Genomic DNA, 71,591 nt, shown 5'->3' on the forward strand with positions numbered 1-71,591 from the left:
CCAGTTGTGTTTGGGGTGCTTTTGAGGATGCTAAGTGCTGAAGTATTGTCTCCAGGTTCATGTTTAGTCATTTTCATTGCTTTCTCCCCCTTTCTTCTAATGCTGTTGAGAAACATGGTGCCTGAACTGCAGACACAATGAAACAGATTTGTTCTCCCTGGTGGTTATGAAAGGACTGTTTTTTCCTTCAAAATTGCAACATAAAAAGGGTAAGGAGTCACACAGGCTGTTACCTCTGCTCAAGGTGAATTGCTGCAGTATGGATGAAATGAGAGTAAGTGGGTCCTTATAACTTCAGGCAATAAAAGGGGCTACAGGAAGCATGTCTTACATAGTAAATGAGCTTCTCTATAGAATTTTATCAGCAGAAGTGTCCATTTCCTGCTCACAAGCAGGAATGGTATGAGCAGATTGGAGCCAAAGCCAAAGAAATCCAAAGGTTTTTCTGCAACAGGTTTTTTTAATTTTTTTTTTAGTGCATCTTCATGTAAGCATCTCATGTAAGCACCTCATTTTTGCTGCTGTAATTAGTAAGTACTCTGGCTGTTCCATGACAGTTTTTGGCAACTTGTTCTCTCTGACAGTCTGTGGGGAGAATTTAGACTAGGAAAAGATGTTGATGAGCACTCAGCAAAATGAGATTGTTTCAGCTCTTTTGCCCATTTGATCCATCATGCATGGATAGTGCTGCAAAGCCCATCTGTGTGTTTGTTTGGCCTCTTCCCTGAGTTTGGGGTGGGAATAGATGGCCCAGGAGGGTATTCAGCCATTGAGCTCTGTAGTATGGTGCCTACACTGTGAAACCCCATGTATAATCCTCCAATAAGACATTGTCTTTAAACAATGCGCTAATAGCATATGGCACAAAGCTGAGCCAAAACAACCTTGTTACTGGAAAGGATTTCATGGCCAGGAGTTTGTATTTTTAATACAGTCAGCCAATGACAGTCCACTTGGCATGAAAAATTTCACTCTGTATTATGAAGTGACAAATTTAGTTTTTTAAGGAGAAAAAAAAAAGCATCACAAGAGAATGTATTAGACAACTTCTCGGGGAGCCCTGCCAATTCTGCCTTCAGCAATATATTGCCCCTCTTAAGTTCTTGTAGGTTCTGGAATGGGATCACAAGGTTCATCTGCATGCAGAAACATCTCTTTTCCTTACAGTTTCTTCTTGGCTGTTGGTACGATAGCAAATATTTTGGGAACTATGTGAATTTTCATTTCTTAGTGATGTGCTTGCTACATTTTCATTTCTGCACAGATAATGGTACTGGCAGTCTCTGAATGCTTATCCTGAGGATATGTGTTCTTACATCATTCATCACAGAAACATAGCTCTTTGGCCAGGATCTGATATCTTGATAACATTGTAAGTTTAACATAATTGCAGTAAAGTTCGAATTGGTAGTGTAATGATCCTCATTATTCAAGTTCCCATCAACTGTAATTGGCATTGTTAGCACTAACGTAGTCAAGGATTTCTCAGCTCTCTGTAGGTTAACAAGTAGCTCAAATTATGGTGATGTTTTTTGTGCCTCTCTTTTCTTTCATATATTTGGATGAAGTTTGCCAGCCTGAGCATGTGCTCAAATACAGTGCCTATACTGCAAGCCCAGATCGTATTGCCTGTAAAGGCTGCTGGAATTGCAAAGGTAGAATCCATTGTAATTCCATTTTTATTGTTCACAACTAGTCATCTCGAATTAGTCCAGACCTGCTGTAACATAATTTTGAAATTCTCCTTGGTACTTTCTGTGCATTAGGAGAGACAGGAAATGCTGCAGAATTTGGCAAATACTCACTGAAATGTCTCTGGGTGAGACAGACCTGATTTTGCTGGAGTACAGTAAGTATCAGTGTATTTGCTGACGCTTGTTATGATTAATGTAGGTTTGGAATAGTTGCACGTGTATCCTCAGACCAAGGGTATAGGAATGCTGGGAAGTTCAAATTATTACCAAAGGAGGAGTCCTTGTCTTTGGAGAACATTGAACATTTTTTTCCAGGTAGATTAAAAACTTTGAGATGTTTGAAGGGGATCACTCTCATTTATGCTTGGGGTAGTGCTCACTCTCTTACCTGAAGAACAGGTGAATTTGCTATGCTTGAAAACTATAAATGCTCCCCCAAATTCCTGCGTTTGTTCTCTGGTTTTGCCATGCCCAATAGGACCGGACAGAAGGGTTTGTTCCCCAACTCTTCAATTGCTTTTTTTAAAGTATAATTGAGCTCTTTGTTAAGTACTTACTAGTTCCTCATCCCAAGAGTTATCAGCCAAACTGGTTTCACAGGACAAGGCTAAGGGACTTAGTGTGGATATGAACCCAAGATAAAGACTCATGTTTCCTACTTCACTAATATCGATTCACAAGTGTATTGCTACTATCTGCCTCTGCTGAAACCCGTTTTTGTGAAATATGATAGTGAATACAGAACATCACCAGGAATCGCTAAATTTGAACTGTTGTGACTTCTGCACAGGGCTCTGGGAACAAGTCTGTGGTCTGTTCCATTATGTTCTTTGAGTAGTGGCTTGCTTGGATGAATTATGTCTTTGAGCTGAACATGCATGTGGTGGAGGAAGGTAAAAGGTAGTCTTGATTCCTCCTGACTTAATTAAAAGGTCACTGGTGTATGCTGTTGTAGGGAAACTTTCTGACATAGGTGGTGGAACCGCATCCTATGTTGTTGGGTCTGGGTTAAGTGAGGAAATGAAACTTTTTTGCTTTGTTCTGGCGGTCCAGAGGAAAGGAAATGCAAGCTGCAATAGCCTGCCATGGTTTAAACTCTTAATCAGCTTTTACTATCAACTTAAGGTAGGCTTCATGTGATAATAGCTCTTATGTGACGGAGGGAGGTGGAGAAGCATGTGTATGAAATGAGTACAAGCTTTATGGCTTTGGTTAAGCCTTAAGTTTCGTGTGCTTGTCATTTTGTGATCCTAGCAACATTTTACACCTAAGCTTCTCCAGTCCGTTTCCTACTTACTTTGTAGTTGAACCAACTGGATAGCCAAGCCAAGAAGAGGGCGTGGGGGGGCTAATGGAGCAACGAAGCGCATAGTAGCTACCTCTTTGCAAGTCATTAATTGCTAGTGTGCAGTAAGCATTGTAGCACAGACACAGACCTGTTAGTCACTGCAGTGTAAAGTTAAGCCCCGGGCAACTTTGAGGGCCAAGTCTCAGTGGAAGTGGTGTCTAAAGCATGCGTCTAGCTTTCCTTCCTCTGGGCAGACAATGTTGTCCACATTATGTATGGTCTCTTTCTGGTATGGATTAACTGTCCAACAAATGTAGGGCTGTTCTTCTCAGATTTGCCTGTCAGCAATTTATCCTGTAGCTTGGGTGCCTGTGCCTACAGGCAGAGCTGCTGTTCGGAGTGGTTGTGGAGTTGGCAAGCAGTGGAAGTTGCAAACTATGTTCTTGGAGCATATGGTGTTACCCTTGATGTCACCAAGGTATAAATAGTTTGTCCAATAACCATCTATTGCAGCTTCTTGTCTTCCTTTGTTCTTTAGTCTTCTGATGACTTTGCATCTGAATGGATAGGACACTGTGGTCCATGATGGTCCTGGCCTTCTGGGCAGTCTCGTCACTGTGCTTCAGGGAGGACTGACCTGCCTCAGGCCCAAGTGCTGAAGCTGTGAACACCTTTTTTGCTAAGGCCATACAGAGGAAAGACTACTTTCTGAATTCTCTTTTGCTTCAATGAAAGGATGAACTTTGAAGCTTTCATCTCTGTGAGAGACTCATATCTTGGAAGCATCAGAGTGGAGAAAAGTAGCTGCTAGGTTACTAGTGGAATTCTTTTCTGTGCAGCGCAGGTGCTTAGCCTCTGTTACTTGGCATGAAATCTGTTCCTTCTCCAATACCTTGTTCAGTCAGATTCCATCTGTCCCGGTGGCACAAGCTCCCTGGAAGACCTCCTGCTTGAAAAACTTTAGAGCATTGGCTGAACCAGTTGCTGCTGCTGCTGAAAATCTCAGGGTGAATTTGAAAAAGATACTGAACTGGAATATGGGACTGACTTGGTTACCTCTTACTGCTGCAGTTCCTTGCAGAGTAGTGCTACCTTGCCCCATTGTGACTGAAAAGAAAAATGCACCAGAGACTTCTTACTCCTGCTGTTGCAAAAGCTGCTAGAGAAGTGCCTTATGCTGAGGTGTTTTTTTTTTTGTGGGGGTATCCAGGTATATGCCCTGGCCACACCTTGATTGCATGCTGGGGGCACATCCCGCTGGGCATCGCTCCCCCAGTTTGGTTTCCAAGGGGAAAAAAGCCTGGAATTAGGTGCATGGAGGGAGCCCAGTGCAGGTCAGCAGGTTCTTTGGTCCGGCTACTCTTGGGGTCACAGTTGCAGGATGTACTTGTGCAGTTTAGAAACAACCCTGGTTACCAGAAAATAGCATTTTTTTTAAAAAAAGTAGTAGCTGTGAATTTAATGACAATAGAAATGACTATCTCCAAAGTGAAATGCTTTAAATTAAAGGCACAAGAAAACCAGGTTACTTGACACTGGTGAGTGAGACTAGCAGTTTAAAAAATTAAGAAGCTCAGAGTAAGTTTTTATTGGGTTAAGATATCAGTTGTTGTAAGATTCTGTGTAGTCACTAGCGTGTCAACAACCTTTTAATAAGTTAGTTTCATAGGTGCTGATTTTAAAACCATGCTTTGTTATCTTTTGATATATTAAAATCTGATTATTGTTTCCCATAAGCATTTTCTAGTTACACTTGTGGCTTTTTAATAGTGCTGTTGATTGCATAAATTAAACTGCAGTATCGTTATCATTTTCCTACAATACACTGTCAGCAAATGGAGCAGAAACACTGCTGTTTTCAGCCACTTAAAAGTAACCTGCTACAGTTACYTATTTTTTCCTGTATCCTGCTGTAATTATGCCTGCCTTCATTATCAATTGCTGAATAATCTGCTGCTGCTTTCTCTTGTGCGTTATTGCCTCTTCTGTGTCCTCCCTTAAAAGGAAAGCATGACACAGATCAGAAAAGGTGGAGCTTTGCAAGCTGAAGTATATCAAAACCTTCCTCTTTAATGAGTTCAGCAGGATTGCTGGGGCATATTCTGAAGATTTTTGGTGAGTGCCTCACACTGGTATGTGATTAGGTTTTGTATTTTCTGTAGTTAGAATACATATTTTTAATAGCCTGAAACTGAAGTAGCTGCACTGCTGAAGTTTGACATCTTCTTCTTCTTAGGAAACTTTTGSTTTAAACTGGTGGCTAAAATTATATTGATAGAAATAGCGGTTAGAAGCATAGATTTATCCAAAACCTTTCTGAGCATGGAAGTTGGTCTTGCTTTTTTAACTGCAGCCAAGTTGGCTCCAGCTGGGAAAGCTTTTTAAAAGCCTACTATAAAAACTGAAGTCTCTTTAAAACTAGTTATTTTTTGTTACTTTTTTTTTCCCTTCAGTCACTTTCAGGCTGAAGATTTTCTTGGAATATACTCCTCCAAGTGCTGCGGAAGTCATAACAGTCTTAAACTTAAGAGGATTGTTCTGGTGTTTATCCAGTGATTAATACTCTTAAAATGTCTTAAAATAAGAAGGTTATGCTTTAATGCAATAATTTGTACTTTATATATGTCTTTCTATGTATTTAATGGCTTAGAAATATGATGGAAAATGAATTGCATTTGCTTGTTACATAGACTACAGCTGTGTCACTCAGTTCATTATTTAAAGTATGTACGATTTTTGTGGTATTTCTAACACTTGTGGGGTTATAGGATTTCTTTCATAAATGTTAGCTAAACACTGTGGTAGCAATGCAGTTCTTCAAAACTTAAATTTAAAAATAATGCCCAAGTTTTTTAGAGCTCTTCTGCCCTCTTGCTAACTTTTTTCAGTTTGTTTGCAGCACATTTGTTCTTATCAATTATTTACAGATGCAGTGAGACAGACCTGAAATTCTTTAGTGTTTTGAATGAATAATTTAATGCCCTTGTTTCCATTTAATCTTTTCTGTGTAGTTATGTGTATGGTCACTTTTCTGTTGTTAAACTTACTAAGCACATCAACAGATAAAACTCAGCCAGTAAGTAGACTGCATAGATCCAGACCAAAATGTATTTCTCACCATGGAACTCTTACCTCGAATTCTAACTTTTAAATCAACTTTACATCAAGCATCAGTCATAACAAATTAAAAGTGTTTGCTTACTGGGTTATTAGGAAACGTCTCCCAACACACAATTACCAGTCTTATTCAGTTAAAGCTTTAGTTTAATGGCAGCTGAAAATGTCCTCGTTTTTTTGCTGGGGGTGTGTGTGGTTGGGTGTTTTGGGGGGAAGCAGGAGTGTTAGTGGGGGACATCGTACCCTCAATCATCTTTTGTATTGGTTATTACTAATGTTAACACTTTGCAAAGGCTGGATACTTGGCATGTGGCGCTCTCCATTCAAATTCCTCCAAGGTGAAACTCTGGAGGCACGTCTTTGTAGAAGAGGAACTGCTAGAGCTTTGGTAGCCACTTCTCTGCCCTGATCTCAGAGGAACTGATTTTGTACTGTTTTGTGGTGCACTGGGAGCCCAGCCTGTTCCCAGTGGTACCTGTGTGAAAAAAAGTAAAGGTCTTGCTACAGTTCAGTTGCTGTGGATTGGCACTGTTATAAATGGCAGTGGGATTTGGTCTGTGTAGCTCACAGCTGGAAAATAGTTGTTTTCTCTTCCGTCCTCTCATTGTGTAAAGTTTGCAATGCGCCAAGCTCATGTCCTGCCTGAAGAGGGAAGGAGGAATCATGAAACCTTCAGGCTGCTGAATGAAACCTGTCATAACGCCAGCACTAGGGTCAGCATCACGTCAACGCAGAATAAATGAGACTTAAACAGCTTCAACTTTTAAAGTTGGGAACGACTGCAATTTGTCGATTACTCATGTTGCAATATAAGAAAATGCATTTTTCAGGCTTTTTTTTTCCTTCCTTGTGTGTAAATGATTCCTGTTACATGCCAAAGGTGGGAAGGAGCAGAGGGCTTTTTTTGATTGGCAGGAATTTTATTATCATCTTTAACCAGGATATTTCTGTTCTTGCTGCGGGAGTATTGACCAAAGATCTGGTTTTGTCAGCTCCTGATGTGACAGAAGTTATGGGGGGGAGCATTATGTCTTGGGTATAGAAGAAGGAAGGCTTGTTCTGGGACTACTCTAGGAGTCTAACTATGTAATGTTGGGTTTTAATGCAACCCTCATGGAACACATGGGGACAAATAGCTAAGTAATTATACAGAGTTCATTTCATGGAATCAGTGATCCTGTGAAACTCATGTAGAAAACTTACAGTTATGGGACACAGAGATGTCATTATCTTTGATCTGAGCTGAATGTTCACGGGGAAAATGCTGGGAACTGGAGCTAATTTTAAAAATATATAGTGGCAGGAGATGCCCTTCCTTTGGCATTGCACTAGGGAAGATGAGATAAAGGGGGGACTTGAGATCCCAACTATGCCAAAGAAATTGAGGGAAGTCACTGTGGGTTTCTACCACTATGTGCAGCACACTAAACGCTGAATGAATCGATTGTTTTTTCTCCCGACAACATGAAATATTTTGAAAAATATTTTTWAAATAATTTTTCAGTATAAATGAATGCATTCTTTCATAAATTTGCCTTTTTTCTCTTTTGGGAGTGGCTCACATCATGCTCCAGAGTCTTATTTCCAACTACTTCTTCCAGCTGCTTTTACCATTCCTACTTTATGTTGAACCCCCTGAGTAAATTGCATTTCAAATTTACTAGTTTTTGGTCCTTAGGAATGATATGTTCATGCACAGAACCGCTTCATTAGAAGTGATGATGAGTGTTCCTGTGTCTGGGAGGGATGCTTTTCCCTACGCTACAGCAGTATCATCTGAGGCAAGCTCGGCGTACCCAGTGAGGGGAAAAGGAGGAGTGGAATTTGAGCTTGCTGCCTTAGTTGGCTGCCAACCATCCTTTTAGGAAAGACTTTTTGCTAAAGGTTTTGTTACATAAAAGGAATTGAAATACTTGCTGTTAACATAAATATAACTTTGTTCTGTGCTTTGGACTGTGGCTCGAATGAAGTGATCTTCCTTCAAGGACAGTGAGAACAGTGCAGGTATCTGTTCTAGAGGGTAATTAATGTGTGTTTGATTCCAAACTTAATGGATTCTGATTTAATGGGCAACTCTGTTTTCAGTTCGAATAGACTTTAAATCCACTTACTCTTGAGATTGCAGGTCTTGGCTGACATTGTTAGAGGAGTGGGCAGGGACATGAGGGATCTGTGTTTAGGTACTGCAGCTGCTCTAAGATTCTGGGGTACTGCTGGACCAGCTCCTTTTTGTATTTTTCTTTGCAACTGAAATGTTTCTTCTTAAGATCCTATTTAATGTGTAAATACACCGGGTTAGAGACTGTTCTTTGTAAGTAAATGTTGCATAGCGCAAGTCCCCAGCTTGTTCATCAGAGATGAGGAAGGAAAGCAAGCTGAGATACAATTCGATTCACTGCAGTCAAGTATGGGATGGCATATACTGCACATTACTGTCTCAAAGCATACTGACTGGAGTTTTTTTGGAACGGGGAAAGGAGGAAAGTCTGTGGGGTATGAAACAGGAGAAAAGATTTTCTCTGAACATTAGTTTCACACTTTAGGAGCCAAGTAACTCTTTAATTCTTTACATTGGATTTGAATAATCCTTCCTTTGTCCTCCCATGGTGCTAAGCGTCCTTGTTGTTTTTTGTCTAGGGAAAGAAATGACCATTGTAGTGAGCCTTCTTAATCTCCCCCTCTCCTGTGCTGTTTCAGGATTCTATGGGCACCATGCGATACCGAAGAAATGGCAATTTTGAGAGTTCCAGACTCCTTTATTCCAGCATGTCTCGCAGCATAGATGTGTCATGCAGTGACAGTGTGAGTATCTGGTACATCCTTGATAAGCTTGGGTATTCTCTTGGAAATGGGTCACAGTGGTAATGAATTAGGTCATGTACGGACAGGAGTAGGCTAATTGATTTGTGGCCATTTCCCCTTTATGGAAAAGTTGTTCTAGCCAGCAACCCTTCAAGCTGTAATGGTTCTTCACTGAAGTAGTAAAGGTCTAAGGACATAGGCTGGATAAGGCTTGTAGACGGAGGTAATTGTTTTTATTAACAGAGCTGGTATAGTTGGAAAACATTGACAAGCTTTGTGCCAGAAAAGTCTGTCTTCAGAAAGTTTAATCTGTTTAAGATCTGAAGAGGGGTTTAACATTTTTGAAAGCTTGTCTGATCTTTCCTAACTACCAGCTGGACTCATGAGATATTACTCTACTATACAGATCCGGTGTTCCTTTCAAGGTAAGAAAGTTTGGTGAGTAATATCCTGGTTACAGTGTGAAAGAGCGTTCTAAAGACCCTTAACTCAATTCTGGACCAACAAGCAGTATTTGAGATTGTGGTTACCCACCGGAGTGGTGGCTTTAGTTTGGATCAGAAAGTTGGGATTTTTTTTTTTTTTTTTTTTTTTTTTTGGGGGAACCAGCTTTCTGCTCCACTGCCATGTTCAGTGCAATAAGTCTATGGCTGGATTATCTTTTGTGAGGAGAAAGCACTTCCCTTCAGTTTTCAAAACTGACCTGTGGGACCTGAAGGTTGTTCTCTCCTCATCATGTAACAATCATTAATGAATGTATGACTTTCCCTCATGTCTTCCTTCAGTCTTAACTAAAGCAGAGTCCAAGTCTGTAATCTATTCTTGTATGAAACTTTCCCATGTTAGTCATTTCTATTGCCCTTTTTGTCTCTTTCAAAGTGGTAGTATATCTGTTCCAACTGGGTCACCATAACTAAGTATTCAGGTTTATTGCTGTAGAGAGCAGACATTGTGGCAAAATATAATCTCTGTCCTTCTCCGGTAAGTCCTAGTCTTTGTTTTATCTTGTTAGCTGTTGAATACTGAGCTAATGTTTCCAGCGTTTATAAAATACATTGAAAGGCACAGATCTCTGTAGGACCCCACTGGTGTTTTTGTCTGTTGTGCAGTCTGGTTACTTACTCCTACCAATTACATCCTGTTGTGATAAAACACAAGAGGACTTTGTCTCCAATTTTATGGCAGCTAAGTTTGTTTTAATAACCTTTTGGCCCCTTCCAATAGGATGGCTTATAAACTCCTTCAATAAACTTTGAATTGAGGCATGGTGGTGCTATATGGAAGCTGGTTTGCTTGATACAGTTGGGTGTGATGATCTCTAAGCCCCTCTCTGACTCGTTCCTGAAATGCTGTGTTTGCCACCTCTGTATATTAGACGCTTAGGTACTAATTTAGTCAATAGAGCTACCCCACAGTGAGCAATTCAACTATTTTCCTTAGAGCACTTGAATGAATCCCTTTTAGTCGTTAAAACTACTGTTCATTCTTAGTCACTTCTGTTTTAAAATCCTTTTTCACATTGCAGGTTGGGACAAATCCTCCAGCTCTTTCACCATAAAGAGGAACTCCAACTTCTTTACATAACTTGATGGCAAAGCCAGACAAAGTAAAATTATGTTAAACATCGCTTTCAGTCCTCAGTCATTTTCTGATCACAGCAATTCTCTGGCAATTTTCTTGCTTCTGATGTGCTTTAAAGAGGTCTAATGACTAGTTCTTATGTCTTTAGCAGATGACACCTCCCCCATCACCACCACCTTTTTGGTCCTACATCATCATGTTTTTTACTGGCTGATTACGTTCTCTTCCATATTCTTTGTTTTGGGTATTATACTCCTTTTTGAAGGATGTTTTTTCCCTTGAATTGACTTCATTTAAGTGCTGTTTAACTATCACTGTTCTGTCAAAATGGTAAGCTGTAACTGTACGTCTTCCCTTTTCATTCCAAGTGTCTACTGTAGATCTTGGTTTGTGAATCCAAGCAGTGTTTAAAAACAAACAAACCCAAGTATTAACAGCAGGTGAGGAAAAATTTTGCTTTCATAGCTTGCTGAGGCAGATTAAAAGTAAATCTGCATCTCCTGAGTTCCAAGGCTTCCTCTAATCTCTAAAAGCAGTTCTAGTGTAGTGTTCAATTTCTGGAATTTAAAAACTAGTATGACAATAGTTAAACAAGCTGGAGACGCTTTGCATTTCACTGAGCTCACATGAAGCATTAGTTCAGTTGCTCAGGCTTCCTGACTTTTTTTGTATTGAATTAAAATAGCTTTTGCCTAAGAGGATATTTATTCCCTTGTTCTGGGGAAGAAATGGTGTTTCCAATACTGTTCTAAGCACTATCTAGACCAGGGTTAACCACTGTTTTGAAAAGTATTGTCAGTTTTAAGTGCTGCATGTTATTTGGAAACATAATAACACATTCAAATGGCAATGCTCTAATAGTTTGTCTACTGTATTGTGCCACTGAGCTCAAGTAGGATGTTTTCTGTGTGGCTCTTCTGAGTTAAATCTGCTGAAATCCAAATAGGCTCCCCACAAATTCTTAGGGAACCAAGCAACAGTAATTTGTTTTGCTGTTCAAGACTTTGGGGGTGCAGAAAACCAACCCTCTGCCTTTTTAATATATATTATGCTTAATACATACCAAAATACTGATATCAGATGTGTTTTTGGAATTCCTATCTACAATTTTTAGTAGTCTTTTGTAACCTGTAGGCTCCAACCAGTGCTTTCTAGCTGTCCTTCACCATCTGCTTTGAGAAAAGAGCCTTGAGTAATTGCACTAGTTTTACTTGGTGTTTAAGTTGTCTATGCTTTTACTGAGGTCTGTGCTGTATTATGAGTTACTAGAAGTAAAAAAATGTCTTTTTTTTTCCTTCCAAGGATTTGGTCAGCTTCATTCAAGAAAACTTTAAGAAGAGAGAATGTGTGTTTTTTACAAAAGACACCAAGTCAACGTAAGCAGATACTTTTCTTTTGCTTTACAGGATTTAGGACTGGGAAATGAGAGTATTTCTACCTGTTAGGCCATTTCAGAGGTGAGGGAGGCATATTTTTCCCAGGCTTTTGTATTAGGATTCTGAATCGGGCAGTGCAACCCCACCTCAGTCCTGTTTGTACAACTCCTTTCATTKTCACTGCTTGTTTGGATATGGCTGAGATTTTCTTCAGCCATTGTTGAGAGAGTTGGAGGTTTGATAGTGGGACAGGCACCACAGAGCACTTCTCCAAGCTCCGGGCTATGTCTGTAGTTGGTGTAAAAACTGGAAATGTATCAGTTTTCAAGACACTCCGCAAGTAACGTCATGCAAAATCGGAAATCAAAATCAGAAAACCTTTGTGCCAACTTTGTCTGGATGCCTTCCAGTAACTCAGTTAAAGAGAGTTTTTATATCAGATTCCCTATTTGCAGCATAATTGTGGCGATATATAGATGCTTTTAGGGATGCATTGCCAGCACTAGTGTTGGCATATTACAATTTTGTATGTATCAGAAGTTTGTATAGTTGAAAATTTCCTTTGAAGCCCAAATACAGAAATTCCATGCACAAGCCTTTATGGGAGAGAGATGCAGTCGCTAGGTTTTGATCAGACTGATCTTCCTTTAAGATATGGTATTAGCTTTGCTCCATATTCGGGTACAAGTACTTATATGATGTAGACTTGAGGACTAGCACATTGCTGGAATTTTAATTTCTTTTTATCTTGGGACAAAAGTGATTAATTTAATGCAGCTTGGAAGTCCTGATATGGAGCTCTGTGTCCTCAGTATCCTCATTCTCCTCTGGAGCTGTGAGGAAAAAGGCCTCAGAGAGAGGGAGGGGAATTTATCTCATCTCAAAAAGTTTTGCTTGGGGTCCTCTTCTGCCATTAAAAATGAGATATCTGGAAAAGGGCCAATGGAAGACAGAGCTAGTTCTTATCTCTAAGTATGCAAGTTCATACTTAATACTGTAAAACCTCTAGCTTCCTTTCAGACAGCAATTAGATGCTGCAGGACTGAATCTTCTCCATGAACAAGAAATGCAGGGACTGTTGCAAGTTCGTCACTTGAAGGTCCTTGATGTTATTCAAGTCTGTATGCCTAGATCATTTATGAAGCATTCTGGCATGTGCCAAGGATTGATCTTTTATTGTAGTCTGCTATACCGCACTTCTCTTCTAGTTCTTTCACAGCCTTAAGAGACTATTGTTCTCTGTCTGCTTTTACTTGTATCTGGATGCTGCAGCATCTTATAAATGCTATCACAAAGGCTCTTCTGGCAAAAATCTGGTTGAAAGCACAAAAAGGAGAAAAAAACATTTACACCAATCAGGTTAGCAGCTGATGAGGTCACTCATCAACTCAGTCAACTGTGTTGTCTGATGCAGAGTTCTGTACCTTTGCTTCATTTCTGTGTTCAGTTGTAGAGTTTCACACTAAGCTGCTAGTGATCTAACTTGAATTGTGATAATGAAAGAGCTCATATAGAAAAGGCCCATCCAGAAATGTCAGCTCATCTCCCAGCACAAAATGTTGTCCAAGATGTACTCATCTCTGTTTCCCAGTGTGAGTTACCACAGAATCAAATTTTAGGAGGATTCACATGGTTATGTACTGGTCTTAGCTGAGAGAGTTGGTTCCTCTTAGCTGTTGATCTGTTGCTTAGCAGATCAGTAGAATCCCATGTATAATTATTACTACAATTCCACCTGCTGCTTAGCTTGTTGTAATGAGTTTGTGTGACCCTGCTCCCAGATTTCTGCTTGCTGTGACTGCTATTGTAGGCATACCATATTCCATAAGCTCCGGATTTGTTCCAGAATAAAACTTCTTGGAAATGTGCTGTTTGAGCAGAAAGACACTGCACTTGTTCTGAAGGTGATACCAGTTGTGAATACTATCTCTGTCTCTTATTAATAAAATACCAATTACCGACAGAAACAAGAACTTATTTTTGTGCTCAAGATGTTCACTGTGGGATTTTGTGCCCATTCACTCTTCTTCCAGGGACAACTTGTGTAAATGTGGATACCCTGAAAATCAACATATAGAGGGCACTCAGATTAATAACAGTGAGAAATGGAATTACAAGAAGCACACCAAGGAACTTCCTACTGATGCCTTTGGGGACATTCAGTTTGAAAACTTGGGGAAAAGAGGAAAGGTAAGTGGTTGTGTTGAGGGTATGTGTAAGGCCCCTATTGGGTGTACCRTATTCAGAATCTTGAATCCAGTGCCAGTTGAAGACTGGAAAAGCAGGGAAGGTGAGCCTAAAGTAGATTTTATTCTAATGGGAATGGAAGGAGTTTGGCTACAAAGAAGACAAGCTGGTTTCTTAAGCCCTGATATTAGGTAGGAAAGAGTAGTTTCTTTTGTTATTTGCTTCATAGACTGATGATGGGGTTGAAGAGAGGTTATCTGTTTCCAGATGTGGTAAAAGAATGGGTGAATGAGGGTGATGCTCAATTTTTTTTGTGTGTAGCTAGTTGTATTGTAGTTGCTCTATAATACAATTCTGAAGTTTGGGGTTAGGAGGAAATAATTTAAACTAGACCTGTGACTTCTCTCAGTGGGACTCTGCACCCCGAGTGTATCAGTATATAGTTGCAGTAGCCGTTTTGTGGTCCTCATTTATACTGAAATCTGGTGTCACTGGGGAAGAGCTTAACACCTTTTTAGCTATCTTTCCTGGCGCCTGCCCTTGAACCCAACACGATAAGCTCAAGTGTCTGAATGATCAGACTCCTGATAAAGAGGCTTTGTTCCTGACTTTGACTTCAACGCCAAGTCCAGGTTGTTTCTTGGAATGTCGTTTCTTTCCTTTCAAGAATGGACTAACTTGTGCTTGGGAAAGAAAATGGTGCGAGGGTGCAAACCAGTGCAGCTCTTTGGACTGGTGCATGTTACATGTGCTTTCCCTCTGAAGGTGCAGTGGGATACATAAGGTGATAGATAACCAAAGGGATTTCACATCTGTAGGGATGTAAAACCTGTCTTCTGAGGATCTGTACTCTTAAGTACATGTGCCTGCCTGATACTCCAGAAAAACATCTCTCATGCTTCCTAATGGCTGTAACCTTGTGCATGGGATGTCATTCAGAGCTTGCTGGCCACTGACCTATTTTCCATTCCTCCCTGACTGTTCTATGTGCAGATCATCATTATCTGCAGACGTAGAGTGTTTCTTTTCATACATTCGTATCCATGTCTTTGCCTGGGCGCTTTGAAGGATGAAGGGGGATGTTGGAATGGGGCTTATGTGCCCCACAGATTTGGAGAATAATTTCGGTTGAAAGGGGTATGTAGAGGTTACTTGTCCAAACTCCTGCTCAAAGCACACCCAGTTAGATCAGGCTGCTGAGGTCCATGTCCAGTTGGATTTTGGATATCTCAGAGGGTGGAAATCATACAACCTCTCTGGGATGCTAGCCCAGTGTTTGAGCATGATCAAGGTGAAAATTTTCTTATTATCTAATCAGAATTTCCTGTGTTGTAATTAGTGCTTGCTGTCTCTTGTCTTTTCACTGCGCACTTCTGAAAAGGATCCAGCTACATCTTCAGTACACCCTCCTATCTGATAGTTGTAGACTGCAATGAGATCCCCCTGTGCCTTCTCATCTCCAGGCTGAATAAACCCAGCTCCCTCAGCCTCTCCTTACATGTCTTCTACTCCAGCCCCTCAGCCACCTTCGTGGCCTCTGCTTTGACTCACTCTGGTATGTTCGTGGCTGTCTTGCATCATGGAGCCCGGAAGTGCCTACAATATCCAGATGCAGTCTCACACCTCTCCTCATCAGTTTGAGCTTTCTTAAACTGTTCCACCAAAGTCCCATGCCATTTTCACACTGAATGTAGATCAAATATATGCAGTTGATTCCCAGTGCTGTTGCTAGCTTGCAGAGGGAACGAGGGAGGACCATCAGTTAAGGTTATGTTGGTGGTGTTTAGCCTCCTATCTGCTGTGGTTTGAAGTAGTGAAGGTAGATTTACTGGTAGTGAAGGTAGATTTACATTGAAGATGTAAGATATCAGTGAAACTTCAAAGATTTTGTTCTGTTCACCTAAGACTAACTGTTTTCAACCATACTTACACTGATTCAAATAGTTTCCATATTTGTTGATGTGCATTTCAACTTAACGCTACAGTGTTGTAAGCTGATGTATATACTTACCGAAAGAAAAAAGGATTCGGTTATTGCAGCATTTCTGAATTCACAAAGATTAAATGTTGTTTACTTATGTTGTGTCCCCTACTCCATACACGCCTTGAGAGCCAGTTTGTGTGTCCGTATTTGTTTCATGAGGACTCTCAAGGCTACTGTGTGTGTTTCAGAGCTTGCTTTGTTCAAATACTGTATGCAAGCCTGCTAATCCATCCTGTTGGCACGTTGGCCTGGAGTTATGCCTCTGTTCCAAATTCTCATTCCTTACACTGTAAGGCACCCGCTGGGCTTAAATGTTACAAAACATATTCTGTTAATCTCTTACAAAGTGGGGATAACATCAAGCCCAAGGTAATCTGAGACTTGCAGATGATTAGCATTAGAAAATAGGAAGTTTTACATCCAGCACAGCACTTAGGACAGATGAGTGGCGAGTGCTGTGGCATAAATGTTAGATTATGTTAGAAATGTCTTATGCTCTCTTTCTGCAGTGTTGCTCAGTGCCTTCAACATCCAAGAACATTTTAGTTGCTGTATTTCAGGTTCTGGTAGCCTTCAACCTGAAATATGCTTCTCCTGATACCTTTCTGACTTCAGTTACCAAAAGAACACTCGGCATCACCTGTTTTGAGGATTGGATTACTGTCAGGTGGTGCTTGTGTGAATTTTTTAATGCAAATTTTTTGTGTGAATTGTGACAAGTGCACCACTTGAATATACCGGGAGATGGCACCATTGTATCTCAAAGAAATACATTCAGAGTTTAGAAAGCAGCTCAGCTGAGGGTTTCACCTAGCTTCAGTAAAGCCTCACCAAGGACGTAGATCTAGGAAGTTCGGGATTTATATTTGCTGGTGCATTAAATGAGGCTGAGGTGTAACTGAAGTATTTTGCAGTTATGCATCGTGATGATGTATAAGAGGATGAGAGAAGTTGTACAGGCGAGTATCTTTTATTTGTTATTTGCATTATATAGGTAAAAGCAAGTTATTCAATTGGAAACCTTAACTGTTGATGGAACAAATATATTCATACAGGTACAAGGTACTTTGTCCATGTCACCAGTGGGGCTTAGAGCCTTGTGCAGGGGAACTGCCTTCGAATTACAGAACTAACAAGATTTGGTAGTAACAGCAGGAAGCTCTCAGTCCTGACAGACTGTGGGGTGAGGGTTGTGGGAAGGTTCAGGTCCTGAACTTGGGAGTTTAGTATGCCAGGCTACAGCACTTGCACTGATGTACAGAAGCCAGCTGATCCATAAGTGCCATGGACTGCAGTTACCCCCCTCTTCCATGCTTGCATTCCCAGTACTGTCAGACTGTGCTGGGTATAGACATTGCAAAACAGTTTTTGCTGATGTGTAGCAAACTCCAAATCTGAGGTCCTCTCATCCTGGGAATACAGGATGCCAACATGCCAAGCATTAACAGGTGAGGATGGAGGTAGACCATTCCCCTGACACTCTTCTGTTACCGGCATTCCCATGGCAGTGCTTGTTGTTGCTGTGGGGATGGTTCACCAGCTCTGCAGAGCAGTTAATGTTTCTGGCAGGCTCCCCTCTCCCATGGGGGATGGTCCCCTGCAAAACACCCAAGGCTTCATGCAGTTGATGCTGCTTAGACTAGAAGTTGTGTGAGTCCGTTAGTTCTGTGTAGCTGCCTGACTCTTCTAGCCTTCCTCTGTGATGTTAGTTGTGCTGTTCTGGACCAAGTGCAATAGTTAGTCCTGGGAACCCTTCCTAGAATAGGTGTGTATTTTCTTTAGTTCAAGTGAAATGCCTCTCAGGACACAGGCATTTTGTTCCTCAAATTTATCCCTTGGTTTTGCTCCCCTGTAAACGCTGGACATTGTATACAAAACGCACTGTGATTCAGGTCCAAGTTAAACCTTTTCATCCCTAGTGTGGGTTGTATAGCCATGAGCCTCTTCCAAAAGGCTGTCATGCTAAACTACTAATGGTGATGAAATTGGGATGGGGATTTTGAATAACAGCAAAAAAAGCTAGAGAGCCTTTTACATAAATGGAGAGACAATAGCTCCATATGAGGCCCTTTTTTTTTTTTAATCTACTGTGCTTTGTGGCATCCTCATACAGTGTTCAAGCTTCACTGCCAATTTGAACAAGTTATTGTAATGCATTATGCTTAAAACACTGTTATATGGTATAAGGGTATATGTTATGTTAGAGACGCAATACACGATAAATTCTGGGCTTCGTGTTTATTAATAGTTGAGTCAAAATACAACAGTAATTATTATTAGTTCACTTACAACAATACTAGCACTAACACACAATCCAAACTAAGACAGAAAAGCTTTGTTAATAATACAGTTAAAATTGTTATACACAAAACTTACCAGTAGCTTCCCCTTTCCTTTGGTGTTGTGATCACCCTTCCTGTGTTCTTTTGGATCATAAAGTCAGCACTTTTGCCTTCCTGTAGTGGAAGGAGGTTTGGGAGGCTTTATGATGCCTCTTGAGGTCTTTGAAGGGAGGCTTTCAATACTGGCTGTGGGGATCATGGGAATCCCATCCACCTTAATCTCGGGTACGCTTGGGGTTGTTTTTAATAGATTTTTCGCAACACAGTCTGTTACACTCATTCTTTTCATTGGTTCCCAATTAAATAGTTTACTGCTTTAATTGTTATTTCTAAAACTAGTTTTTACCTGTCTCACAAGGTTGTACTGGAATAGTATTGACTGTTGCCATTTGTTTTTACAGACTGGGCCCTCCTTCATCTGGTGTCTGTGTTCTTCCATGCCCTGTTTTATTCTAGAGTCATAAACTGTTCAATTGCCACTAAATAACTACTTGTTATCACTATAAATTAAATCTAAAAGCAAATGTAAATGGTAGTTGCTGTACTGCTAGACAATTGCTATTATAGCTAAAATTAGCTCAGGCCAAGCAAAACCCAGACAAATCCTGAGAACCTGTACTTTGTTCAATACAAAGCCTGTAGACTTTTACTACTAATGGCAAAACTCACATTTCCTGGGTTACACGGTTTAGCTTCTGCCAAGTTCAAGGTGTAAGTGGCAGAACATGGTAGAGCAGCCTCAGCATTGCAGCCCAAATACCCCACTGACCAGGGAGCAGGAGATGCAGATTGCAGTTTTGGGGCTGAACCTGGAAACTCTGGAATTGGGAGATTGTAAGGCCAGCAGTTATGGTCTTTGGTACGCTGCTAGTCTGACTCTACCACTTAGTTCTGCGCACAGAAGGACTGTGCCTTATCTCAAGACCTGAGCACTGACCTCTCAAGTGAGGAGAGAGCTTTGCAAGCTCTAATAATGTGTGCCTGGTTGTAGGGGCAGGGTAAAGGTGCTTTAGAGGAAGAAATGCATACTCTGATTCTTCGTCTTTTCCCATTTATGTAGCAGCTATTGGGATGATAGTATGTACATTACAGAAGCAAATGTAATTCCCAGTTGGTTCCCAGCTGTCACTATTTATTGCTTATATTTATTTTCTTATTTTCTCTCAACCAAGTACATCCGTTTGTCATGCGACACAGACTCTGAAACACTCTATGATCTCATGACTCAGCACTGGCACCTGAAAACCCCTAACCTTGTCATTTCTGTCACTGGGGGCGCGAAGAACTTTGCATTGAAGCCCCGGATGCGCAAGATATTCAGCAGGCTGATCTACATTGCCCAATCCAAAGGTAAAGACCCGCAAATATATCTGCATTATTTTATTGCTTTCAGCTACTGTAGACACAGTAGGAAAGGAAAACAGATAACTGAAGAATGTGCATCAAGACATAAGTTTGGATAGTTGACACCTGGACCCTTTCTGTTGACTTGGTTACCTAAATGACTGTGGGTTTGATAATACCACCTGGCAGGTGAAGTACCTTGATGGAAGTCTATTTTGATGTTTATTTGGAGGATACCTTCTGCTTCTCCAAGCCACTGAATAAATGAGTACCCATGAACTTAATTATAGCCACTGGAACATAGGAAAGGGTAACAGGATTCCCTGGACCTCACGAAGTCCTATGCTAAACTCTCAGATGAACTTTGGTCTGGTGCCACTGCCACTGCTTAATGGAGGGAGAGAAGAGCATGGTCTATTTGAGATGAACAGCTGGCTTTAGCAGCCTTGGCTGCATAAGCCTGCTGGAGAAGAAGCTCAAAGGGTCAGTGGGGAAGCAGAGCATTCTGTTTGTTTCTGCCTGTCTGGTGCACTTCAGGCAAACATGACCTAGCAGTTTGGAAGTAATGGGGTTGGTTGAGAGCTAGCCATCAGGAGCGCTTGCAGTAATGTAAAGCAAGTTGTACAGCATATCTTTTGTGCATATCTTTTAACTGAAGAATAAATGCCTCTCCTGAGGCCTCAAGAGGGAATTGATTTGTGGTATCTCAATGGTAATACCTTATGAGGATGTGTATTCTACCGCATCCTCCCATGTTACTGCATGTTATCCCCAGGGGCCTGGATTTTCACAGGAGGCACGCATTATGGGCTGATGAAGTACATCGGGGAAGTGGTCAGAGACAACACCATCAGTCGGAGCTCAGAGGAAAATGTGGTGGCTATTGGCATAGCAGCCTGGGGCATGATTTCCAACCGAGAAAGTCTGATTCGCAGTGGCGATAATGGCGTAAGAAATGTATACAGTTCTCTGGGGAAACCAAGAGAAGGTTCCTCTTTAAATTATACAGATCATGTTCCTGACTGACTGCTACTGTTAGCGTTAACAGTATCTGTGCTTGGCTGGTGCTATTGGCATGTGATGACTGACGTGAGTGGTCAGTCGAGATCTCCACTTTTACTTTCTGGTAAAGCAGAGCCAGGCAGAATTTTTTTCCAGTGCAATGCTTCTGTAGAGGTATGTCTGTTTAACCTGACCTGCTGTGTCCTAAGCAATTCAACCTGAAGCCATCTTTTCCTCAGCATACATAGCAGTGAGATGAAACACCAGGTGCCTTTCCCAGAACTGAAGGGACCAAAAGTGTTCTTATGTCCAAGATGGCTGCACATGTCGGGCCTGGTGGGGGGACCAGCATGTGATTTCAGCTGTGGGCTTAGCCTGTGGGTCTGTGTGGAAGTTCAGCTGCTCTAATTTCATGCCTAATGGAGAGTTAGGGAATCACCTCTTCCAAGGTTATTCTAGCCGTTGTGAAATCCCTGCACAACAGTCCTCAGTGGGGTTTCCTATCAGCTAAGAAGTATTAGATATGCCACTGCTGTTAAGGATCCTGCTTATCCAATAGTATTAGTGCCATCTGTCAGATACGCTGGTGTAGTTCCCCATATCTTTAGTCTACTAGATGTTATAGAGCTTGTCCAAAAAAAATCCTACTATTCAAAGAAAAACAGCTGAATTTACTGAGGGGCATTGAAAGTAGGTTTGCCATGATCTGATGCTTCTCATGGCTGAAGGAAGCATGCTGGAATGGGACTGCCAGTGAGCAGTGTCTTGAGGCTGGAAATTCATAGACCCCTAAATAATGGGGAATAATTGGCAGCCAGCAATTCAGCTGTCATTGGTTTGCCCTGCCCCTGGATCTCTGTTAAACACACTGCTTTTGATTCTAGGGCTACTACTTGGCCCACTATATAATGGATGATCTCAAGAGAGACCCTCTCTATTGCCTGGATAATAATCACACCCATCTCTTACTGGTTGATAATGGCACCCATGGGCACCCAACAACAGAGGCAAAAGTACGAACTCAGTTAGAAAAGTACATTTCGGAGCGAGTTATCCCAGGTAAGCATGGATGTTGGGCTGCAGACCTTCTCCTTAGTGCTTGAATACTTTGGGGCTCATTCTCAGAGTTTTTCTGGAAATGAGAAAATAGTGTGTGGTAGCCCTTGGATGCTGAGCTGGAAGCAATGTTATCTGCATTGCTTCTTGAGCACCTTCAGGAGGTACCAAGCTTCTCAATAGCAGTACCGCTCCCCTCATCATCTTTTGCGTATGTGTCAGTAGCCTGCCACAAGATAGCTCAAGCACAACTGTGCAGGAGCTGAAGTTATGCTTTTCCCAAAATACTCATTTGCGAGTGCAATTGATCCATCTGCAACCTGGTCCTAAGTCATCTCTCTTTCTCTCTCTCTCTACCCCTTCTTTGCTAGGAAGGAAAAATCAAAGGCCTTGACAAAAAGTTCTTAAGTTCATTTTGACTGCCTGCTTCAGCTGAAGCATACTTATTGTTAGTCATGACGAAACACCCAGACTTAGGAAATGTGGTACATCTCTTAAAAACACTAACTTCTAAAGTCATGGGATTCTTAGCTTTTCTTTACAATTGAAAATATAAAGAATCAGAGGTTCTGAATCTTCAGCTTGTAGTGAGAACTTTGCACCTGAATTCAAAATGGTCAAACCAGTAGGTAAACAGAAGAGAATCACATGTTTGGGGGACTTTGGAGCTTGTGACAATTATGACTGCTAGGAGGAAAAAGCATCTGTTGGGGAAGGGTGTCTGATGCCAGTTTAGGAAAAACGTTAAGCAAAAAATGAATTTCCGTTAAAAATAGAAAATCTGTTAATAGATTTGACAATCAACAGTAAACTAGCATCAGTGTCTCCATGAACTGCTTGGAAATTCTTTAATCGTACTGAGGAAAATGAGTTGTTCAAATGCATTCATTGGTTGAATCTTTTTTCCTTTTTTGTTTTGGCATGTTTCACAGAATCTAATTACGGTGGGAAGATTCCAATTGTATGTTTTGCCCAAGGCGGAGGGAAAGAAACTCTGAAAGTAAGTTTATTTCTTCATTTATTTCCAGAAGAGTAGGGACGTTGTTTTAACATTTAAGATAAATTACTCCACAAGCAACATGATAGTGGCCAGTCCTACTATTCACTGAAACTTGCCTGGCCTTTGCTATAGATAGACACTGTTTGCAATTGCATTTAAGCTTACCAAATTTGTTTCAGTTCAAATTTTCCATGAAAAATTTCTGCCTCAGGTTGACACTTCTGGAAAACTTTTGTCTGGGACAGTTTATTTCTTTCATGACAAATCCAGCATAAAAACGGTTGTTTCTGGGTTTTGTATGAGCAGTGGTCAGGAGAGTCTTGGTCAGCCATGTAGCTCTTGATGCTTTTGTGTAAGTTTTGGTTTGGAAAAACTGGCTTGGATGGGCTCAGTAGAGATAAGTGTTTGCTTATAGTATTCTGGGAAAATCAGCTGATGCGGGAAATATTCCAGTTTAGAGCTCACTTGAACCTACTTGTTACTGCTGCCTCTGAGAGCTGTGGGCTGCACCAGCTGAACAAGGGAAGAAGGCTTGCTTATGCTGACCCTTCTAAGCCTAGAAGGGAAGGAAGCAGTCATCAGATTTAAGCAGATGAGAGGCAAGAAGATGATGGACAGAATGGAGAAGGCAGATACCAAAGTTTCTTGAAACAGGATGTCTAAGTGATGCTGGAAGAGGGAAAAGGGGCAACTTCTAGGTCTGGACTAGGGTTAAATAACAGCATTGTTACTTCCTCCTCCATCCTGTCAAGAGTGAAGAAGGGTGGCCTGAGCAAGGAAGGTGAGACTGCTGGAGCAAAGGGGGCCTGGGGCCAGGGGCTTCGAAGTGAGGGGATCTGAAATCTGGCCCTGTTGGGAGGGAACAGCAACAGTGGGTGAGGAGGAGACAGATCTGACCAGCAGCGAGAAGAGAAGCTGATATAGTCTGGGCTGAAGGACTTTGAGGAGGCACACTGGGAAAAGGGCCTGGGTTTTGCAAGGGAATAGGATACGATGAAGAGAGCATGTCAGCATTTATGAGTTAGTGAAATCGAAGCAGAATGATTTTTAATAATTACCTTTTTAAGAGGTGGTCTTGGTACTAATCTTTCTGACCAGAACTAGGCTTTTAATATTTATGCTAATGAAACTGGTTTGCCTGTCAGGATGAGAAACAATGTGAATTCTAAGCACAGTCCCTGTTACTGCTTCATCACTAACATTAATCAATTAGTCTAAACCACTTGGTGAAATATCAGATCGTGACCTCAGCCTCTCTGTGGGTTTCCCAGGTTTTCCAGTTCCATTCACATGCTCAATTTTAGCTTTGCCCACAGGTAAATCATGGATAAATACAGATTCTGAGTTAAATATGATAATCAGAGGTTAATAGAAAGCATCCGTTCAGGGTTTAGAGTGATGCTTTGCTACAAGTAACGTTGAATATGTCAGCTTCCTTTTGGTTCCAAATTGCCAGCATTTGAGAGGATTTGGCCACCACTGAAGGATGTTGTTTCTATGTGCCCTACAGCATAGTTAGTCAGGCAGCCTTATGGATTGCATGTATATTATGGAGAGCCCTCAAAGCCACTATCAGCAAATGGTGCATAACACAGACTTATTAGTTATCTGATCAAAATGAATAAAACCCATATCAAGTCGAATGCATAAATTCCTGTCAATAAACTACTCTGAGAAGTAACCAGATGATAGTTCAAAGAAGGCTTCATGCCAGTCTCTTGGTTACTTATCAATGCTACTGGTACACTCAGACATCAGTGTCTGACTTCCTGATCGCTTTTAGGTAAAGCCATCTTCTCAAGAACTGTGCTGAATCTCTGATCAGTCCAAAGCAATGCAGTAAATTCCATGCTGCGGATGTTTTTCCTTGCTGTGCCTTAGTCCTAGCAGTGTCATCCAGGAAAGATTCCCTCTTTCTAGGTTTTTGTGCCTGATGTTTGACAACAGGAATCAGCTTTAGCAGAGGAGAAGTGAAACTGTTTGAGGCTTCTGTTTTAAAACCCCTGTGATGTGTGATATGCGCTGTAGCTGGGCCCCTCTTTAGAAAACCACTTTGATCCAGTTGTCAAGAAAAAAATGTRTTTCTTGTTTCATGTATCTGTTGTCCAATTGAAAGGTGTTATATGTGTTTGTAATTTGACAGCTCCAAGTTAACTTCTTTTTCGTGAAACTGCCTCTCTAGACAGGTGATGGCTGTTCTGTCTGTCTTGTGGTTGATCATCACTTGCCTTCATTCCTTTTGTCCAATTTGCTGGCAGGCAGCTTATATTTCAGTGACTGGGTTCTTGATAGTATTGAAGCAAAGGAAATAAATGTCTCCTTTTGTGGTCTTTGCAGCATACAGGTTAATGTTTCTTCTGTCATTATTTTAGCACTTTTTTTTTCTTTCTTTCTCTTCCGATGGTTATGTAAGCAGTGTACAATGTTATGCAAGAAACCACCTGAGTAGCTACTTGGAGATTTTCAACAATATTAGAATCCAGTATTCCCATGATGTTAAGGAGATGATCTCTGGGTAAGAGACTGCTGCTTGTATCTCCAGCAAATAAAGCAGGAGCCCTTGTACTCAGCTGTGGTGTTTCTTAAGCAATGCTCTGCCCATAAAAGTGGCTGTAAGTAGGCAGTGTTGCAATGTGTTCTGAATGCCTCTTCCACTTGGCAGTTTTCCTGTTCTTCTGATCAGCTCTGACATTTGGCAGATTGTGATTTCTGTCCCTCAGCATCTGTGGGGCTCTTTACAGCCCTGTGTCATTTGATAGATTCTGTTTTAAAGGGTTAGCATTGGTAAGGTATCAATTGGTATTAATGAAAATACTGTTCTGGACCGTGGATTTCTGTTTTACTCAACCTAAGTCAAATCTGAAACTTCTAGGCTTTCTTACTGAATAGTAGCCTCAAAAAAATAGTCATGGTTCAAGCGATCATCTGTCCCTCTTTGTTTCCCTAGTCTATCAATGTGGCCATCAAGAGTAAAATTCCCTGTGTTGTGGTAGAAGGCTCTGGCCGGATTGCTGACGTCATCGCTAGCTTGATGGAGGCAGAAGGCACTCTTGCTTCTTCGTGTGTCAAGGAGAGCTTGCTCAGGTTTCTGCCTCGCACCATTTCAAGGCTCTCGGAAGAGGAGACAGAAAGTTGGATCAGATGGGTAAGTGTGTGCTACCGCAAAGAGCTGACAAGGCTGAAAGTTGGTGAGGGGTAGCGGGGGAAAAAAGAGGTCAGGAGCACCCTGTGATTTCAAATTCATGAGTGTTATCATCTGCTAATACCCCCATAGGTATTAGCAGAACTCCTCGTCACAAGATACCCATGAGGTGTGGTTTGACAGGATTGAAGAAAGAAAATCCCAAACACTTTCGTTTTACAGGGATCAAAACAGAAGGTGGGTGGTTGTGTGCTTTGGGAAGGGAAGCACAGGTCTGGTTTTGGCTCTGGGCACAGGAGAGTGAAGGCTGGATCTTTCATAACTGCCTGCTCCCTGGATGCTTGTGATCCTCTGGAGCACTGGCCGCTGGCTGTGTCTCCTGGCTGATGTGCTGGTTAGTGTTGCAGTTCATTTGTGTGCTTTGTGAAGGTGGTGAAACTGGATGCTTGCCGAATCAGACTTAGCACTGCTAAATCTTGCTGGATTGCCCAGAGACAAAAGGTTATCTCTGTTACCCCACAGATCTTCTAATTGTACCAGTTCTACTTCAGGATCCTCTCATCTCTGCCAGAAATTTTTGACCTTTCTTTCATTATGCATCCCTTAAGATCAGGCAAGACAGATTTCCCTTATAGACTAGCAGATGAGCCTTTAGGACTAGAGGCTTATTTGGTCACCATTTTCACCGTAGCAGTATCCCCACACCATCTCCTGTGGGACATTGTTGCTAAAGAAAGCATGGCCTTATTAGTACTGCGTACAAGGGATGTAGTTGAAGGAAGAACATTGTACATACACCAAGTCAACCCTAACCCTAACCATTGTACATACACCAGCGAGCTCTTCTTGTGCTAAGAAGGTTAGGTTAACCAGAGGTAGAGCACCCCAGATTTAGTCACTGTTGTGATCCCATGTGTAACTGTGTATTACAAGAGGGTTTTTCAGAGACTGGGAAAACTGGAGAGCTGAGGAGAGCATCTGCTGTCTTGGGTTGCTTGAGTCAGTCTCAGTAAACTATTCTGACTCTCTAGTTACCTGACCTTTGGATGGACCTGTTTTCGGATAAATTTCTGCCCTCCTTAATAGGGGCAGAAAAAACTGAGCTCAAGAAAATCTTAATGTTCCATTATTTTTCAGAAGTTTTGTTCCTAGCAGCACTTCAGCTCACTGAACAATCCATTAACTTGAACTAATTGACTTTCTCAATTAACTGCCCAATGCTTTATCTTGGGGTCTGGCTCTGTTTTCTTTCCTTGGTCAATTTTCTCCTACCCACACTCACTGTGGTGGGGAGTGATTGCATATTAGAAGCTCTGCTGAAGTTGCTAATGGGGGGTGGAAAATGTTATATTGGTTCCTGTACGCTTAAGTTCCCTTCTCCTAGCTTTTCTTCCCCCTTCAACTATTTTTTATGCATGTACCATTGCAGGTTGTTTACTGGCCCCAGAGRGGGATTCAAGCCCCCAAACTTCAGCATGTATTCCTTTAATATGAGCCAAACAAATCTCCTGCTGTTGAATTTTAAGGGATTAATGTTTCTAATAAGGCCTGAGTTAAAATCTTTCATCAGAGCTTGTCATGGGGAGTCCATGGGGCATCCTGCAAGTTCTCCCTGCACAACCTGCTCTAGCTGAACCCTGCTTTGAGCAGAGAGTTTGGTCTATATGATCTCCAGAGGTCGCTTCCAACCTCAGTTATTCTGTGACTCTGTAATAACAAGTTTAGAGGAGACGGGACAGGAGTAGGGCATGGTCATCTGCAGAGAGAAGCCTGCAGAAACTGAGTCTGAAGCTGCCGTTTGAGCTTGGGGGCTGTGGCATCCAAAACTGAAGAGGAAGAATTGCCCTGTGAGTAGACCATGAGCCTGTGATTTCCAGAAAAAGATCAGCACTGGGGAGCATGAAGTTGCTGGAGGCAGCTTTCCCTGGTTGGTTTGATCAACTGACCACACTCTTCACTGCTTCTGCTGAGCTGCTTTGGAGCATACCACATTCTTGAGTTAAGAGTAGCTAGAATATTTTATGTTTGCAAGAATGAAAGTGAGAAATCTCTAGTGAGAAATCATCTTTGTTTCTGATGGAGCACGAGGAGGTGCAAATTGTCCTCCAATAAACTGCTAGACATTTGTTGGAACTCACACCATCACAATCTGTTTTCTCCTTATTGGTAGTTTCTAATTTCTGAGATTATATCTTGTTATAATGTTCTGCATAGAGAAAAATCAGTTATTTGCTGTATGCTCAGAGGATAATTAATCTTCTACTTCAATTTAAAAGTAAATTTCATTATCTACTTCTGTCTGAACTTAAGGCCTAACTGCACATGGAAATAGACCTCATGAAAAGCAGCTTTGCTACAATGTGATGGAAAATTTCCTCTAAAGACACGTTAGGAGATGAATTGATAATTAGTCTAGTCACTTTAAAATCTAACTTTTCCTTTTTGTAGATCAAAGAAGTCCTTGAGAACCCTCATTTACTCACAGTTATCAAAATAGAAGAAGCTGGTGATGAAATTGTGAGCAATGCTATTTCTTTTGCTCTGTACAAAGGCAAGTAATTGTCTTTCTATTCAATTTTTTTTTTAATTAGAAAATATAGGTTAGCCTGCATTTTTGAATAGTGGGGTTCAGCTTTAGACAATTGCATTCTGGCTTCTCAACCCACAAGGTGAGCTGTGTTGTGAACCTAGAGCAGATTAGTACTTTTTCAGGATCTAGCAACCTTTTCAGAAACTTGAAGTAACTGCCCCTGAAAGAGAGCAGCAAAGAGAACATGCATGTAGGCTGTTAGCTGCCGCATCTATGTGCGACAAGCTTAATCCTGACTGGCCTGGAAACCACTTGCTTTTTGTAGCTCTGTAGCACTTAGTTTGACTTGTGCTTGTTTCCTTTTCTCCTGAAAAATGCCTGGTTAAAACTATTATTGATGATATGAAAGAGTGTGCATGGGGAGAGAAACCAAATTAAAAAAAAACAGTTTATATCCACTGTGGGAACCTTAACTTTCTAGGTCAGCCTTTCTCAAAGCAGTGCCATCTCTCTAGAGGTAAGCTGTTGTCACAGAGCGGAGCTAGTGTTCATCTACAGTCATGTGGACAGCCTACAGCAACATTATGGAATCTGTTAGTGTGAGTGAGATGGAAGTTCAGTCCAAATAATTAGCAAAGCATTCAGCAGGGCTTTGGGAATCCTAGGATAGTATATGGCATCTTTGAGAGTAGCCCTTAGCCAGTTAGTTAACAGTGAATGTGCAGGGCTACTTTCTAACTTTTGCAGACCTCAGTGACTTGCTGCAGCACATCACTTGAGAGCCTGGGCTCTCCACTGTTCCAGCAGAGCAGAACTGGTTTTCCACAGAGGTTGCAGGACTGATCTTGCTTTCCTGTCTGTGCATGAAGAAAGCCTCTGAACATTACAGCTCCCTGTGACTTTTCTTTTGTCAGACCTCATTGAGGATCCTGCAGAATTTCATCTGTGTAGCAGATATAGGACCCTGAGGAGTCCAGAGGAAAGGCTATGCAGTTTTTGTTGATGGGGTGTTCAGAGCAGCTTGGTTATGCCAATTTAAGGGCAGCTAGCCTGAGATCCCAAGAGCTTGGTACCTGTGTTTCTTCCCACAGAGCAGCAGAGGCTGTTTCCATGTTGGATGAAAGCGCAGGTGTCATGTGTACACGTGGGCCATAGATGCATTTCTAAGCCTCCAGCATTCTCTAAAATCCAATAATGAGGGTGTGTGTGGGTCTGGGGAAAGAGGCTGGATAGAGGTCTTGTTGCATGATTGGAAAGAAAGCGAAGAGGAGGGATGAATAAATATGCCAAGAAGCTCTTCTGTCTTTGATCTTTTACTTAGAGGATTCTTCCTCCTGCAGCTTTCAGCACCAATGAACATGACAGAGATAACTGGAATGGGCAGCTGAAGCTGCTGCTGGAGTGGAACCAGTTGGACCTGGCCAGTGATGAGATCTTCACCAATGACCGAAACTGGGAGGTACAGACCACTTCTCTCAGAGCACAGCATCATGGGTTGGGGGAGAGGTCAGAAGAGAAAGACATTGTAATAGCCGCCCCTACCTCAGCATCTCGATCTTCATGAGGATAAGTAACAGCATCCTTTCCTCCTTGAACTGAGGTAACCGATTGCAAGGGTTATCTGCCCACGCCAGAACCTAGGACATCCAGCAAAGGCAATTGCATGTGGAAAAGAATGATTCTGATGAGTGTGGCAGCATAAAGGAAAATGTGGCAAGTAGCCACATGCGTCAGCTGCTTAGTTAAGTGGTCACTAGTCAATCTCATTTCATGCTGCTGGGTGCTGTCTGAGCAGAGCCCAAAACTGGAAGGGACATGGAGTGCCTACTCACCTAGATCAGTCCGTCCAGACTTCCCTTGGGCATTTTCAGGGGTGATGAGCCATAAATAGTTATGAATTCTTTACTGCCTATTTAGTCCAGCATCTGTTTGCTAGACAAATAGCGAATGTTTTATTCAAGGGGCACCAATCCAGATCTTTTCAATGGTATAAAAATAGTCAAGAAAAAATACCCCCACAAACAGTATTAAGGCAACAAGCCTTGTTAATATGTCTCATTAGCAATAGCAAGGGTAAAATTTACTGTTAAACTGGATATGGGCAGAAGGTAATATTTTAAAGTCAATCTCTTTAGTACAAAAATTCTCAGCAAAATCTGATGAATGAACACTGAGAAAGGTTGCCATATAGTGTGTGAAAACATCTGTTGTACGCTCCCACTATTCCAAAACTTTGTACCCGCTCAATGCATTGTAAGGAGCAGGTCTGTCATCTTTGGAGACTGCACGTATAAATTTGAAGAGCAGCGTCTGATGTTGCAGACAGTGGGCAAGGAAGAAGGAAGCTAGACTGTTGCTTCAGCCAAATTTTTTTTTTTGGTGTGTGTTTGTGTGTGTGTGGTTTTTTTTTTTKKTTTTTTTTTTTAGAAACCTGAAGCTGTAGGACTGAAGTAGACCGAGACAGGGAAACCATTTCTTTGTACTCTGGGAGAGTCCTATCTGCTATTCATATCTCACAGGCTCCCTAAAATTCGTCCTTCCATTTCTTTCCAGTCTGCTGACCTTCAGGATGTCATGTTCACAGCCCTGGTGAAAGACAGGCCCAAATTTGTTCGTCTCTTCTTGGAAAATGGCTTGAACTTAAGGAAGTTCCTTACCACAGAGGTTCTTACAGAGCTGTACACCAACAACTTCAGCAGCCTGGTATTTAAGAACCTGCAGATTGCAAAGAATTCCTATAATGATGCTCTCCTCACGTTCGTATGGAAGATGGTTGAAGACTTCCGAAGAGGTCTCAAAAGAGATGATAAGAACAACAAGGATGAGACGGGGATACAGCTCTCAGTAAGTGCTGAACAAGTTGATTCCACTGCAAGTCCCCTGGAAGGAAAAGACAAAAATTTGTTTTGTTTCTGGTATAGCAGGATTTACTTTAACAATCTAAGTCTTGTTTTAAATTTAACTGCTGCCCTATTTTACGAATGCCTGTTAGGACAGGGTCATTTAACTACAAGAGGAATGGGTGAGTTTATTTGGGTATTGGGTTAAAAGATTTTTTTTTTATCAGAGCTATCAAAAAGCACGATCTAATTAAGCTTGTAATTTACACCAGTGTGAATTCAGAGTCTGGTACGGAGGTGCCAGATGGGCATGAGGAGGAATTTGGACTCTGGTATCTTGATCCATATTTAATACTTTTAAATGGTGGGATTAAAGTAAACCTTGCTAGCTGCAAGGGTGTCAAGCACCTTCTGGGCTTTATTTCATTGTCAGGTAGAACAGACTCCGTAGTTATTTCTGCACAGTAGATCCAAGCATCAGATCCAGATCTGAGTTACAAAACTGGAGTTCAGGCACCAGGTATGAAACTCTTGATCAGTTGTGGACTTAGGAAATGCAACACATGAAATTCAGGGAAGTTTGGTTTGAAACTTTTAGTTCACTTTGAGAGCTTCCACCGAAGCTTGTGCTCCTTGAAAGCTTTACTATTCAAGAATCATTTCCTGAGAGCTCTGCTGCCCCAGGTTCAAAATGCTTGAAAGGAAGGTGGTGATATGAAATTTCCTCTCTGTTTTTAAGTTTTTGTGAAGTTCTAGGTCTTGCTTAAACACCAAGGTCTGTTGGTGTAAGGTTAGGATTCCTTTTAGAGATTATTCATCCATGGTGTCTAAACACAAAGTCAAGCTGTGAACCAGACTAAATTATGTGGGGTAAAGCAGAATGTGACTTTGTCCTGAATTTCCTGTGATGCTCACCTTAGAAAAAACTGGGGGCTGATTCTCCTACACAAAATAGGAAAATACAAGGCTGCTGTAACTTAAGTTGGTGACAGACAAGTACCAGATAGCCAAGAGAGGGGGTCAGTGGGCTGTCTGTAAATGGAAGAAAATATGAAGAAAGAGGGTGTCAGGCTGAGGATTTGTTCCAGCTGGAAGCAGTTTACTGAGCTTAAGTCTGAGGAGTTGTTGCTTTTTCTTTCAGGATGAATGTCCTATCACAAGGCATCCATTGCAAGCTCTGTTTATTTGGTCAGTTCTTCAGAACAAGAAAGAATTGTCCAAAGTCATCTGGGAGCAAGTAAGTTGAATTTTTCTTTGGTCTCCTTTGCAAACGGCACAGTGGTGTTCCTTGTCTCTGGTTTGTAGGCCTTTKAAGGTTCTGGATCCATCTTCAAACACAAAACCACAATAAGTAACTGATAGGTGGCTCTTTAAGTAGGTTTAATATTACCCATATTGTGTTTGGGTGTGGATTTCATACTTGCCTTTTCTAATGTTAGGTGTGAGTCAGCAGGCCAAGCTAGCATTTAATTACATATAGCTGTACCTTCCTCATCTGTGTTCAAGCTTGAATGCTTAGTTTCCTTCCATTCCACAATCTGGATGTGTTCTGATCCCAGGTACTTGGTGTAAATCCATTTCTAATGCTGATTAGACTGTACATTTCATGATAATTGTATGAAATATGTCAACAAAATTCTCTCCTTTCTGGTCTCGAGTGTTTCAGAAAGCTGAGGGTGATTCACAGGCCACAGATGTTAGGGTAATGCAAGCAAAGCTAATGGACACTCCTGTTCATGTTGTTCTGCACCTCTGAAGTGCCTCCTTCCCACGCATGTGCGTGTTTTGCACAGAATGAACTAACACAATCTAGACAGCTCAGGGTAGATCCAACTGGTTCCAGGCGGGTGCGCAGTGAAGACGATGGTGTAGCTCACAGGAGAGAAGACCTTGTTTTGTGAATCTCCAGGCAGAAATGCAAAGCTGATACCTAACCATTAAACATGAACTTTTCAGACTGGTCACAAAGCTATTATTAAACCAATACAATGAAAGTTACTGTTTTTGTGAGACTGGATTTTCATTTGCTGAGAACACACATGCTGAACAGCTGTGTGAAAGAGGCATAATTTTTAAAAACTGTAACAAATTCCTTGGCAGAGGGCTTTGCATGACTTAACTCTCTTTCCATAGACCAGAGGCTGCACTTTGGCAGCTCTTGGGGCCAGTAAGCTCCTGAAAAGCCTGGCCAAGGTGAAGAATGATATAAATGCTGCTGGTGAGTCTGAGGAACTCGCTAATGAGTATGAGACAAGAGCGGTAGGTAAGTGCCTTTTTCAAGTCCTTTGGAAGTTGAATAGAAGGGGTTAGAAGTCAGGATCTGTTCCATTTCTTGGGATGTCATATGTTTTAATGATCTCCAGATATGATGTGTAGCAATGATGGCATAGCGATCTTTTTGTTCTGTGCAGATAAAGCAAACTGATAACCCCGCTGGTTTTGTTCAGCAAAATGCAAGGCAAGGTAATTCATTGGATTTGCCTGAAATGCTCTTCAGAAATTAAGGCCTGATTTGCAAAGAATAAAAATGACATCTCAAAAGCAAGCAGAAGGAAAGCTTTATTTAAAAAAAACTCTGTAGCCATCCAGCATTAAATGCTTCCCCTTAATGTCAAAATGTATTTTTACTACTTGAACACCTCTTCCCTACCACCTGTTCCCAGTCGAGGCTGTATGGCCCTGCCTGAACAGCGTGCCTCCTAATGTGTTCATTTTGTAGAGAATTCATCCTTTCTTGGGAAAAAAGCTACATAGTGCTAATGGTAATGCTAAGCAAGAGGGGTTCCCAGGAATAGGAAGGAGAATGCAGAATCAGAGAAGCTTTCTGCATGAGTGCTAGCTATAGTTGGGTTGGGAAGAGCCACCCTTCAGATTTGTGTGAGTACCTTTAGGGAGTGAGAAAAAATTGGAGATAAAAGTGGATTGAATTCCGAAGTTCTKAACTACCAAATAATATGTCTTCCTTATTTCAAGAAGACAAGCAATACCGTGTAATTTATTGAGAGAGCAGATATAGCTTGACTGTTTTTCTTCCTTTATATGACCTTCAGTTTCTCCTATCACAAGGATTGTCAGCAATTCAGAATCGCGAACCCAGCATCTCATGGGCTGGAGTAACCACCAGTTTCTTATTTAATGAAGTAATTGGTGACAGAGGAGACGTGCAATTTTTTTTAAGGACTTCCATTTTTGGAACACTGATGTTTCCTCAGTACCTGGTTAGCCTTCAGAAACATGCAAATGAAAGCCAACATAGTCAGTAGATACCAGAACAGGGATTAATTTGTAGCACCCTCAATTTAAGAAATTCAAGCTCATCTGTGGTACAGCTCAATGTGGGACCTTTTTTCCTGAACTAGGAGAGAAATACAATACAGTGCTGCCTCTGCAGCTTTATTGCAGGTTATGGCCTTATTCTTTTGCCTGATTTGCGGGTGGAAAATAGTGAATCCAGAACTGCATTTGCTTCCTAAATATTTTGCTGTCATCACCATAAGTCAGACTAGGTGACTGTGCAGTTGTAATAGCCCTGCAGGCTGAATAGGGAAACTTCATAGAGATGTTGGTTGAAAGGGCCCCTGGAGGCCAACCTTCTGCTTGAGGTGGGGCTATCACCAGGGCTAAATCTGTTCAGCCATGGCTTTATTTAGCTGAATCTTGAAAATTGCTAGGCATGGATATGGTTTTATTGCTGCTAAAAACAGATCATGTTTGCTGCTGTTCTGGGGCTAATGGAGTCTAAATTGACCTGTTGAACTTCTAGCCTTAATTTTGTTTGTGTGTGTATCAGAATGATTACAAAGCTCTATCACTGTCTACTAAGTAGTGGGGCTGGTTGTGGGAGCTGGCTCTCTAAATGGCTGTGCTGAAAATCTGTTGCTTGTTGACAGAAAGTATCTCATACTTCACAGGGTGAAAACTGTTTAAATATACTTTTTTTTTCCTTAAAGGTATGTACATCTCTTAGGCCTAAATTATTTAGCGAGATGTTATAAAGTGAACAGGTGCCACTGAACTCTGTGGGGAAATTCATCAAAATTTATCTGCCTGTTGTAGTGTACCTGGCAATACTAGCTGAAGGTATTGCTGTATGTGTGCTTCCTTGCAGTTACAGTAGCACAGCTGTTTGTGAAGTGCCTGGGGAAATAAGCTGTTTGAGAGGAGAATTTCTAGTGAAGGTGGATTTGTTTTTTAAAAACTCTGATCGCTCTTCAGGGCAGCGGCATGTTGCATTCTGTCACAGATATACCAACAGAACTACCTGCAAGTGGGGAATGTGCAGAGGTGGGGACAGAAATAACTTTCTTTAGCAAGTATCACAGCTGAATGCCTGTGTAATGAAACTGTGGTCTGAGATTTCATCCCAGCTTTGTATCAGTAACACTCAAAGCAATGCACCTGGGTCACAGGTCTAAAACTTGTTTTCTGTTTTAATTGCTGCCTTCCCTACAGATTTGCCCTGCCAGTCAAGCTTGTTTCTTCACTCCAGATGCATTACTAGTAAAAAATAAAATAAAAAAAAAAATCTGTAGATAGAATAAGAACCTCATAGCTTTTCTGAAACAGCCATGTTTGCAATGCATTTCCCAGCCTGAAAGCATCAGATTCTTCTCTTCTTTAACTCTACTGGTAATATGGGACTATTGAGACTGACTGTAATCATCAGATCAGTGCCAAATGAATGAAAATGAACCAAGCAGATGTATGGAGTCATACRTGTTACAGAACCTCATATTTTTCCTCAATTTTTAGTGCAGAACTGAAATCAATGCTATGTTTCTATGTAAGCTTGTTGAATATTACAGTTTTCCATCCAGACATGAATTCTGTATGAAAGCTTAGTATGTGCAGTTGGAGTTGTAAAGCAGTGTGCATGATGCTTTACAGTGATGAAAGTGTGGAAAGAGCTCTTGTGCGTGTGTATATACATACTGTATTTTTGAAGTCATTGAAGACAAATGCATCTGAGTTAGTGGAAAACTAAGTCTGGACTTGGAGATCATGTGTGAGTGATTGTGTTGGAAAATGTAGTAGAAATACGCAGCAGGTACCAGATGAATGAATGCTAGTGCTGGAGCACTGACCTGGGGAATTCCTGCCTTTCGAGCTGTGCAACTGTGGCTAAATGGGGACAAGGACAGATTTGATAGAGTTGCTTTCTCCCCTTGTGGGGCTGCTTCTTTCCTCCAGAGCTGTTCACTGAATGCTACAGCAGTGATGAAGATCTAGCTGAGCAGCTGCTGACCTATTCCTGTGAAGCCTGGGGAGGGAGCAATTGCCTGAAACTAGCAGTGGAAGCTAAAGACCAGCAATTCATTGCGCAGCCAGGGGTGCAGGTAATATCAGTGAAAAGAAGGCACATGGGTTTCTGTAACTTTTATGATCTGGGTCATTCTAAAGAAAATAAAGCAAATATTCTTGTTGTGAAAATGCTACGTCCATGTGAATAGTTTCTGAAAGGTCACACTGTCCTCCCAGAGTGTGAACATGGAGCTTTGCAAGGGGGTGAAGAAGCTATGTCTTGCAGTATCCTTAAAGAACGTGTTTGCAGTGCTATGAAATGTGTCAAAGAACGCTGATTGTGGCTGGCTGAGGACAAGGTGCCTGGCTCCTCTTGCTGAAATAGGAAGTGGCTGATTTGTCCACAAATGCTAAGTCAAGAGGGAAAGGGTTGATTTAGAGCTGTAAATCATAACTAGCTAGATGATAGAGGCTGCCAGAACTGACTTCTCCCTTGGCACAGTTCCCGTGCATGCACAGTGTGGATTTACTACATGGTGTAAAAGTACCGGACAAATCTGGTCAAGTCCTGCTCAACTTTGCTTTGAACTGATCCTGTAGAGAGGATAGCTGGATTAAGCAACCAGCATACTGTTACTGATGCAGAAAGCTTTCTGTATTGTTGAACTGGTAATTCCAGTTATTACTTTGTTTTAAATCTCAAGGCTTTTCTCTAAATCAGATGTCCTCTGATAGTATTCCTAGGTTATTTTGTTGCTGTTAGAAACTAGGATATTTTCTTCTTCCCTGCAGAACTTCCTTTCCAAGCAGTGGTATGGAGAAATTTCAAGAGATACCAAGAACTGGAAGATTATATTGTGTCTGTTCTTTTTCCCTTTAATTGGCTGTGGTTTCATCTCATTCAGGTAATGAACTGGGTTCTCATTAACAGAAGTAAAGCAAGTCAATATAGTCTTAGAATCATAGAATAATTGAAGTTGGAAGGGACCTCTGGAGGTCATCTAGTTCAACCCCTGCTCTAAGCAGGGTCAGCAGGTTGCCCAAGACCGTGTCCAATTGGGTGTTGAATATCTCCAAGGATGGAGGCTCCACCACCTCTCTGGGCAACCTGTTCCAGTGTTCTCTCGCTCTCAAATCTCTCCATTTTAAGTGTTTATATGTATTTTGCTTTATGTTAGCAGCCGTGTCATGCAATGAGTTTATCCTGATCAGCTCACCTAAGCAGGAGATTATCATGTCTGCTCTATGGATGGAAAAATAAGAGTTGCAGGTTAATTGACTTGTCCGCAGAGAACAGACAGGGAAGCTTACAGCAAAGCTGGGGGTTGGCATGGCCTGATTTGAAATCAGACTCACCTTTTGCTGCTCGTAGGTTCTCTTTGCTCTTGACAGAATGGTCACCTGAGAGGCTAATGAAAGGCTACTGTATCTCAAGGATGGGCATAAGTGGACCAGAGACAGCTTTCTTGTGGCTTGACTTTAGTGTCTGTGCCTCTTCTACTAACAAATGCTTTCTGAATGCTATTAATAATTAGATGAGGGCTCAGATAAAACTATTTAGTAGCTGAATGAGCTTTTGACAGATTACTTTCTCATTTTGATCTGGAGTTGAGATGTGCCACTTTACTTCTGTGCCTGAAGTCAGTGGGTGCAGAATGGCTGCCCTGCCTGCATACGTGTTGACAGACAGCCTTTAATATTCTGTGCTAGACTTTGCATCCTTCTAATTTTCACTTTGACACAGAGCACGAATGTTTCCAGGCATAAAAGCTATGTTTTGAGATCTTCTCCTACCTTTAATTCCCCAGGAAAAAGCCTGTGGAGAAGAGTAAGAAACTCTTGTTGTATTATGTGTCTTTCTTCACCTCCCCGTTTGTGGTCTTCTCCTGGAATGTGATCTTCTACATTGCTTTCCTGCTGCTCTTCGCCTACGTCTTGCTCATGGATTTCCAGAAGGAGCCTACTGTCCTGGAGATAATCCTTTATGTGCTGGTCTTCATCCTGCTTTGTGATGAAGTGAGACAAGTAGGCAGCGCTTGCAGACCAAAAATGTTTAATGCTAGATGCTAGAAAAGCCTTGGCTTCCCCTCCCCCCCCCTCCCATAGTTGCATAAGGCAGTGCACGCTGTTTCTAAGTTACAGGGGAACTGCCTCCTGTGAGTTATTCAGGCAACTCAAGGAACAGTGTGGTGTGTGGTTTTTTTTTTTCCTGATGTTTAATTCCTACTTATGCTACAATAACTGCAGTGTCTGTGGGCCAAGAGGAATGTGTACTGATTTTTGAGGCTCTGAATAAGCTGATGCCACTAGGGATATTTCTCAGGACCGCTTGGCTCAGATTGCCCAAGTGGTTGAAAATATAGAGGTTATATTTAACAGAAGCTGTATCTAGATGCATACTTCTAGATTAAATGGTTCCTGCTCCTTCCTCACATACCTGCTTTTTGTACCAATGAGCCAGTGTCAACATTATTTTCTCACTGCATATCATTAAGTATTTCTAATAATCTTTAATCAAAAATAAGAGGTTTTGCTACTTCCATCTAGAGTAGAAATAAGCCAGATGAGTACTTATTCTTTCTCAGCATTGCTTTGTGCTGTTTGTGAAGATACTGGCTTTCAGGCAAACCTGTCTCTACCAGTCAACATTCAGAGTGGTGGAGACTTGAGTGTAGAAGAGAGACTGGGGAAATTGGAAGAGAAACAGGTGTGCAGTTTCAGTGCAGTGCTGCTTTCTGATCATCCTGTAAAGCATAAGTCTCCAAAATGAGTTTTTTCTGGGTGATCTGCTGGATCAGGACACCCTGCTACAAAATCTCGTACRTGAGCTCAGATGTCAGGACACCCTGTCACAGAACTTCTTACATGAGCTCAAAAGACATTGCTGAGTCTTAATGTTACTATGCTTAACTCGCTGCATGGTCTTTTAAAAATTTTAATAGTCAATGTGGTACCCTGTTTAAGGCAACTTTACTTGCTAAGGAAAATGGGGGAAAATTAAAAGACTGTTGCAATGAAAACACTAATGAAGTGTTTGTTTCTGCTGATTTAGGTTCTGGTGTCTCTGGACCTGTCCTTGCACTTCCTGTGTGTACCCAGCAAAAACCCTGGGGAAAGCCTTAGAGATAGAAACCTTTTTTTCCTGCCAATGTCACTATTTCTTACTACCCTGAGCAGGTAGAACAGCTGCAGGTACCAGTAATCCCACTAGTAACTAGTGGCCAGACTGTACCAATTTGATTGCGGGAGTGGAGTCAGCTAAAATAGAGAATTTACTGAAGAAATCAAGTTATGGCTTATCTTTTAGCCAGTGCCCTGGCTTCAGAAATAATTTGCTAAGAAGCGAAAGGCAGAGAAGAGMCCTGCTCCTCTAAGCTTCTTGGAAAACTTCCTCCCTGGCTTTGTCTGAGATGGGTTTGAGAGTGCCTCAGTCTAACTCTATAGTCAAAATAGCACCTGTGCCCTTGATCTTTAGAGAAAGAGGGATGTTTCACATTTTGTTTTTGCATCAAATGAAAATAAGAGTAAGGTTGCCTGGGGTCCTGCTGTAGTTGGTGCAGTCACATAATTATTTTTGGGAAGAAGTCAGAACTCTGGTTAGAAAGTGATGTGTGTTCTGTGGAGGTGAAAGCTGCTAGAAGTTGCTCCAGATTTAAAGCAGGTTGTTTCACCAAGCAGGAGAAAAGAAGAAAAAAAAATCCAACATTTTGACATGTTGGCTCAATCTGTATCTGAACCCCAAGTCACTGGTGCCTATTTTCACTTCTGTCATAGCAATAGTGAAATTGGAGATGCCTTTTTTTTCCTGCTCTCTTCTTAGCCACATGGATGTAGCCTCCAGCCAGGTGAGTGGGTAGACTTGTGGAGCATGCAGGAAAAAAAATCCTGTTTTCTTAAACAGAGGAGGATTACGGACAGCACCTACCTGCAGGCTAACACTTAACAGTGGAAACTGCTTGATGTTGAAAGGGCTGAATTGCACTGCAGATCTCAGTTGTTTACACATATCTGCCTCTGTTTTCTCTCTGCTCCTGCACTAGACCAAAACCCACTTCTTTTCCATTTGTGCCCCTGATAAAAGAGGCATCAGTTGTAAACCTGCTGCATTTAATACAGTGTGTGGGTCCCAAGATGCTGGAGTAGTACAAAAGTGTTGGGTAATATCTTAAGCTTGACACCATGGTAGCTGCCAAATTCTGACCTGTCGATCTTCGGTAATACATCCCATTATGTGAAGAAACTGCAACCGTGGTGCAACTGGAATAGGAAACGAGGCTCTCTACTCATTCTTTTGCATTTAGAATAACTCCCTTCCCATTGTGTCTGTATGTTTCCTTTAAGTACTGAGTACAGAGTTACATTCCTTTGGATCTCTCAGTTATTAGAGAGATTCACTGCTCTGCACTCTACTGATTCAGAATTATTAGAGCTTTGGTTACTTTAATGGAAGTTTAAAAAAGAAAACGTACCCCCCCCCCCACACACACACACACACCTGTGCCTAGCAACTTAAAGCCCTGGGATACACAGAGAAAACCCGAAATTAATATCTTCAGCCACTAGGTGCCAGCATTCTGCTTCATAAGCAGTTCGTACTCTTCCAGGAGTTAAGAAGTTGCAGGCAAGGTAGGCTGTAGCATTTTAAAGGCTTGTTGCACCTCCAATTGTCCCTCAATGCATGAAATTATTTCACATTCAGTTGCTGAAAATAATGTTTTTGGGCTGATCTTACTTTTTATAGGAGTCAAGTCATTCCAAACATGAATAAAGTTGTGGGGTTAATGTAAGGGGCTGACATTCAGCAGAGGCTTTGCAGTGGGATTTCTTACGATCAAGGGCTCTCTCTGTTCCTCTGGGGTTGGTGGAGATTTTTTTTCTGGTTAAGCTGATTTTCGTAATGAGTCACTTCTGACCTGGATCCAGAAGTTGGTTCCTGTACATGCTTTGGATCCAGGGTGCACTACCTGTAGTTCAGTTTGGGGAATGGCAGATGTTCTCACCAGCTTTGCAATTCAGAAATGGAGAGGCAGGTAATTAAAAGCATAAATTAAATCTGCATCTTTGACCAAAGGCATGGAAAGATTACTGAATGAGCTCTGCAAAAAACCACAGGTTAGAATACTTTAACTGCCCTGAAACAGTGACCCCACAGTGTTTCATCCTTTCTTAGTAGGTCAAAGCAAGACTCTCTTAACCCATTTGGCAGTGGTTCTGCTGGAGCATACTATGATCTACCCTAAAGTCCCTTGGCAGCATGTGATCTCTCTGCATAGTAATCTCAGTTTGTCAGGTGTGTCCTTCATCTCCCCCAGAGCACAAGCCTCTGTATCACTTGAGTTGTGTCCTTTGGGCACAATAAACCCCACTGTACCTGCATATTGGTGTCACCTGTGTGCTTAATTGGTCCCAGTGCAAGAGCATTAGTCTAGGACATCTGGACTGCAGGAGAAAAATTGCTAGTAAACTCTAAACATAGAAAATATTCACCCATAGTCTTATTAGAAGTTAGCAGTAGAAAATATGTTGGCAGTAATTTCTGGTATTGCTGGGTATACTAAAAATCCTCTTTTGGGGGAAATTACAACCAGTCTGAACTCTGGTATACACATTGTATGAGTCAGAAAGGTCATTGGGCAAGGAGGCAATCCTAGCTATTGTAGTAGATGGAATATTTACCCATGAGAAGCTCCAGTAGGAGACATGGGAGGGAGGAAGTACCCATGGATGAGCTCCCCAAGTCAGTGGCCAGTGCTATGTGGTGGTTACTTTCTACTCTTTTTCCTTTCTAGTGGTACATGAATGGCAGTAAGTATTTCTCAGATCTGTGGAATGTTATGGATACGCTAGCAATCTTTTACTTCATAGCAGGGATTGTATTCAGGTGAGTAGTATCTTTTCTTGTGGCCATGGTATGGCTTTCTTTCCAGGTTTTGACTACAACCTCTAGATTTTGGGAAATAATGTCTTCATTAAACTTGGGGAATAAACTCACTTTTGTTTATGAAGGCCACAAAGACTACTAACCGTTGACTCTAAATCTTAATAAAAAATGTTTTCTCCTGTTGGGTTAATGGAAGTTGAGTTCATCTCTGGACTCAGAGGAAGCTTCCCTAAATTCGGATCTTCTTGGGCCAGCAGAACAGCCCTTCTTAATACTTAGCTTTACATGAGCGTTTTAACACAGAGATGATTGATATGGTATTAGATTTTATGACATTCCCTTCAAGACTGGCTATACAGAGCACACCAGACAAAGTTGCAGGGGATGGTAAGATGGATAATGTCTCAAAGAGTCAAAAGACCACATGTCATCAGATGGGAGGGTGAGGGGATGGGGCCCTGAGCGTCTGTGCCCTGTTTCCCATTTACTCACTTTCTGCTCCCCAAGGATTGTTTCAATTTATTTTTTTGTGTGCGTGTCTTCTGCATGTTTTGCCCAGCACTTCATTTTCTTTTTTTTTCTCTCCACCAGGCTTCATTCATCCAATGAAAGTTCTTGGTATTCTGGGAGAGTCATTTTCTGTTTGGACTACATAGTTTTTACTCTGAGGCTGATCCATATTTTCACAGTTAGCAGGAACCTAGGACCCAAAATTATTATGCTGCAGAGGATGGTAAGACTCTGGCAGCCATTCAAGACAGTCTAAATAAATGATGTGATGCCTTGTTTTTCCTCCAGAGTGAAATTCACCACTGTTCTGATGATGGCAGCAAGTTCTCTCCTTCTCTTAAATCTGCTAAACAGGATTAATTAAGATTTAAATAGGACCTAATTAAGAGCGCAGTCTTTTTCTTTCCCTATGCACAGGGTTGCATTTCACTCTGAATGAAGATCAGGCTGAAGAACAGGAAAGAAATTTGCTTCCCAGTAGCTTTTATCTTAGGTGTCTCAAATGTTTCAGTGGTATATTCAGTCACTTATTTGTTACTCACATGAGCATTCCCTGAACACGATGACAACAATAAATGGTATAGGAGAAGGATTTCTGTCTTTTCACATCCACCACACAAAGAACTAGAGAAGCTGGTGGTGAGGAACCTCTGTGTGGAGTAACCTGGCTGATTCTGTCCTTCATGGTGTGGGTGAATGTTTCTTAGCAGACTTTGAAAGGTTTGGGAAGAATCTGGAGTTACAGATAATACAAGACAAGGTGTGGCAAGATGCAACTTGCCCTAGGTGTGGGAATGGGGGTCTGTTCAGGGAGCTGGGGCTGGGGCTGATCTTCAGTCCAGTAATGCCCATGTATGCACACACACATATACTCCAAAGAAAAGATTTGAAGTGTACTGAACAGAGGGAGCATTTGGACAATGACACTGAGAGAACAGGTGAAGTGAGTATTGTTAATGTCTTTGAGAAAAGTTCTCCCTCTCTTGCTTTCTCCTCCTCACCATTTCTGTGGTGGCTGGGTGGTCGTGGGCACACTCTGTACCATAGCAAAGGGTTGACACACACGGAATTTAAAAAATAGGTGTGTGGTGACAGTGGGAGTATTAGCATGGACTGCAGCTTACCCAGGAAGCTTTTATTTTGCCTTGTACCACTGTTGCAAAGTAGAAATCTAGAAATTATCTGGTTCTAGAGTGTCTTATGAGGAAGCAACAACACAGGATGTTGTTGTACATCTTTCTCTTGTTTGGCCCAGTTCAAAAGGGACAAGGGGCTGGGTAGGTCTAATAATAAAGCTGATTGTGGTTGGTGGGAGGACAGGTCTTGGTGGAGGTAGATCTGCAACTAAAAAGGCCCAGCTAGGATATTACCAGTCTTTGGTTATCCTTACATTGTTAAGAGCTGGAAATTCATGAAACCCTTATCCAGAGTATCTGGAATATTGGCGCTGGTTTTAAGCCACTCAGGATGATATTTTCAGAAGTGGCAGCTGCTTTCACCTGAAACTCAACTGCCGGGTCTGTGGCCATAGTTGTTATATTAGTCTATAGATATAGRCATATATAGTCTTTCATGTGTATCTGGCTTATGTGGGTGGAGTCTGTCTGCCAGTGGGATATCCTGTATTCTGAAATGCGCCCTATTCTTAGGATAGCTTAAACATTTTTGAAATTCCATGAGGGGGAATGGTCAGCGGTGTGTGTGTTGGTGACCATAAGTCAATAGAGCAGTGATCTGAAAACTTGCACTAAAATGTTGCTGACCATGTTTCGGATATTTGTTTTCCACCCTCACATCAAATTAGGGAGGCCTGTTGCAGGGCTTGCAACAGGCACACGGTGCACTGATGTATTTGCTTGTTGTCCTTTCCCAGATGATAGATGTCTTCTTCTTCCTCTTCCTCTTTGCTGTGTGGATGGTGGCCTTTGGCGTGGCCAGGCAAGGCATCCTGAGGAAGAATGAGCACCGCTGGGAGTGGATATTTCGTTCCGTCATCTACGAGCCATACCTGGCTATGTTTGGCCAGTACCCTGATGATGTTGATGGTACCTGTCTTATCTGGCAAGCTCTCCTAGGCGGATGAAAGGCTCTGTCCTTTCAGTGGTTGTCCAGTTATATGTTTGCATGGGACAAGAATTTCTTCAGCTGTGGTGTTCAGGGGATCAGCAGCTGAACRGTGGCCCAGGCTAAGGCTTTTAAAATGGGGCCTGTCAAGAGAAATGGGTTCCCCTGTACATCTGATGTAGTTTCTAACTATTCAGCCCTCCTCTGTTGCAACCTGTCTCTCTAGATGCTCTTTACAGCTAGTCTTCCTCTCCCTTCTCACAGCTAAAATAGCTCTCTGTATTTGAGGCACAGCATCTGTCCCAATATGGTTTGTCTGCTCCAACCTTTTTGACCACTTCCCTCCAAGCAGCAACAAGGCAAGGTTTTATGTCTGATGGGGAGGGGTGGAAGGAGGAGACAGCACATGTTGGGTTTGGTTGCCATACCTGAGGCAGAAAAACAGGGGAGGGCTCACAGTTTGCTATCCTCATCTCTCTCTGAGGTACCACGTACAACTTTGACCGCTGCACCTTTTCTGGGAATGAGTCCAAGCCCTTGTGTGTGGAGCTGGATGCCAACAACCAACCCCGCTTCCCAGAGTGGATTACCATTCCCCTTGTGTGCATTTACATGCTCTCAACTAACATTCTCCTCGTGAACCTGCTGGTGGCCATGTTTGGGTATGTAATAAAGGAGCGATCATCTGCTTGTGGTGTCTGTATAAATATCTGAGGAAGGGAACTGAGTCCTGGAAACCTGCAGGAAGCCAGGCCTTGGATTCTACCTGTGTACTTTGCAGAGGATTTGCTGCAAGTAGGCTGGACTCCCAGCTCAAAAGAGACCTCTGAAGTTAAGGCTGGTGTGGGAAGGTGAACAAGGGCAAGATTATTCCGTAATTCTCATAGCAATCTGATCAAAGCTAGTAGTGTCCTGGGGATGGATTCCTGCCTGTCCTTTTACTACTTCTGAAAGCATCCTTTGCATACTGTTATCAGAGGACATTGAAATAACTGAGGTTTGCCTCTCAAGAATTGGTCATCCTTGCATAGTAAGCCTGGAGCCTTTGTGTTGGAGAAGAAAAGCAAATTTCTAAGATTTTGGTTTTATGACCGGAAAAATTGAATTTCCCATGAACTATGAGTTTGGAGCCCTGTTCCATTCCATTTTACCTGCTAAGATATTTTACAGGCTTAATTATTTTTAAAATTGTAAACAATTAAACACCTGTTGGCCATCACTGCCTGAAGCACTACAGATATGGACAATGTAATGCATGAAAAAACCCTGATGCCTGGAGAGTGAGAGTGCTGTGATCACAAAATGTGCCTTTCAGAACTCTTTGCCTGGGGCAGCTTCAGGGAAGAGCTGTCAGCTGGACCCTGCTAAGACAGAGTTATTAGTATAATTGATATTTCTAACAGGTCTGTGGCCTTGTGTTGCAAGGGCTCATGCTACATCAAGAGCAGTGTTTGGGGAAATCCTTCTTCCTTATGCCTTTGCCTGCTCTTGGGGCTGGGAGGGTTTCCTAACCAGAGGTACTGCCCCATAGGATCTCACTGTGAGATCAGATGACAAGTGACTAGAGCTGCTTCTTGCTCTGTTTGTACTGATGAACACAACACAACAGATCTAGCAGGAAGGATTGTTCCTTTCCCAGTGTCACAGGTGTCCTTGTCTTTACTGGTGCTACTCTTTGGAAATCAGTGCTTTGTGTATTAGTGATACATTGTGACACCTTCAAGTTCTCCCCTAATATTAGGGGACCCAGAGGGACTTGCTGAAGTGAAAGGCGTTTTATTTTTAAGGTGTTAGTCAGATTGACAGTGAGGACTTATTTCTTACAACCAAGTATTATTTCATAATACTGGAGCTGGTTGTTTTATGTAGCCTTTGCCCACAAGTCCAAGTAATACACTTAGCTTTAAAAGTGCACAATTGTAATAGCTGCGTCTCTGTGGATATTTTTTAGACACATGCTTCTTGACCTGGGCTGGCTCCATGGTCGCGGAGTTTGAGGATGGTAATGAACCAGTTCAGACCTTTCTAGGACGGAAAACTGACTGACATGAGAAGGAATCTTCTAAAGTGATAGAGATGAAATCTGTGAACTTGAAATGCTTGCAGCTTCCCTTGTCTTCTAACCAGTGCAGCAAACAACCCTCAAGGTGTCTTACAGGTCAGATGAGGGTTTAGTAATACACTCTCTCAGGTTCTGATGTGAGCAGTAGTTTAGTTAGCTTTCCTAGGCTATCTGTCTTCACTGTGCTCCACCCCAGTGTTATATCCTTTGATTGCCAGATTTTCTCCCTGCTTCTGTTTTTTTGGCATTCTCCCATCAACTGATTTCATTTTTTCTTAGCCAAATTGACTTTCCTGTTGTTTATTTATCCCCATGTATTTTTTTATAGTCCTTTTCTGGTTTTATATTACTGGTGGAGTTAGTACGGAGTGGAATACTTTCTGATGCAGTACAGTGACCACTGGAATACATCTATGCAGTGAGTGTGAGACTTGAAAGGTTTGTTCATTCTGCAGCATCAGGCTCATTTACAGCCTTTGGATCAGGCCTGCCAAAGACAGGATTTTCCTCCTTCCACTTTGAAGAAAATGCTTGGATCAGCCATGCTCCAGTATGCAGTTCAACACACTCTCTGGCTGCAAAAGAAATGGAAAGCAGACATGTGCAAACCATCTGCTTATAAACACAGCCATAGATGATGAATGCTTAGCTATATGATATTGGCTGCTAATTCCAGGCCCAGGAGCAGTAATCCTGGAAGGTCACCAACCATGTGCTTGCAAGGCAAAGTAAAACAAATTTGCTTTACACATCAAGTCAGAGGACACACATGACTCATTTACTTTGTATTGCATCAGTCTAAGAACACATGTATGCACAAGCACCTTGGGAGTACTTCTACAATGCTATCATGTAAATGCCTACAAAACACTTTTAGAGATGCTAGTTACTTTAGGAAGAATGCACACACCAAGTAAGAAGCCTCCATTCTCTTGGCAAAGTTCTGCATGATTGTGGTTCAGTTTCAGAGCTTGGAGGTGTTCTCCGTGTCTCTGCTGGGCTTTGTCCAAGCCCCTGTGGTTCACACAGGGGGTGATGTCTGGGTCAGTGCTTTATTAAGCATGAATTTCTGCACAACTGACCTTGCTGTTGGACTGAATGGAATTATTACTGCAGTCTTTTTATGACATTATAGTTTTATTAACCAGAACTGCTGCTTGGTCATGATGGGCATTGAGGCTTTGGTGTGTTACTGCTCTGTTGAACCTGCTATTTATTGTTCTGACTTACACCACAGGCAGTGGGCTGCATCTCCTCAGGACACGTAAAAGGACTTTGTCTTGAAAAATGCCATCACTTCTGTTTTTATATGGTAACTTATCTGTCTGTGGATCTACCAGTCAGAAGACCTATTCTGGCATCTTGTGAAGTGTTAGACAAGCCATGCAGATGAGTCAGACATCTGAAATGTGGTGCTGGTAGCTGCTGACCTTATCACATATCCTTTGAGTATTGGTTTGTGAAATAAAAATGGCGACAGTCTTGTACATCACCTAATATGTTGACTGTATTGGGACCAGCAACACCAAACCAGAGCTGATCCTCAGGGAAGTGTTTCCTGAACTTCTTTCACAAATCTTTGGTGTTTATACTGCAAGCTTTTACACAGAGGTGAGTTAAATAAGAAAAGTCCTTCACGTCTGACTTGGGGCAGGTGGTTCAGCAGCGTAAGGCTGTAGTCCATGCTATGCCATGATGTGTCTAGATTAGTATATGCTTGGCAGGACTTGGTGGTGGAATGGGAGATGGGAAGTGGCAGGGATGAGACATGAGGGAGGCAACTCACTGGAGGAACATCTGCTGCTGCTTTCCTGGCATGCTCCACAGTGGAGAATTCTGAGGCTCTCTGAGTTTCTTGGTCAGGAAAACAGATTTCTTGAGGTTGACCACAATTCTGTTGTGTTTTGATGGTACCCTGGCTGTGACAGGCTTGGCAGGAATTTGCTTTGGCAATGGGTGTATTTACAGGAGCCACTGAGGAGTTTTGGTTTGCCTGAGGAAGATCTCCCTTCCGAATGCCAGTGTAGTTTTTCCTGGCTAGTCTGAGATCAGATTCATTAGTGTGATGATTTGAGAACCCCTGAGCTCTGGGATCAGCTCTCCCTTTTGCTATGAACATTTCCTCCCATGCTGACCTAGACTCCAAAGCCAGTCAGAAATGTGAGTTTTGGCAAAGTGTTTAGAATGGGTGCCAGAAAAGACTGTTGGAACATTTATCTATAATACCTGTGTTTTCTTAACCTGCACAGGACCTTGGAACAGAAGATAATGCTTATGCTCCCTGGAAAGGGTGAAAGCAATCCACATTAATAAAGGAAAATGTAGCAGCAAGCCAGGTCTACCCTAGAAGCTTTTGATATTTTTTGGAACATTCGCTTATTTTAACAGCACCTGGTGGTAAAAGCTCTGGTTCATACAGTATGACAGTAAAAACCTCCTTTTTGCCAGTTCAGCTTATTTTGTGGAAGGATCTGGTATAAATTCTCTAATGACACTCTCAGAGCTTTGCTTAGTGCATTTTGATGATAGACTGAACAACTTAATGAAGCAGCAGTGTTGAATTGTACTGAACTCAAGAAGGCCTGTGGGCAAACAGCAACCTGAGATGTTTTTTCTTGATGCATTTAGAAATGTGCACATCTGTGGTGGCTTCTCCTAACACCAGTGTGTTCATAGTATTTGCTAGTCTTTAACAATGCTGGTGACTGTTAGACATCAGTCCAATCAGTCTCTCTATGTTGTTAAAATTAATACGTGGTAATTACAACAGAGAATCTTACCTCTTCTTTGCATCCAGCATGCATCAACTGAAAAGGATGAATATTAGTTTACATTCTGCATACTTCAGATACTTCTGAAATTAAGGATTGCATTTGTCTTCTAAAAGGATGGATAATTTCCAACAAAATACTTGTAGGTGAAGGTCTTGGCTTATCTCCTGAAAGGATCCCATCAGGATCTCAACGTGGACATTTTGAAAATATCCATCTGCCCTTTAATGACAGCAGTGAAAGGTCAGGCAGTCTGCGAGCTGTTTGCTCAAGTGGCTGTTGCTTTGCTGAGTTCTTACAGTGTTTAGTACAGTAAGTTTGATGCATGACTGGATCTCTCTTAATACCTCTACTAAAAATCTCAAGAGCTTTCCATTCTTTGTAAATGGTCTATTTTTAGTAAGTTATCTGGTGAATTAATGAGATGTAGTATTTTGCAAAGAAGCATCCTGTTCTCGTGTGTCCATGCTGGAAGAAAATTGCCTAGAGCTAAGGTAGTGAAAGTATGTGGAGTATTTTCTCCCTATTCCTATTTTTCAGTTTGTTTGTAACTTCAAGGGTTTCTTCTACTGTCTTAATTCCTCCTATCTGCAGGTTTCTCTCTAGAAAGGACAATAAACTCAGTAACCTTCTAGTCAGTAAAAATGACCAACTCCAGGATGACTTTACAAAAACATTTTCTGGTATAACAGAATAAGGCCATGTTATTAGGCTTTGATGGAGTTCTTTGGTGAATAACTAATGAGATATGTATTTTCTTTCTTTGTCTGTTAGCTACACTGTTGGATCAGTACAAGAGAACAATGACCAAGTGTGGAAGTTCCAGCGTTACTTCTTGGTCCAAGAATACTGCAGCCGCTTGACTATCCCCTTCCCTTTTGTCATCTTTGCCTACATCTTCATGGTGATGAGGAAATTTTTTAAATGCTGCTGTAAGAATGAAAGTAAAGAGCCATCTATTTGCTGTGAGTAGGATTACTTCTTACTGCCTACGAGTCAGCTCTGTGACAAGTGCATTGCAACTCTTCCATGGCATGCTGTACTCAAACCAGGCAGTTAGTGTTTGAGGGGGAAGTTTTCAAGGGCAATGTAGATCCTGGAGGAAGTGGTTGTTGTGGAAATGAGCAGCAGTTCATTTTCTCCATCAAATACAAAACCACAGTGTTGCTGGAAGTCTTTCTGATGAGATTCAAATCAAAGCCTCTGGCTGCTTTTCAGACATAATCTTCCTTGAGTACTCAAAGTTGCACGCTCTCTGGGCTATGGGGAATTATACTGCTAACTTCTTTTGTTAAGCTTCCAATTGAGCTTTGAAAAAAATGTTGCTTTTGCTGTGGTGGTGTGGTGTGTGTTTTTGTTGTTTTTTTAAACTTTTCTGCTCTAAATAACTTTGGTTTTGCTGTGGTTAGGCAGATTTTGTGTGCTACCTCGAGACCTACTGCACTTCAGTAATATGCAGAATCATCCAGTGCTTTCTTTTTGTCCAAGCAATTTCAAAGCACAATTAGCTCATGTATGTAAATGACTTGTCTTAAAATTAATCCCATCTGTTTAGAGGTGCCTGTGCTACTTTCTATCTTTGAAAGCTTTTTGCATTAGACCACCTCTGCTACAAGTTACCTAAACATATAGAGCATGCAAGATCAAGGATTTCCTGACACTTGGGAACAGTGCAGGAGGAATGCACTACCCATTCAGATGCTGATGAGAACTGAAATGGGATGTTTTACACTTTTCATGCAGACCATGAAGATGACTTTCAGCTGCTGTGGGTTTTGGATGAATTTATTCAGTGCTCTAATTCTCTGCTTGCCACTGTACCTTCTGGAATTGCGTTTCTTTTTCTCCTTCTTTTACAATCTTCCAGCTAATGAAACTCGTTGCTGCTAGGGCAGCCTGATAGAGTGCAAGCTTCTTTAGAGGCTCTTTTGATTGAAGGAGAAAGCAGAGAGTCTTCTGGCCCTCTGGGCATAGCCAAATAAGCAAACCGTGTCAGGAAACCATCCTCAAAAATGCAAGAGTGGCTGAGTCAGTCCCATAGCTATTTCCCCTTTATTTACTCTTTCAGAGGGCACAGATATGAATTGTTTTAACACATTCCCCCCACCACCACCACCCAAATGGAATGTTTTCTCTGGAATTGTCTGTTGTTGTTGTTGTTGAAGTGCCATTCATAGCAGATGAGGGAGGATAAGTTAATTGACAGACTTGTTCCCATCTATCAGCATCCTGACTGTTGCCCTGCAGCACAGGCTGGATGTGTTATTAGTTTAGGAGAAAGATGCTTGCTTTGGGGTATAAAATTTCTTAGTGCTGACAAAATTATCTTGGCTTTCTGAAGCAGTGTTTGATTTCCTTCTTGGAGAGATAGTCTAATTGCAGATATTTCTTCCCAAGTGGTGCATGGTGATCTTGTTCTGGAAGCAAATGAAAGAATTAAAGCCAGAATATCATTGTGACTGTGCTGATGAAGAGAACTGCATGGAGGAAGCAGCTCTAATATATTGACTATTGCAAAATCCTAGCTTTTCCATCAAACTCTTATAGAACTAGTCTGATTGGGATTTGGGTGCTTAAATGCCTGTGGGTGTCTGGGCGGAAAAGTAAGGCTATGTGAGGTCAGAGGAGCACTGGGTGGTGGAACCAGGGCTTAAATCATTTGTCAGCCATTGACCTGTCTCAGGAATGGATATTTGATGTTTGCAGAGTGATGACAGAAAATCCAGACTTTGGAGCCTCCTCACACACGCATCACTCCCAGGCCTTCTACCTCTAGCTTAATTAAAAAAAAAAAAAAAAAAAAAAAAAAAAAAAAGCTTTTGTGGTAGGTTTCCCCAAGTGAAATATGTATATATGTAGGGCAAGCGCAATTCCGAGTCTCCATTCCCAAATAACCTTTGATTATCGTCATGCTCTGTGACCATGCAATGTCGAGGAGTGATGTATATGTCCTATGGCTGTCAGAGCCATGTGCTATTTGAAATATCAAGTTATCGAACCCAAAGGAAGTGCTGGAGAACTTTTCAGCCCTTTTGGTGTTGTTCCTCATCAGGCTGCCTCAGTTCTCTTCCTGCTTTTACAGCTTTTAAGCTAAAGCTTGCTCTGACTGTGGTGTGCCAGATGCGGGCCTGCACAACTCTGTGATTGAATCAGTTGCCTCTGGAGCCAGACTTCTTTAGTGGGGTTTGTGCTGTCCTGTTAGAACAGGATAAAATGCAGAAGTGTTTTCCTGGAGGACTTTGACGCCTCAAAGTGTGTCTTGTTCTGTGTCGTTCTCTAATTTACAGCATCAACAGGAGATGCTTTCTAGAGAAGAAAAAGCTTTGAGACGTTTTAGTTCAATAAGAAGTCATACAGTATTGTTATTAATAGATGTTACTCCTAATGACCTGAAACGGGATAAAGTCAAAATGATTAGTATAAATGCAAAATTCAAAATCCAATTTGGAATTTTTTGGAATGTTTTATGTCTGTTGAAATGGCTGCTGTTTTACAAAGCATGTTAATCAAAACTCAAGAAATTCTAGAGAGTGTCTTTTGGGTTTGGGAGTTGTGTGTTGGGAGGATTTTTTTTTATATCAGTGCCGGTGGTCAGGAGTATACAGCAAAATGTGTTAATGTCATATTTATATCAGAGCTGTGTTATAGCTGGAAAGTGGGGCTGTGAATGCTTTGTATGCAGAGAATGGAATCATTAGTCTCTGTGAGTGCAAGCACTAACCCAGCCTTTTCACATCTCAGCATTGGATAGACAAATTAAGTTAATCTAGTGTGTTCTTTTTTTTATATATATACATTTCCTAGGCTTAAGAAATGAGGACAATGAAACTCTGTCATGGGAAGCTGTCATGAAAGAAAATTACCTTGTCAAAGTCAATACCAAAGCAAACGATTCATCAGAAGAGTATGTCTGCCCTTTTTTGTCTTTACTTTCTTAACCTTCTGTCAAGTATTTTTAATAAAATCAAGTTTTCAGCAACTCTAAATGTTCATAAACTAATGAGCATTTAAATAAACCTCAACCTAAATATGCCCATTTTGTTTTGAACTGAACGATTGTTTTTTATCAGCTGCTGTAGCATGGCTTCAGAAATAGTTCATTGGGCTGGTAAGATGTTAATGATAATATTGCAGATTTATAATGGCATATTATACACACAGTATCTGGATAGATGTGTTAGGCACACTTGTTCCAAAATGTCTATCATAATATTTCTCAGATAATTTCATCTTTCTGTATCTGAGCTTTTCTACTTTACAATTTGATCAGAAAATGCTATATTCTTGTAGTACTTTGAGATCTCATGGTGGAAAGCAGTTTTATGTGAGAGCTAAGTAGTTATATAAAATTATACAATTAGAGAATATTTAAAATGTGGTCTGAAATACCAAGGATTCCAACAGTATCAGTGTGTATGGAGATCTCTGCTTGGCATAAGCAGGAGAGACTTCTGGGGATAGGGAAAATGCTATTTGGTATGATGAGATTTGAAGATTTAGCGACTTGGACTACTTTTCTTTGCCTGTCAGATCACAACATTTTGGTTATCTTTGGGATCTGCCCCAGTGTTTTCAGAATAATAGTTTAAAAGCAAAGAGAAATATTAAAGAAAGCTAGAAAGCAGCAATAATAACCTGCCTAATGTTTGATGTATATGATGGCATAATTTTGTAGCTAGCTTCCAACAGCTTAGAAACTTCCTTAAATCAAGTGCAACAGAAGAACTGATAAGGCTGAGTGGGAAGGACCAGACTCTTCTAGGATATCCCTCTGTCCCTGCTGTGACCATTGCTGTCTTTTAAGTATTTTTGTTAAGACTACCCAGAGGCACTCAACATTGGATAATAAGATGAACAAATAAAAATAATAAAAAAAGCTTTTATATTGAAAGCAGAAGGGTCATGACAAGGAACGTGGAAAAGTGCAGCACTAACAGTAGTTTGTATGTTAGCTTGTCACAAAACCAAACCACTTGCAGACATGCCTTCCTGGAAAGATGAAATGATGGTGCTTGGAAGGGACATCTGCAGTCAGCCTACTTTGTAACGGACCTCTGACTACGTGCAAAGAGGACAGGCTTCTGAGAACTTCACATTCTGCAGGTGCCTTAGCTCCACTCTTTGGTAAAAGATGAGGACTAGATGTGCTGATTTCAGATGGACTTCTGTAAGGCAGTTCTGCATGGTTTCGCAAAGGAAGAGCGGTCAGCCGTAGCTTCTCTAATGTATGATCTCAATCCTCTCTTCTGTGTCTTCTTTCTATTTTCAGGATGGTGCATCGATTTAGACAACTGGATGCAAAGGTATTTGTGTTTTGGACTGCTCTAGGGGATGTGCCCCTCTGGGAAGGCAGCTAGTGGTGCACATAGAAACTAAGCATCACTGGGAGCTGTTTGCAACTGTTATCGTCATCAAGATCCTATTTTCATGGGGCTTTGTTAACATGCTCTTTGCACCTTTGGTTCTCAGTGTAGGTTCATATTGTGCTGGAAAATAAAGTAGAAGATGCTTGCTAAGCATTGTAGAAGTGTTTCTCAGTATTCTTTGGGTGGCATAGAAGTAAAAATAACTTATATTGTAATGGGCCCATGAAACACTGATGGGGAGGGGAGACATTGCACAGTCAGAGTATACCCTTCTCAAATCCATCTTATGTCAAGTTTAGCCTCTAGTACTGAAGGCATATGATCATTAATTATATATTTTCTTGTTTAAGTTCTGCTTATAAAATGTGGCAACAGTTCAGATGTACTGTGGCAACCCTGGTTGTGCTTTTGATAGCACAGAAAACACCTGGTAGATAAACAGAGAATGCTCTTTTCATATTGGCAGGGTGGGAAGACTTTTAATTAAAAAAATTTCTGTGGCCAATTCACTCATCTGTATTACAGAGATATCCTGTGTTGTATCTGTATAATTCTACCAACCTAGTAGAGAACATATTATCAGAACTGTCATATAAGTCATAATTTTATGACTGTAATAATGAAAAGACTTCAATGTGTATTATATATGAGAGCTTGATTGAATTATATATTTGGACTCTGAAGTGGGGAGTTGCACTAGTGTGAATGGATGACTATATGCTCTTTAGGAAGGACAGGCCAGGAAGGTGAGGAGGGGGAGTTGCCCTTTATGCGAGAGAGCAACTGGAACGTATGGAGCTCTGCCTAGGGTTGGATGATGAGTGAATCGAGAGCTTATGGATAAGGATTAAGGGGCAGACTAAAATGGGTGACGCTGTTGTGGGTGTTTGCAGAATGTGGCCACCTGATCAGGAAGAGGAAGTAGTTGAGGCCTTCTACAGACAGCTGGAAGTAGCCTTACAATCACAGGCCCTGGTTCTCATGGGGAACTTGAACCACCCTGATATCTCCTGGAGGAACAGCACAGCAAGGCACAAACAGGTTCCTGGAGAGCATTGATGATAACTTTCTGACGCAAGTGATAGAGGAGCCAAAGAGGAGAGGTGTGCTGCTGGACCTTGTACTAACAAACAAGGAAAGGCTGGCTGGAGATGTGAAGACTGGGGGCAGCCTTGGCTGCAGTGACCATGAGATGGTCATTGAGATGGTTCAGGATCCTGCGAGGAGGAAGCAGGACAAAAAGTAGGATCACAACCCTGGGCTTCAGGAGAGCAAATTTTGGCCTCTTCAGGGACCTTCTTGGGAGAATCCCATGGGATAGGGCCCTAGAAGGAAGAGGGGTCCAAGAGAGCTGGTTAATATTCAAGGATCACCTCCTTCAAGCTCAAGAATGGTACATCCCAATGAGCAAGAAGTTGAGCAAAGGGATCAGGAGACCTGCCTGGATGAACAAGGATCTCCTGGCAAAACTCAAACAGAAGAAGGAAGTGTCCAGAAGGTAGAAGCAGGGACAGGCCACTTGGGAGGAATATAGGGAGGTCATCTGAGTATGCAGGGATGGGACTAGGAAGGCCAAGGCCCATTTGGAGTTTAATCTGGCAAGGGATGTCAAGGACAGCAAGGAGGACTTCTTTAAACACATCAGCAACAAAAGGAAGACTAGGGAGAATGTGGGCCCGCTGTTGAATGTAGTGGGGGCCCTGGTGCCAAAGGATACAGAAAAGGCAGAGATACTGAATGCTGCCTTTGCTTCAGTCTTTACTGCTAAAACCAGTCCTCAGGAATCCCAGACCCTAGAGACCATGGAGAACGTCTGGAGAAAGAGAGACTTTCCCTTGGTTGAGCAGGATCGGGTTAGAGAGCATTTAGGCAAACTTGACATCCACAAGTCCATGGGCCCTGATGGAATGCACCCACGAGTGCTGAGGGAGCTGGCTGATGTCATTGCTAGGCCACTCTCGATTGTCTTTGAATGGACATGGAGAACAGGGGAAATGCCTGAGGACTGGACGAAAGCAACGGGCACAAACTGAAACACAGGAAGTTCCGWCTGAACATGAGGAAGAACTTCTTTACTGTGAGGGTCACAGAGCACTGGAATAGTTTGCCCAGAGAGATTGTGTAGTCTCCATCCTTGGAGATATTCAAAAGCCGTCTGGACACAATCCTGGGCAATGTGCTTTAGGTGACCGTGCTTGAGCAGGGGGGTTGGACTAGATGATCTCCAGAGGTCCCTTCCAACCTCAAMCAKTGTGTGATTCTGGGTGATTCTGTGAAGAACAGACTCCTTAGAAGCCCAAGGGTGAAAAGGCCCCAAAACACTTCAAAATATTTCTTTGTATTGCTGTCAAGTAGCTTATATTGCAAATTAATAGCTTTTCTTTCAAGACCAAAATGGAAATGGTGAGGGACTGAGTGTCTGGTGATTCTGCTTTCAAAACTGAGAGGAAATATGATAACCTTAATTCTATACTGAAAAACAATACCCACGTCGCACCTTCGTACCTTCAGCTTTAGTGACTGACATATACTGACACCTGTGCTTAGGAGTAGTGCTCTTGACAGCAAGGTATTCTGGGGTCATCTCCCTGTCTCTGGCTTGAGATGGTATTCTGAAAAAGAAGTCTGTGGATGTAACAGAGTCCCAGGCATAAGTCTCGACTGTGGGGTAAACTATTATCTAAGCTCAACGTGAGTGTCCCAAGGAATAATGAGCTTTGGTTACAGCAAGGAAGGGTTAGGTTAGACTTTGAGAAGAGTTTTGTAGCTTTGAGAGTAGCACAACAGGGATTTCTGCCAGTTGCATTTTCTAAAGAGGCTACGTAGGCCTCGGTCAGGATTGTCTAGGTCATACCACCTCTGGGGGCTGCTGTGGATGGCCTTTTGAAGTTGCATCCAGCCCTACGTGCTGCCGTTTTTGTGACAGTGCCTCTACACTGCTCTGTCTGGACTTTGAAGGCAGCAGCTCCGTGTGTCAGCAATGAAAACAGCTTGTCCAGATAATTCCATCTAATCCCAAATTCATAAACAAGCATGTGATTTCTCTGAAGCATCTTGCTCTCAAGAATGACTTCCCAAGGGAATAAGATCTTGCTGTCCCTACGTTACAGAATTAAAAGCTTCTCCTTGGTTTGGCACTGTGGTACATGCATATAATAGGTGTTAAAGGAAACAAATATTAAAAAACACTCTTTTATGGTAGATTGGCTCCACATTACTCCACTGAACTGTAATCTTTGTTGCTTTGAAGGAACAAAAGGAGATGGAATATAGTTTGGAGCTTGTAGCTGTCATGATGCTTGCTTGTTAACTATGTGAAATATGTATGCGTTAGGACTCACTGCATTAATTGCATTGCTGAAAGCTGTAATTGGAGATGTCCTTTCAAATATTGTCATATTTGGGATAATATTTGGTTAGGCAATTACTTATTAGTTGTATTACTTACTCAGATTGCTTTCCTGTGAAAAGCAGTATTAACACTGCTTCATTTGCCACCACAATGTGATTACTGAATATGAATAGCAGTTAGTTATTGCTTCCTGACTAATGACATGAAAACAGAGTTCAGATTGGGGATTGTATGCCAGTTGTTGCTGATGCTGTATAGATGCTTTAGGGTATTTTAAGGTTCTTGCTACTGCTTGCTTGTTTTGTTCTCTTCCTTTCCCCGCATTCCGCGCTGCAATCATCTGTCGGAAGGAGTTAGATTGACTTTATATATACAAAGCTTCTTTCTTTTTACTTTTAAGCTCTGTGATTTGAAAGGCCTCCTGAAAGAGATTGCTGGCAAAATCAAATGAATGCAGCTGAAATCCAAGAGCAGCTACCTGAGCAGGGTAAGCCCTCTTTAAATCCATTCTCTGACCTTCATGAGTTATCAGTATCTGCAATGTTAAATTGGTATGTCACTGGAAAAAGTGTTATGTCACTGGAAGAAGTGTTAGTGTTAATTATTGATGCTTGTATTGACATTAGTTCTTATATTTCTCTTCTGATATTAGACAAATTGTCTCCCTTGCTTGTGTTTTTGTTTTTTTCTAAAAAAAATAATACAGTTTTCCAGCTGGTGTTAATAATAATTTTTGGCAGATCTTAAAATATCTTATTTTGCTCCCTTGCCTTTGAAAAACTGTGAATGACCCAAAGTTATTTTAGCTGTCTTTGTGCTGGAGGCCCTCTGGAAAATTAGGAGCTGCTGTGCTGGATCCATTATAGTTGGTTCATTTTAACTGTGAACACCATAAAAACTAAATAGAGAAGACAGACTTGAGGGTAAGAGCAAATTTTATTTTCTCACTGTCAAGATGGGGTGTTATGGCAGATCACTATAGCTGTCCTGTGTCATCTAGGATAAACTGTTGAGTGAAGAGTGGACCCCAAATCTCCTGAGCTACAGTCCAGTGTCTGGTCATAAGCCACATGTCCTTTTTCATCAAGGTCTGTGGAACAGTTGGTCTGGAGCCATGATTTCTATTGCAAAGTGAAAGCCAAGCATAATATTGATATATGCAGTAAACTCTTGTCATCTTTAAAGGCATCAGGATAAGAAGGCTGGCTGTTGAGAAGGAAGTATTATGTGGTAGGATTTAATCAGCCTGAACCTTAGAGCTTGGCTCCTTCTCCCTTAAAGGTTTTTTTTCTGTTTGCGAGACAGCTTCTACCTGTGCCAAATGTTCCCAATTCAATTGTTTCACCCTCTTTCAGGAGATGATTTCATATCCACTGAGGTTCAGTTCAGTTATGACTGACTTCCAACCCTCTAATAATATCTGCAGGGGTTACTAGTTACTGGGTATTTTCTTAGATGCAGTAAACTCTGTCACCTAGAGGGCAGGCCTCTGAACTGCAGAATAATTGAGGTTGGAAGGGACCTCTGGAGGTCATCTAGTTCAACTCCTGCTCAAAGCAGAGCCAGTTTAGGTAAGAGGTAGCTTGCAGTTTGGCTGAAAAATAGGTTGCAATTCAGTAAGAGCAAATGCAAATTTTACAGTTACCGGGGAATCACTACCTATGCAAGAACAAAATGGGGGAAATCTTATGAGGCAGCAGTTCTGCAGAAAAGTTTCTGGAAATTGTAGCCCCTCTGAAATGGAATATAAATAGCTGATGTTTTGTTGTCTGTGAGATGTATGAAGTAATCCTCCTTATAGCATGATGAACTGTCAGTTGGATACAGCATCCAGTGTTAACACTAAGCTTCAAGGAAGATGTGGAGTGGTTGAAAAGTGTTCAGAGCAGTGACAAGAGCAATTGGAAGTCTTGAAAATAATTTGTAGAAAGAATGAATTACAGTTAGCCTGGGAAAGAAGAATTCAGAGGAAAGCAGTGGTCTTCAGACAGGCTGTAGAATGGTAGAATAACTGAGGTTGGAAGGGACCTCTCRAGCTTTTCTAGTCCAGCCCCTCTTCAGAACAGCACCAGCATAGACCAAAAGTAGCTGTAGCTGGGAGGAAATTGTCCATTTTTCATACGCATAAGAGGCCTAATTTACAGCAAGGTAGTTTTGAGTTAAGTAACAAGAAATGTTTTTGACCAGTAATGGTAGTAAAACATTGAAGCAGCTTGCGTGAGGAGTCCTGTTTGACTAACTTGTCTGTTACAGGTATATTTGATCCTGTCTTGGGGTAGGCAGATGGGAGGACAGAAATGGTCTCTGGAGGCCTTTGCCAGCTCTCTGTTTATGGTGGAGCTTGCAGAAATGACCTTTTGTTTTACTCTGCATTATAGATCAATCAGTGGCTTGAAAAAATGGAGTCCCTTTCCAGTTTATGCCTGGTAAACTGTCTACGTCGAGTCCTGGTAGATGTTGTGACCAAACTGTCTTGCATGCAAGCTGTCCAGGCTCTGAAGCTGATCTCTGGCAATCCAACAGTGCTAGGGTAGTAGTATAAACAGAGAGGTTGCTGTCTCACAGGAAGTTGACATGTGCATTATGCTATCTCATCTGAAAGGGAGTCTGCACTGTCTTCAATATGACATGCTGGATTGGCCATTCCATGCATTTTGTYTGGCTGTTATTTTTGCTTGCATGTTCTGGCAACTAGTATCACTGCTGTCCTGCTAACACAGGATGCCTGCAGCAGATAGCTACTTGACCCCAAGTATTGCATGGAACATCTAAGCTTTGAAGTAGACATCAAGAGGAGGAGAAAAGCAAAATGTGGGGCTGGGTTGGGAGCTCAACTCTAAATACTTTTCCTTTGCTCACACAGGTACTGATTCTTCAAGAATAATTTCTCAGAGCTGATGGTAGCCACCAAGCCAGACGTAACCTATCCAGCAGAGAGTTGTCAGTGTCCAGTCATGAGTTACTAGGTTCTTTATTTTTATTCTTTGGTCTTAAGAGAAAACAACCCTTTCTGCTTGCATGAAGATGGTAAAACATTGAGGGGATGATATCTCTTCTGGTAGAACTCCAAGTTACCAAGCCTTCCTTTTTCCCTTCTCTCCCCTGATGATTGCTGTCAGCAGGTAGTCCTTGTCAGCTGCTGTTAAAATGCATTCTTAATTCCAAGAGTGCTGCTGCTGCAAAAATCATTTTGCTTCTCAATTTCCCTCAAATAGGTCTGTTCATGGGTTTCCTCTAGCTACTAATTGCTTGTCTTAATGAATCTCCGTCCTCCTTTCTTTATGTGATAGCCAGATCTAGCTTGTTACTTGCACAGTCCATCTGTAAGACCTCCTGAAGTCTGAAATGCTGGCATGCCAGGATACAAGGCGTTGCTGCATCATCCTCTGGGGGAAACATGGCCATTGGTCCAACCACGCACCCACCGCTTGGACTCCAAAGTGGACAGTGTGGACTTTTTCCTACTATACTTGGAACCGTGCAGCAATGCAGAAGCTCAACTGCTGCAACCCTGCGTGGATGGGGGAGGGGATAGGATGTGATTCAATTCATATAGAAGCAGTTTCCAAAGGGTTTGTGTGCAATCTTCGGTTGTTTCTGTAGTCATAACTTGTATGCTTGGAGTGTTGCAGTTTGTTTTACTTTTTCAAACATATACACAGCTTGTTTGTGTTACGATTCTCAAATAGAGAAGAGATTGTTGGCCATCTTTAAACTTTGTGATACTTGCTACAGTTAGGCTGCTTTTTCTGGATTTTTGTGTTTTTCTCCTAAAATAGCAGCTGCATCTTGTGGCAGATTGTGTGGTATAACTGAGTGCATTACCACCTGAAGGGGAATCACTCAGATGGCATTAATTTCCATTGCAAAACATCATATTTGTCTTCATCCCCAGTGCCTAGGAACAATCTCCYGTTGTGTTTGATTTTGAATGCTTAGATACTTCCCTTTGGCTGGCAATGGTGATCTTAGTCTGAGGGTTGTCAGGTAGAATATATGGGTGCTTATAATGGCCACGTGAGATCTCCAGCTGACTAGTTAGGTGGATGGAGAGGGAATTTCTATGGAAGCTTGCTTGGTTAACACTGCCCAGATGAGTCGGCATGACCAGTGCAAATGCAGCCTGCTGCTTCCTAGCTAGAAACCAAAGCCTGTGTGCAAGCCTGCTTCTGTGCACACGGCATATTCCAGTCCATGTGTGCTGGGAAAACATGTTGCTCCAATCTGGTGAAGACACTTTTATATGCTTTAATGTTTTGGTGACTGCTTAAGTTCAGGGATGTGAAGCACTGATGTAAGTGGGGAATGTTTCTACTGGAGGATGCAGCTGACTGAGCTGGTCATCTGCTGTTGGAGAGGAGGCCAGCATATGCATGGAGTCTGTAGGGTGACCTTTTAAATTTACTCCTTTTGCTTACGCACCCGGAGTATATGCCAGATTTGGCTTCTGTGTTTACTCAAGCTGCTGCTGTGTTTGTATTTTTAGCTAAAAATTAAATAGTTTTCTAGGGGGAGAAAAATAAAGGGTTTTGTCTGCTTCACATTACCCAATTTTACTGTATGCAGTGCATTACATGATCCTAGGGTGTATAGTGCTACCAATAAGTGTCGCTCATTGATATATGAAAAGATCTCAGTATTTCCCTGTTGAAAAGATTATGGAGGACTCAGTCATTGACTTCTTTGGCAGTTGGCTTGCATCATAAATGATTAAGATAAATTTCCTTTCTAGAAGTGAATTTTCCCATGTTGTTTGTCTGCCTTTAATGTGGAAATTGTGCTTTTAGTCCGTTTCTTTCATATGTGAAACCTGTAATATACTTGCCAGCAGCTGTAGTGATCCCTTGTACTATTATAGATGTAGCTTTGAGCCATGTTGTGAAAAGTCAAAAGCATCCTTGTGGCCATATTTACAGATTAAACAATAAAGTTACTTCGGCTTCTTGCTTTCTTTTTTTATGATGGGAGAAGGGGGGAAAAAAAACCTCACTTCTACTGTCTTTCTGCTACATCTGTGACATTTCTGACTTTTTTGTTTAAAAAAAAAAAAAAAAAGTTATTGTGGCTGAGCTTTCTGTGTCATTCCTGGTGTTTGCTGCTTGTGCCCTGAACAGAATCGGTGTAGAGGCCAACTACCCTCCAAAGCTGCAGTGCAACTGAGCAGGCTTTGAGTTATATCCAGTGACAGTTGTGTTAGTGATCCATCAGCTACTTAAAGGATTCTTGAATAATTGGAAAGTCATTTAGCAGGAGTCACTTTAACATCAAGAAATTTCTCTGTAGGGATATAACTAAACTTTAAGAGTATCACTTCATGATGAGGCTTTCCAAAAAGTAAAGTTGTAGACCAGATTTATCTGCTTGATAGGAAATTTGTGATTTGCAAGACATGCCAAGTACTGTCAAAGTGGAAAGCAGCTCATAGTGTAAAAGCCCAGCCTTTTAGAGCTGTGGCTAAATCTAAAGTAAAATAAAAAAAGGAAATAGGCTTCTTCAGCTTGCTCAGGGATCTGCCTTGCATCAGGAGTTGAAAATTACCTGGTGCTCCCCTGGTAAGGAGAGGGGAAACAACTGTGATGCTTTTGTGTGGTTACATATTTGTGCTGCATTAAATGGCTGGTGTTTTTGAACGAACCAACAATTCTTCAACTACTGCAGAAAAAGTGGTGCCCTGATAAAGTAGAAATGGGAATTCAAATAGTGGATGTTTGAAAGGCAGTTTCTATTTAATGGCTAGTTGGGGATTTATGGTGATGAGATAGAATATTGAATTTTGATGTTTCTTCCTGAGCTACCCAGAATGTTATCTGCCAACAGGGATTGCGAGCCTCGGAGGGTCCTCGTGTTCCATCACCACTGATGATAATTCAGCATCAGGCCCAGGGTTACAATGTGGCCCCTGCTGTGATGGGAGAAAGGATGGTTGACTCTTGACAATATGCTTCTGTTTATCCAGTCCAAGACCCTTTACTGCAGTGTTGATGCTTTTGGAAAATAAGCTTATATCATATGTTTCTATGTTACTTCCTGAGAAGCTTCATATCTGTGCATTTTTCCTGACCCGTAAATGTTTAAAAACAAAACAAATCCAGGAGTCTATGATTATGGTCATCAATTCAAAGTAAGAGCCCAAGGAAAGGGAAGATGGAATGACAGTATTATGTAGCTTGCAAGTCACATTGAGAGGAGCAAGAATTCCACCCCCTGCATAAGCCCAACCAGAAATGAAACTAAATGAGACCAGAGGTAGGGGACCCACCTAGTCTGTCTTGGGCATTACTACAGCAGCTGAAGGCGATAGCTACTGCATCTTCCTCTGCCAGCATTTGGAATTTGCTGCCACTGGATTTGAGTCAGGTTGTGTTCAGTTGCCCAGAAGCCTCCCCTTTTTGCCCACTGTTCAGAACAGGCATGGAAAATGCTACATGCAGAGAGAAGACTCCTGGATATTGCTTAAAAGAATATCATATTGGAACAGGGATCTGGTCTGTCCTTCAATGAGAACAGATGGTTCTTGCTCTCATGACTGGAGGCAGGAGTTCAGAGATGTGAAGAAGACATCAGCCAACTTGTGTTTGCAGAAGGCCTGCAGCTTTAAATCTGAAGCAGTGTCTGGAAACAAACACTTGGCGAAGTAAGAGCTAGAATGCCTCTTCTGAAAGGACAGTAAGTAATTCAGTCTCACCAGGATTTCCTAAGCGTGTGTGTGTATTTTCTCCCAAGAAAACTACTGATGTGGGTAACGCCCTTTGCAGGAAAGTGTGTGTGGGGGAAGTAGGAAAAGTTTCTTTAAAGACAGGGAGGAAGGTTTACTCTATGCTAACAGTATCTAGGTGCTTTGGGGAGGTAGGAGGCACAGAGTAGGAGTATCCTTTTTGTTATAACCCCAGGACTTAATCGTGGTTGCTCTGTTGCAAAAGAATACCCCTCACTGCAGGCTCACAGCACTGAGAGTGGGTGGATTTATCTTGGGTCCCTGCCTGTGGCAAGCCTCAGTGTGCAAGCTTTACAGAAAAAGGTGGTGGTGGTGGTGGGGAGGGGGGGGCGGGGGGTTGAACCCAGCACTTCCTGTAGAGTCCAGGGTTCAGCTGCTGTGAAATAAGGACTTGGCCAGGACCCAGAGGAAGGTCCTCTTCTTAGAACTCAGTTAAAGCACAGAACAGTACAAACAACATTCACTTCCATTGCTCTCAGGCCATTTCAGGAGCTTCTGTCACTTGCACCAGTTTCAGATACTGGCACCAGCCCTCTGTGACCCTGGACTGTGACAGCTAAAGAGCATACTAGCAAATGCTTCCAAAAAGTTCCTGATAAGTGCAATGTCTCTTCCCATTTTCTCTGGGGTCTTTCCACCTCCTCTGGCCTGTTGCATTTCAGAGGGGAGCAAGGGTGTGGGAGAAGGGGTGAACAGCACCAGCCAGAACTGGGTCCCTCAGGCCATGCCTGTGAAAGGCAGGCTCAGATTCTCTCTTGCAGATGCAGAGAACTAACTGTCCCAAGCACATGCCAGCAGGATCTGTTACTGGCTTCCCAGCTGAGGCCTGATCAGGAGCATCTCTGTCTAGCTGAGAGCCCCAAAGCAATGGGGGCAGATCTGTTTCACCATGTCAGGCACAAGAGAAGTTCTGGCAGGTGAAATTTGCTCTAAGTAAATCAGAGGCTTGGTACTGGAGGAGGGAATTGGGCTCACTGGTGTAGCTCTCTGCCAGCAAAAAGCATGCCCTGGGTTGGGGGTGTTAAGGCTGAGATTTTCTTTAACAATTTCAGCTGGATGTCTGTGTGAAGAAATCTTTCTCTCCCTTGTGTCCCATATGAATGGCTCTCCATCATCTTTCAGTGCTGTATCCTCCCCCTGCCTCCAGCTCTGTTCCCACCACCCTACTCCTAATTCCCCCTTCTCCCCACACTGCTGACTTGTGTCACGGTTGTCTGCACTACTGACATGGTTCTGCCTCAAGGTATTCTACATCAAATGCAGCGTGAGGGTGGCTGGCTGGCTCCTGTGTCATGGCCAGCTTAATGCAGCACTGAGAACTGTGAATTAAAAGGCCTACACCTAAGCACGCAGGCATATCTTATCTATTTAGGCTTTTTAAATCCCTGACAATATGTGCTTGCCTGTCTTTTGCTGCTGTGCCCCAAAAGGTGATGAATCTATCTTGCTTTTCACTGCTCTTGCGTTCCCAGCTTAGATTACTGTGTATAAATTTAGTGTCATGATATTCTAGTGCCTCATACCTCCTGCACTCTGATGCCTCTTCTATGCAAATGGTTGCAGGCAGATGGAGAGTCACTCACAGCCTCTTCCTTGGTGTAATCTGCTGTGGGCCAGAGCCAGCATGGACCTAAGATGCATGTGCCATAAGGCTAGGAGAGTCCTTCTTTGTATGGCACCAGGCAGATCTTGATGGCCTCAGGTAAGAGCTGGAAAAGCCTGCTTTGGCTCCCAAAGCTTCCTGCTAATTGTCCTTTTCTGTGGATCTTGGAGAGAATAAAGCATTTTTGGGAGCTGTCACTAGAACATTAGCAAATCTTAAAGCAGGACTGTGTTCTTGAACAAGCGCAGCTTAGGCATCCTCTTAGAGGACTCAACATAAAGAGCTGGGTGCTGTTTCTTCTTTTGTGTTAGTATGTGAGGGTTTGTCCAGGTTCAGGATGACCCTGGACTGTTGTGAATACGTGAGGGGGTGATAGTGCCACATGTACATGAATTAGTCTTTAGACAGCCAGTTCTGTCACCCTAGGTTCCAGGAAAACACCTAGTAGTCCCTCCATCCATATGTGGATGGCTGGCCAGGACTGAGCTGTCCTGGAAATTGAGGTAGTTTGCTTGGGTATCTACACATTGAGCACAGCAGCGTTCCTTCAGGATATGCCTGCCTTGCAGTGTCTCCTCTGACCTGAGGGATGTCTTCCGCATCTCATGGTACCAGCTGCTTTTTTGGGGAAATGTCCTGCATCAGTGTCCTCCTGTTACAGCAGTACAGCCAGGTTGCAGTTGTAAAGTAGCAGCCTCTTAAGACAGCAAAGGGATGAAGATGGCAGGCATATATCTGTATGCAGAAGGCAACTTTAGGGCTGGTATTTTCCAGTCCATCCCTATGGGTATCTGCAAATTAGTTTGGGCAGAAAAGTGCTTTGGTAGCCCATACCTAGTGGTGCAGGTGATTACCTATAGTGTGACTAGATGTCCCTGTCCTCCCTCATCCTTTCTTGCTCTCTGCTTGTGGGGCAGTACTGGGCAGGAGGTTTCTGCCCAGCTGAAAAGCAGGAGCAGGTTCTGCCCTCGGGATGGGGACCTGGCATGAGATGGAGAACTACAGGGAGGGAGAGGATGCAGCATGGCCTGCTGCTGATATTCAGGATTATTGGGGGAGAGGGAGACGCTTGAGGCTGTGTCTTGGTAGAGAGGGATGGGTGCCCAGCTGGAGCCTGCCATAGGACTCTTGGCATGAAAGCGATAACCGGGTGTTGCAGATAAGCCAGTTTGTATTTCCTCACAGAGGAGGTGGCTTACGTTTTTTGCCCCCGGCTGTCTCCTGCTTTTTCATTATTAATTTGATTTAAAACATTGATATAATACTGTCTCAAGGCAATTTTGTGTCTAGCTATTTTCCTGTATCTCTAGTACATCTGGGTAGTAGCTGTTGGTTTGTGCCATTTCTATTATTTTTGTGTAGGATGTTAATGTATTTCCAATAATAACATTGTAAAACCATAGTCTAAGAAACAAATAAATCTAATAACCTGCCAGGTAATTAATGACGTGGGTTTTCTGCTATCAGGAAATCTTTGCTGTAGAAAAGGAATATTACAGAAATTGTATAAAATACTCTTGTTTTTAATCTTAGAAGGAATTCTCTTTTGCTTAGAAGATGTAGATTTGCTTTTCACAGTATCTAGCTGAAAAACATTGTTTCATCTTCATTATGGGCTTGGTCTGGGAGATGCTGAAGTGACAGTTAAAAATATTGGCTCAAGCAAAGATATATGAGTAAGTGAAGGCTGAAAGGGTTTTGTTTGCTTAGATTGCTGTCTGGCAGCTGGTATGTGTTGCATAGTGTTTTGAACTTGAGTTATATATGTGCCAATGGGGCTCCTAGTTCTTGTGCTTGAGTGTAAATGTAAAACTTCATCTCTGTTAATACTTGCTGATAGGCTTAGATTGAAAACACTTGATAGCTGACTCCCACAAATGTTTTCTTTGATGAAACTTGATCAGAAAGACACATGAAATATGTTTAATATATATAATGTGTGTATATATATACACATTATATGATATATATATCATATATATACACACGAAATCTATAAAAGCATATGGAAAATAAAATAGCAGCCTCTTTGGTTTCCCACCTTGCTACAGCTGTGCTTGTATAGAGTTTGTTGCTTTGGAAGATTTTTGCCAAAAGATCTGTGATGTAGCATATCTTCCTTAACACCTCGTCTCTCGCAGTGCATCTCTGCTTAGATGAGAAAAAAAGCCCCAAACCTTGCTTCAAGCCCTTAAACTTGAACTATAAAGCCTCATCAATCAAAAGACAAACAACATTCTTTAGGTATGCTATCATCATCTTCAATCTTCAGGCTTTTGGGGGTCTGATGCATAAATATGTGACTGGTTCAACCTTCCCGCATGCGAAGAAACTGCACTGTGTAGATGATGACTTTGATTCTCTTCCAGGCATGGAGCCCTCCAGAGGCAGAGGAACTCCAGTGCTACTGAACTGTTGAATCGGGGAGTTCTAAATGCTGCAGAAAATGGTTCAGGAGCACCACTTGTGTGACTGCTCGAGTTGGTCTGTCCATATTAGTGTATATTTTTGTGCTTTCTGCTAGTGCCACGTGATTGCATTCTGGCTAGCATGAATGCCCTTAAGATACAGATACTTGTTTGTATGCTCAGTACCTAAGGAAACTGTACCTTTTTATTTTTATTTTTTTCCTTGGAGATGGCCATTGCAATCAGGTTTATGTGTGTGCCAAATGTAGCCGCTCAGGGAACAGAAGCAGTATTACATAGTTAGATAGCCTGGCCTGAAAGATAAGATCTGGCTGACAATGCCTCTTCYGAGAGCAGCAAGTTTGGAGTCAGAGCTGATTGGCCCTTAGCAGTTCCCGGGAAGAAGTGTCAGCAGATGTGCAAGACAAGTTCTTTCCAGGCTGTTTCATTTAAGCAGCTGTGATGCCCAGTCACAGCCCTTGAATGAATTCATAAAGCTAATTGCTCCAAGTAATTAAATGAGCCACAGTTAAACAAAGACACCACTCTGCGGTATCTTTTCAATGGAGCAGATACAGGCACTAAAGTCATGTCTAATCTGGGACACCAGGGTCCGTGTCATTCTCCAGCCTGGGGGAAGGGGACAATTAGGACCCTTCATCAATGCAAGCCCTTCAGTAAATGGCAGCAAGGTGACAAGAGACAGGATATCACACTGGTGGTTGCACTTGACAGCCAGTCGCTTCAGAAGTGGGAGGTGAATGTTTTACCTAGTTTCATCTAGGATTTCATATTTTACCAGGGCTTGGGTTTGACCAGTGGTCATGAGTAACTTTACAGTCTTTGGGACTGGGAGAAGACCTTGAAAATTATCAGTATGGACAGCAAAAGTTAAAATTAAAAAAAACTCTTTGGCTTTTCAGGTGACAGTCTTTCGGTCTTGAGTTAATGTTTGCTTTGCATCAGCTACAAAGATGTGCCAGTGACTCCATCAGAGCTGGTTATTGCTGAACTGGCAGAAATAATAAATATAAATATTTAAAGTTTCAAAGGCTCAAAGGAATGGAGCGAGACCTCTCAGATTCTTCTGCAGCCTGTGATGTTTCAAAACAGTCATACAGTGCGTTATCAAGGTTTTGTTTGCTGTAACGTGTGCTTTCTATTGCTTCACTCTCAAAGTCCACTTCTAGCAACAGCAGTAGGAACTGTGTAGGTTTGGGTTGCATTCTTCAGACAAGCATGTGTGGTGCACCCCAAGAGCTGCAGTGCAAGAGGAGTCAGGCACTGGCCTCTACACGCTTACTGAAATGTTTTCTTTAATCCTTGTAAAAACTGGTGTTAAGACATCAGTTCCAACAGTTTTAAGTCTTGCCATAGAACAACTCACTGAGTTTGCCTGGTACATGTGTAAACCTTGCAGAGTATGGAACTGCCATGGTATAAACTCCAGATCTATGAAATGCATTTGGTTTCACCCTCAATACTGTAGGTGCAGAGGAAACTGAGATGTCAGTGTGTTCACTTCTTTTCACTTTGCTCTCCTTTTGATGAGCAAATCTTTAAGTGCCTTTGCTAGTGCTTCACAGTGGAAAGTTCTAAGTAGGGCTGTAAGAAGCCTCTCCTCTTGCTGAGAAATGCAGCCAGTATGGCATAGGGAACAGTCTTATAGTGTGAGAGCAATTAGAGAAATTGGAAATACAAAAATTTATTCTCCACCCCAGCTGTCACAGGTAGTCACCTAGGCTTGGAGACCATTCCAGAGCCCATGGGCAGAGTCTCTGCACTGGCTGTCCCAATGCCTGCTGGTTTCTCAAGAGACATGCAGACAAGGTCCAAAGGGAACCAAAGCTGAGTCTCTGTTGGTGTCTGTGAACTTTGGATCAGCTCCCAAAGCCTTTGTTAGTCTGAGCAAAATCTAGAAGCCTTTTCCTCTCTCTGTCTGTTAAAGTCAATACAACAGTTAGGCTTTTGAGTGTCTGAAGAAGAAATTACCCATGGAGTAGAAACACAAAGGCAGACCATGAGAGGCTGCTGGTTTTGCTATTGCCACACTGCCAGAGCTGGGAAAAAAAAAAATCTTGTTTTGCAATTAGTCAGGGTTTTCTTTTTTTCTGAAGGGACATCGTTAACTTTCCTGTGTGATCTGAATAGCCAGGAAACAAAGGAGCCTGGAATAGTTCCTCAGTGCCTGGGATGGTGTTTGGACTGTTCTCAGAGTACAGACATGTGGCAATGCTGCATGATTTATGTTCTTAATGAAAAGGTATCTTGTAATTATCAAAATTTCGCTCATAAAGAGAAATTATTCTCTCAGTCGTCTGGGAACAGAGCTG

At 42.0% G+C, this 71,591-nt stretch overlaps 1 protein-coding gene across 1 annotated transcript; it reads left to right on the top strand.

Annotated features, from left to right (window-relative positions):
• The first annotated feature begins 8,790 nt into the window (after positions 1-8,790).
• On the top strand, positions 8,791-58,983 carry TRPM8 (transient receptor potential cation channel subfamily M member 8). Its single transcript, XM_026077508.1, has 24 exons — positions 8,791-8,901; positions 11,785-11,858; positions 13,892-14,048; positions 19,544-19,721; positions 20,491-20,663; positions 21,602-21,776; positions 22,706-22,773; positions 25,721-25,918; positions 28,364-28,466; positions 29,786-29,904; positions 30,999-31,289; positions 32,427-32,522; positions 33,419-33,548; positions 36,476-36,621; positions 37,319-37,431; positions 38,335-38,551; positions 42,316-42,407; positions 42,999-43,140; positions 44,791-44,962; positions 45,466-45,643; positions 50,589-50,779; positions 53,619-53,718; positions 55,084-55,117; positions 58,933-58,983. The coding sequence occupies exons 1-24, from the start codon at positions 8,803-8,805 to the stop codon at positions 58,981-58,983; spliced, it is 3,297 nt and encodes a 1,098-aa protein (XP_025933293.1). The 5' UTR covers positions 8,791-8,802.
• Positions 58,984-71,591: the final 12,608 nt, after the last annotated feature.

Source organism: Apteryx rowi, unplaced genomic scaffold (assembly GCF_003343035.1).
Source record: "Apteryx rowi isolate R43461 unplaced genomic scaffold, aptRow1 scaffold_1114, whole genome shotgun sequence".
Taxonomy (NCBI): domain Eukaryota; kingdom Metazoa; phylum Chordata; class Aves; order Apterygiformes; family Apterygidae; genus Apteryx; species Apteryx rowi.

What these genes read in the sequence shown, in the direction of transcription:
- TRPM8 (XM_026077508.1), top strand. Translation starts at nt 8,803, where the DNA reads ATGGGCACCATGCGATACCGAAGAAATGGCAATTTTGAGAGTTCCAGA. An exon ending in ATGTGTCATGCAGTGACAGT is followed by an intron (nt 8,902 to 11,784) that starts GTGAGTATCTGG and finishes TTTCCTTCCAAG; the next exon opens with GATTTGGTCAGCTTCATTCA. An exon ending in CCAAAGTCATCTGGGAGCAA is followed by an intron (nt 32,523 to 33,418) that starts GTAAGTTGAATT and finishes CTCTTTCCATAG; the next exon opens with ACCAGAGGCTGCACTTTGGC.